Source organism: Melopsittacus undulatus, chromosome 8 (assembly GCF_012275295.1).
Source record: "Melopsittacus undulatus isolate bMelUnd1 chromosome 8, bMelUnd1.mat.Z, whole genome shotgun sequence".
NCBI lineage: Eukaryota > Metazoa > Chordata > Aves > Psittaciformes > Psittaculidae > Melopsittacus > Melopsittacus undulatus.
Window position 1 is genome coordinate 35,876,250 of NC_047534.1, and position 60,948 is coordinate 35,937,197.

Sequence of the window (60,948 nt, forward strand, 5' to 3'; positions counted from 1 at the left end):
GGCCGCAGGGAGGAGGCGGGAGCCGCGCTGCCGACCAATCAGAGCAGCCACCAGCGAGACCCGGCACCGCCCCCAGCTCCCTGAGCGGGGACGCCATTGGCCAAAAGCGAACTCGGGAGCGCCGCGGGCCCGCCCCTCCCGCCCCGCCGTTTACCCTACATGGTCACGCGCTGCCTGAGTGGGCCGCGCGGCTGCGCGAGGCGGGGAGGGGGGGGTCGGGGGCGGGGTGGTCGTGAGGCGGCCGTGAGGCAGCGGCGGGGGGGGCTGGGCCGGGTTTGCCGAGGGAGGGTGAGAGGAGAACGGGGAGGGGGAAAGTAATCTCCCGAAAATAAAGAGGGGAGGGGGCAGGGAGGGCGGTCGCCATCGCGCATGGCCGCGGTGCGCGGCGGCGGGGACGTGCCCCGGTGCGGCGGCCGCGGGGTGCTCGGTGCGCGCCGGCGCCGCTTGTCCTCCTCGGCCCGGCCCCCGGCCCTCGTCGTCCGTCCGCGCTGATTCTCTCCTCTCTCTCTTTTTTTAAAGTGTGACTGAAACAAAACAAAGCCAAAGGGACGTTGGATCTATCATTGGTTGATTTTCCTTCTCCTTTTTTTTTTTTATGATCAAAAACAACCCCCCCACCCCAGCAAACAAACACACACAAAAGCAGAAAGAGAGGGTCTTGCTCAAGCAGCAGCATGGATGTCTTGGCTAGTTATAGTATATTCCAGGAACTCCAGCTTGTCCACGACACCGGCTACTTCTCAGCTTTGCCATCCTTGGAGGAAAACTGGCAGCAGGTGAATCATTTAAATTACTCCTGTAAATCTCTTAAGCGCAGACAGTCGGTGCATTGGGGCTGCGTTTCTGACTTTATTTTTGTTCTTTGATTCAGGGTTGGGTTTTTGGTTTTTGGTGGTTCTTTTTGTGTTTTTTTCTGCGTGGGTAGACCTTTAGTTATCTGTATTTTTTTGCCATGACAAACCGAGCAGTCCATTCGTATCTGTCTGCCCTCCGTCCGTTCCGAGCACACCCGGCAGCACCTGAGATCCGGTGGCATTCTTTAGCTTTTGTTTTTAGGGTGTTTGCATTTTATTTTTGAGCTTAGATCTTTTTGTTGTTGTTTTTGTTCTTTTAAACAAGGCTGATCACTTCCAGCCAGTGCTGACATCTGGCAGCTGGTGGAAAAGGAATAGATCATTCTTATTTTCAGGTAATTAGTATATGTCAGTAAAAATCGTAGCTTGAGTCAGAGATGGAGGGTGGGCAGGTGTGTGAAAGCACTAGCGAAAGCTTTTAGCCTAAATTGTGTAACTAGGGAGGTGACTTATTTTTCATTCTTTTTTATTCTTTCTTGGTTTAGAAGGTGCAGAGAAGCACACACTTCTTGCTGTATCTTAAACAATGACGCCTTAGGCTGGTTACAGTAAAGCAATGTGTTTTGAGGCACTGTAGGGTTCATAGATTCAGGATAAAGATGGAAATCAAGTATTATAAATGTATTAAAATGATGACTGGTGGTGTGAATAAATAAGACCAAGGAGAAGAGTAGGTTACAAGGAAAAGAGTTGTACAAAATGAACTGAGAGCCCAAATGCATAGATCTATGAATAGTTACCAGCTAGGATTCTGAGGGAAAAGGAAAGGCAGGATTCCTTATTATGGCAGGATGTTGTGAATCCTGTTTCTTGCTGTGATTTTCTGGTAGAGTTGATACACCAGGTGAAATCCTGGAAACTAGTGTCTCTTTAAAAGGAAAAAAATATCCTGTGGTGAGTAGGAATAGTGGAGTGTAGTTGGGATGACATGTGGTCCTGATGCAGCACACGGACCCATGACATTGTAGGTATAAGAATAACGAGCCACTGGGTTTCATCTTACCAGTATTCACCTTAGTCTTGGCTATTAAGGGTAGCGTGTGTTGGGCTCCAGTAAATGATAGCTTGGGATGTTCATTTGATTTTTCCTCAGAAGTGTGTGTGGGGAGAATTGTGGACAGTAGGGCTGCAGGGGTACACTCGGCTGTAGCATTGTCATCCAGCTGGAGTGGGGCTGGATCTCTAAAGGTTTACCCTATTAAAATTGTTTTGGCTTCAGCTTTGTGTGTGTATATGCAAACACACCAGAGGGTTCTTGACAGCTACAGTGCGAACACTTTCAGGATTTAATTTGCAAAATGACTGATCCAACTTTGCTTTATCCTCCGAGGAGGAGGGGATGCTTTTTGGTATTAATATTCAGCTTGCACATCCATGATGGTCACATCTGATTTCCTTTTATATTTTTAACATGCGAATTAAAGAGAAAAGGTTAATATAATTTCATTAAAAATAATTTCATAGCATTGTTCTTGTTGGATTGGTTTCATATTCAGTTGCATATTAGTAACAGTCCAGACAGTCCAAAGCGAGATAATCTGTTGACATAGCCAGCATGCTTTAGGCAGTACTGTGTGTGATACTCTGTCTCCTGCTGCCTTCTTTTATGTGTGGAAGAGCAGCAGTTTGTTTTATACAATAAAATGTACCTACCCAAGCCCAGTGTTACTATTGCGAAATTTAAACTCACACTTTCTTGCTTAAACCAGGCTGATTCTTCACATATGTTTGAAAAGAGAAGTTGAAAATAATTTATTACATTTTCCCTCATTTCCCCTCAAATCCTGCAACCAGTGCCTGATGTTTCATGATATATCCTGTATTTAGAGTTTGTTTTTGTTCCCCTGTTGCTGCCTGGACTCTCCTTGTAACAAGGGGTAGGGTGGTGGGAGCAGCTGAAGCTGGCTGTACAGAGCATGCTGTCATGCACACTTGGCAGACCCACTGACACAGAGACCCCAATTTCATTCTTCTGAATCACTTGCAAATGTAGCCATGTCTTGGGGATTTATTTATTTTAGGCAAGCCATAGCAACTTCGGGAGAAGGGATGTGTGTGCATGTGTGTGTATTTCTACAGGTATCCCTTTAAACTGTCAGGCTGCAATTGAGACCCTGGGGAAGAAAGCTGACAGGGCAGTGACTGATCCCTGCGGGAAGCATTAGAATTGGGAAGCGGCAGCTTTAATATCGAGTGAAAACACCTGAATGGGTCTTGCTTCTGCTCCCATGAAGTATGCCCAAGCTCCACAGAGGCTCCAGAGCAGTGCTTCTCTGAGCACCAAAGCAGCACCCTGGAAGATTACTTCAGTCTCTTAAAAAGGGGGAAGTATTTGTGTGGGTCAAGAGCAGGCTTCCTTGTCACGTTGTAAGCTCCAGTTTCTTTGTGATTAGCAGCTCCTAGTGCTTGATGTGAAGAGGTTAGTTTATGCCAGTTCCTGCTCATAGAAATGGCATCTACTGTGACACCATAAAAGATGCACTTGCCCCACTGAAAATCAGAGCATGCCTTGAAGTGAAAGTGATTATAGTCTTGTCTTCTGAGTCTGGACCACACTTTTGTAGCTGCTGGCTGAGCACTACACAGCTGAGGCAGTTGCTCATATTTCTGATTGTGAAACACCCATTGCTCACGGAGGGCACTGACAGCACAGGCAGGTTGCTAAATGCATGCATGCAGTCAGCTGATCTCTGCCTTATTTCCTTCCCACTGCAAGAGAAATGTGAGCAAGTTTGGTATCTCTACTTTTGACAATTATCACTGGAATTGAATGAGAGCAACCCAGCAATATGAACAAACCAAACAGATTTTGTGTAGGAAGAGATTGTCATCTCTTGTGTAGGTTTCTTTTTTAGGAGGAAAAAACACAAACAAAAACCCCCTCACTGCACCCTGGACATAGTTTAGATTGTGAATGTGAAAATACTTGAAGTGAAAGCTGGAATTAAATCCATGATGTATTTCACCTAATTTTAAAACCCATGTTGGGAAGGGAGGACTCGTTTTTTAGGCAGCAAAAGCTTAACTTCACTATGTCAGCCTTGGGTGTACTTCTTCAAACAAAACACTTTTGAGGTCAGGAGGATTTTATCTTGGAATGGGAAGGTCAGGATCTAATGTGTAATTTGTAGCACAGCTTCATCAGAAGACGGAGAACTTTGTTTAGTCTTTGCTTAGCTTTTCCAGCAGTGTTGAGCTGCCACAGCACCAAGGGAGATTAAAGGAAGAGGTGGGTTCTGTGCATTGGAAAATGAGGCGTTTGCTGTACGTCAGCAGGTTGGTATCTCAGGATCTGTGTGTTTCTGCCTGATGCTTCATGCTGGTGCTGATTGAGCAGTCCTTGTTGCTCTCTATCCCTTTGAGCTGACTGCAGATTAGGACCAGGGTAGGGGGAGATTTCAGCACCTGTGTGCCTGCTGTGTTGCAGTGGGAGGATCTCTTGCCACATATGCTGTTGCTCGGGGTTAGCTGTCTGATGTGGCATCCCAGAGATTGGAACCAGACTGCTGGGAGAGACAGCACGAGGCTGAAGAGTGCCTTGTTACTCTGCAGAGGAAGGAAGTGGGTAGGAGGCTTTTTTTGAGGGAGGTGACTGTGAGGAGTGTAGCCTGTGCAGTTGCACGTGGTCCCACTCCCAGTGTTCCAGGCTGTAAAGAGGGGGGAGCAGGGCTGACAATTGGGAAGGGATGGACATGGGGCTTCATTCTGTTCTTGCTTGGATTTCACAATGTCATTTGGGGGATAATTAGAAGATCAGTGTGCAGAAGGCATCTTTTGTAGTTGGCTGTGTCTCTTCCTTTCAGACCATCCCTGTTACTTCTTCATAGGCCTCTTGGAGGACTGTGGACTCATTGTCCTTGTGTGGAGAAAACGTCTTATCAGGAGACATTTTGAGCCTCTCTTCAGATTCTATGGGGCAATAGGGCAGCCTCTAGCATGGCAATTCCCATAATGTGAGAGCACAGGAGCACAAAAGAGCAGGTAGATGCACAGGGTCACTATATGTGTAGCTGATGCAGGTGCATAAAATCAGCAGGGCTTAGGTGCCAAACCCTGGCTGCTTCTCAAGGGGCCAGCCCTTCCCATGTGTGTCATCGTGCAGAATAGGTCACATTGGCTGGCAGAAGTGGAAATGACATTATATTGTTTGCCTGATAACCATTGCCCAGTAACGTTTCCTCTTGCCTTGGCTGATACAGCTGCACACAGCTGCAGTAAACAATTACCCTTCCAAGGAAGATGCACATTTCCTGTAAAGCATAGGATCAAGGAAGCCTTTGTTTCACTCTTGACTCTGACATAGAGCCTTCTTTACATATATTTAATCAATACCTCAAGCCTCAGTTTCCCTCTTTCTGAAATGACCAACAAAAATGATGCTCTTTGCAGGGTTTTTGACCCATTCTGCCAAAGGGTTTTGAGATCCCTGTACCGTGTGAGAGCAGAGTATCCTGAGGTGAGTAATCTAGCAGAGCTCTTACATCTTAATGCTGACTTCTTGTTGGCAGACAGGGTCATTTTCCGGCCTGTAGGAAAAATTTCCACTGCTACTGGAAAGGAATAAATCACACTGGAGGACATTCCTGCCTTCCCATCATCCCCATTGTTTTAGTTTAATGGCATAGTTGGTCACTACATAAACTAAACCATCTCTTTTAATCTTGCTATTTCATCTTGGTTCCAGTCACAGAGTAACACATTTCTTAAGTGCTTATAGTACATCACGCCTCTTGAGAATAACTTGCAGAAACGGTTGACTTCCAAGAACAGCCACATGTGTAGTGCAGTGTATTTCAGACTCTGAGCACAGGTCCATTTATACCTGCAGGATCTCTGCTTACTCCTTGTGCTGAAAGCATGCTCCTGTCACTGTACAAAATGAGATGGAGAAAGGGCAGAAAAAACAAACTTAAAACTGCTGTCTCTTGTTTCATGATTCCTTAATTACAGAATCTGTTGTTACAAGTGATTATTTCTTGGCATTATGAAAAGTGTAGAGCCCTACAATCCACATTACAGGTCTTAAAATAGCTGATTATGACTTGCGTCAAGTAATTTTGAAATGGGGTAAATATCTTCAAGCAATGCCCAGTCATAATGTGGGTATTCAACTAGAAAATATTTTATATGTTTGGAATGCTTAAATCTAGCCTCCCCAACATGTTTCTGTATGTCCTATTGAATAGGCAATGCAGAGGTTAGAGTGGCTGTGTAAAAATCATGATATATAGCTAGTCTGTAATGTGATAGTGCCATGTGGAAATGTCAGAAGGTCTTCAGTTCCAGGCAGTAATTTCAAACTCAAGCTCTCCAGGGTGGAAGCAAATGGTATCTTCTGGATATTGTGTCTTTTGAGGCCTTGTGAAATGACTGAGAAACACCAGTATGTTGCTTCTGCATTCTGCGCTTGGAAATATACTATAGGGAAGTGAGAAAGAAGGTGCTTCCTTTTGACTCTATAGCTGCATATGAATAACCTTGTTTGCAATTGTCTTTACAAAATAAAGGGATTTTGCTCATTGGCTGAGCAGTGTTGGTGTTCAGTATGTTAAGCAACGGGGTAATAGTACACCATCTCCTACCAAGTTTGTCACCTTTCACAGAGGGGAATTAAAATTACAGGCTTTTGGTCACCACACTCAAAAGTTGTTCACAGGTATTGTAATTGGTGCCAGTTTTCTTCTTGGATGGTAAACTGGAATTCTGGAAAGTTAATAAAAGTGTTTTCAAGAATGGTGCTGAGTCCCTCTTACTTCCTTTTCTGTTCCCCTGGACTCTCAAGTGCCTCATGCCCATTCTTTTATGCATTTATCCACAATGCCCCCACCACTTCCAAACTCCCAGCCACACTGAGGAGCTGAGAGTGCCATTTTGGTGGTATCTTTCAGGCTCAAGATGCAGGAATCACCCACCCAAATTGCTGAATTTCTCCCTACAGGTCCTCTTTGTACTATGGGTGCTTCTGCCTTGGTCCCAACAAATCTGAATTCACTTGAACTGCAGGGTTCAGCTGGTTCTGTAACAAACAAAACCTGCTAGGGAAGGAGCCTCCCTCCTAGATCTTGGGTAGAGAACAGGTTTGGAGTACAGATGTTATGCAGGTATATTCCCCAGTTTGGTGCTGTTGTGTGTGAGACTGTCCTAGTTTCTCCCATGGGCTTCAGTCTTGATGGGTGCTGCACGTGTTTTGGGTGTCTGAGTTTGGTGCTCTCTTGGCTGTGTCTCCTTCCCAGCATTGTTATTTTGAGTTAAAAAAACGTGCCTGGTTCCCAAGACACTGAGATTGTCTTTGAAGTCACAAATATTTCTTAATTTGATGTTCTTTTTCCTTTCCTTGCTTCTGAGCCACTGAAGATTTGTCTCACTTTTATTCTCAAAAACCCTGCGATTTCCATCACTTATTTGATTCCAGCAGCATAAATAAAATGCTACTATTGTGGCATTTTGAGAGCTGGCAGTACAGAGAGGTGTGTACATCAGGAAAAGCTCACGTAGTGCTGCATTCACCAGGCTGTATTTGCCATCGCTGCTCTGGCAGCAGCTGGTGTGGAAGGTTGCCTTGCTGTTCAGGTTGTTAAGCTGTCTGTGAGAGCGGGGTTCATGTTTCATGTCCCTTCTTGGAAGAAATTGTTTCAGCCTTTATGCTCAAAGTTAGTTAGACATCTTGGATTTAATCAGGACACCCAACTTCTTTGGTTACAAGATGAGTTGGCAGCTCTTCTGTTCTCATAGGGCTGCTGCCAGGATTCGTATTACGGGTGTGTGGTGCTCCGGCAGCGCGACTGGGGCAGGAGGGGTTGCAGCCAGCCCCTTGGGAGCTGCGGCTCAACTCCTGCCGTGCCAGGCTGCAGGAGCTGAAAGCGCAGGACAGCTCCTGTGAGGGAGCCCTCGGTGGGTGCGACTCTGCCTCTGGAAAATGGAAATGAGGACCTCAAATGTAAGCTTAAATCCCCCTTCCCAGAGGATTGGGTTGTCTTTGAGTCAACCTGTCCAATAGCACTCATTTGATTCTTTCTCTAGGTTTTGAATAAGTCTTGGAGTTGGGTGTAGGAGGCATGTGTGTGTTTGGGTATTTTTTTACTGTATCAGCTCTGATATATTAGACTGCTCTGATGCTCTTAAATCCTTTAAGCAGGCACCCATCCACTCCATGTTCCTCCATGTGAAGGATTCTTTCCTATCCAGAGCATTTCCACTCAGTGCAACTAACTGTGTGTTCTTTAAGTGTGTTACTGTTTAGAGAACTATTAAGATGCATGTAGTATACTTTACAACATACACTGAAGAGTATGAGTCATTCACACACAGACTGTGTATTAATGCTTGCTGAAGTCCAGTGTGCATACTTACTTAAGTGTCATAATGGTTTTGAACATGGTGCTTATAGACCATGTCTCACATGTCCTAATCTTCTTGATTATTTCCCAACGTTTTGGACCCAAGTGGAAAGCTGGGGTTTAAATCATATATGAGGGTCAGCAGCTCATACTCTGCAAGGGATAGAGAAGTAGGCAGTTCCAGAGGCAAGCTTGGATGACAGTGTGATTGATGGGGATGGATGCAAAGGAGAAGGACGCTGGCTTGCGAGAAGCTCTTCTGAGACATTCCAATTAGTGTCCTGATTTACAAATCCTGCCCTTAAATCTGCAGCCTCCCAAGGTCAGTTTTAAAGGGATGCTGACATAGGTTTGACATTTGACCATGATGGACCTTTGTAAACCAGCATGTTCTGACAGAAACTGCAATCAATGGAAGTATCTCCATCTATATAATTAAAAAAGCCCTGCAAACAGGGTTTGTGTTTTTTAGATACCTGCTGCCTTCGCAGCTCTCATGCTGCAGCATTCTTCCCATGCAACTGAAGTAACTGGAAATCAAAGTGAAAACGTTTGTTTGAACTGAGTGGTGAGGAAAAATGCATGTGGTATGACAAATAAATTAGATTTTAAAAATGCTTTCACTGCTAATAGGCTACTATGCCATTAGGCATTTGGTTTTAATCCTGACTCTCAAGTAGGCAAAGTTCACTTTCAAGCATAAGGAAAGCTCTTGGGTTTGTAAACATTTGCAATTTCTGCTGACTTGTCTTCACTCCAGCCCTGAAGGCGAATCAGCGTTGTGCTGAACTGCTTTGTGCTGGTGGGGATGAAGCAGGGGACTGCCTTTAATCTCCTGCCTTTATTCTCCACCAGGGCTGGATGGAAAACAAAGGGGCCAGCAAGCAAAGGCCATGGTGAAAAATATTCAGTGGGTGGAGGAGTGGAAGGGGTGAGAGGTGCTCTTGTCTGCTTGCTTTTTTACACCCAAAACGGACATTAGCCACATAACAGCACTTAGGTGTGGTGTTAGAGACACAGATTGTAGTTGCTGCTTTGCTTGATTCAGGTCTGCCATTCCAAATTGCATCTTGGTTGTGTGAAATTTCAGTGATGACATGGTGGCTCCAAAACCAATATATTCCAATAAAACACTTTACATTAGACAAAAATTGATTTTTTTTGGAGAATGTTAGGTAGAAATGTTTCAGCCAGTTGTACTTTCCAGTTTTGCTGAGGGGCTATCCCTATTTTCCTTGTGAGAGACTTGGTTTGGCTAACGTTTTTGGCTTTGTTGTCCATTTTAGCCTTCCATGGCTGAAATGATGGACAGGGCTTGTACCCCGAAAACACAATTATTTTTTCCCCAGCTATTATCAGTTTGGTTAATAAAAGTTATCCAGACTCTCTGCACCCTATGACTCTTTGGGATCTTTTGAGAACTGCAGCTGCCACTTTGTGTGATGCTGTAAGCAATATGTGGATACTTCTGATCTCTAATGTGGGTGCCTGCTCTCCCTCTGGGCAAGGGTCTGGCAAGGCATGTTGATGCCTGAGATGCACAAGAGCGGTGCAATCACATGTTTTCTTCCACTTCTCACAATTCCTAGTTACTCTAGCCTCTGATCAGCAGCTGCTGGTGTGGTGATCTGATGGTTTCTGTGTGAGGAGTCTGCACTTGTACACTCACCCTCTCTTGGCACCTCTGGCTTATCACTGGCTCTGAGGTGCCCCACATCCCTGGGGGCAGGGTGAGGTGAGTGCCATACAGGCTTTATTCTTTTCCTGTGGCTGCACAGTGTTCTGGAGGGTGCCAGCCCTGCAGAGCCTACTGCCTACTTCTAGCTGTTGAAAAATCCAAAATAATCCTGGTTTGGGGTTGTTTTTTTCTTTTCTCTCTTTTGGCCTCCCCTGTCTGCCTGGAAAATTTATGCTGCTCTGAAGAAAACATTCCACTCATCTGCAAGCCACTACAGCTGCCATGTGAGTAATAAAGTATGGAAAAGAGGAAGGGAGAGGGAAGAAGAAAGATGGGAGCTGGTGTTTCATATGGAAAGCATCAGGCCAGAAGTGGCTTTGTTTCCAACACGTGGACAGTGGAGAGACTGCATTTGCTGCTTAATGGAAAATCAGTGCCAGTGAAAAGAAATCTCCCTCATTAGTGACTAGATTAGATGGGAATGAACTTTGGTGTCTCTTGCTTTCATTTTTAAATTGCATTTTAAAATAATAAAGGACAAGCAAAGGACCCTGCACTGACTAATTTGAGAAGACAGCCAGTTTGGGCAAAATAGCTCTTTTCTGTCTCCATCTGATGCTGCTGTGCCAGTTCACTCTGGTGGTGTCGCAGCCCTTCCCCAGCTGTTCATAAGCAGTGCCAACACCTTGGAGTGGTTGTGAACATCTGAAGGTTGCTGAATCAATCAGGTTCTTAGCAAGGTCCATGTTCCTTCTAGTTGTTTTTTGTTTCTGATCTTTCAGAATAGTGTAAAGTCATATTGTAGGCTTTCCTGCACAATTGATGAAACCAGGAGCTTGGTTTTGATGATTTGATGCTGAGAAAAGTGATTCTGATGTAATCAGAAGCCTCCGAGAGCTGGGGCTTTAAGAAACATGTGAAAGAGCAGTGGGGGTTGCAGTCAGAGTAAGGGGTGTTTCTGTCTGATCAGGCCAGAGGAAAGAAGCATTTTGAAGAGAGTTTTGGAGGTCTCTAGTATCTTGGAAGGAGAGGCAGACTGCTGTTAAGTGCTGACATGACCCAGTGAAAGAGCTTATAAGGAGCTTCTCTTGCAGGCTTGAGAATTTCAGGGTAAGTAGATGTCAGTTGGGGTAGTTTTCTGCTGTCTGCCACAGAAAAACAGTTTAGACTTCTCTTACCACAATATTTCTTAGCTCTCCTGTGTTTTTAAAATGAAAAGAAAGATTGTTGTGCGCAGCATTTGAAAGTGGAAGGGGCTCATTTTATCTGTGACTTTTTTCCTAGAGGGAATGGGTCTTTGGTGTTTGATTGTACAGTTAAGGTCAGGAGGAGCTTTGCTCTTTCTTCTGTTGATTACAGGATGAAACCTTTGAGACATAGGCCGGAATCTCTGTCTCCAGTGATTCCCTGGGTGATGATGTTTGCTTCAGTCAGTGCCTCAGGAGCTGGGGTGTTTTGGGGGTTAAGGAAGGTAATGTGGGGGCTTTGCTCTACTTAGTTGTGTGTCTCCAGGACAGCCTGGTCTCATAGAACCACGCTGTACCTCTGAGTTTGCCACCAAGCTCATGATCGCTCTTCAGGCAGAACCTGATTCCTGCTCACTCAAGACAATTTTGTGTTTTCCAAAGGTGACTCCTTTATTAATCATTTTTGGATGCTGGCAAATGAGATTGGGTCTACCCAAAACTCTACTGAGCATGCCTGTCTTGTCTTTGGCTTTCTGAGCTTTGTTTAAAATGTGAATAAGCCCCAGTTGTTTGAAGAAGGACAGAGGAATGCCAGTACAGTTACTTTCTAGTGCTTAGGACTTGGTAAATGAGTGACTTCCCAGAACAGTTCCCCAGGGCTGAGAAGACTTAACAGTAGGTGCACAGAATCCTACAAAGGCTGCATTGGGATTTATTTTCCTGACATGAGAAATTCGTCTTACATGTCTTTGAAGCAGACATTTGCGGGGAAGCAAGGTGTGGGTGATTTCTTACTCCCAAATACCCCCAGCACATGTGACTTGTAGAAAATGCTGAGTACTCATCTTCCCAGTCTTGTGTGCTTGTTGAGCTGGACACTGAGTGCATGCCTTAGGTAGAAGACTCCTCTTCACTGGGACTGTCTCATACAGGTTATGTTCACGCAGTGAGAGCTATACCAGATGCAAGGCCTTGTAATTCAGTCAGTGTTTTGTATAAGCAAGCTGTATCTCTGGTCACTGTGGTGGGACTGTCTCCCACTATGGGAATTTCTGTCTCCTTTCCATTGCTTTAAGTGGTAAAGGTCAGTGAAACCTTTGACGTTCAGTTATTAATGTTTTTTGTCTTTGTAAATAGGAAGAATAGTACCCACACTGCGTTGGGGATTTTGGATCAGTCAGTGAGTCAGATCCTGGGCTGATGCAAACTGATGCAGATCTGCCAGAGTCACAGTAGCAATATGTGGATTTACACTGGCCCAATGTCCACACAGTCACTTGACACCTTGTGGGAGAATGGTCTATACAAATCCCAGATCTTGTCAGGATGTGGAATAAATATCAGGATGTGGGCAGAAAACAGCACACCCATTTTAATGGCTTGATTAAAACAGTATTGCTGCTCTATGGCTCTCATAAATGGATTTCCACTGGTGTTGGGGGGAGGGGATCTTCTCAAGTGCTATAATGACAGAGTCCATTTTTTAAAATGTTGCACAATAGGCCACTAAGTTGTGCTCCAGCTGTATTGGCTTATTTCTGTTTTATAGTGAGCGTGGCCTTAGGCATCCTATAAATAACATTTCTCCCCCCACCTTCAGCTAATAAATAATGGAAACTGTACCGGAAAGACATTTTCTTTCCATGAAAGAGTGGGAGGTCCTGAGCTGCCCCTATAAAACAAAGATGTAGCATGATTTGTTTTCGTTGGGTTTTCAAATGAAGAAAATGTAGGGGTAGGAGGGAATATGAAGGTGTTTCTTAGTGCTAAATGTGCTCTCCCCAACACTGCAAGGTGGGTTGATGTCTGGTATGGGCATTCCTTCCTCCAGGATAGTAATACCCATCTGTGAAATGAAGACAGATGAGAGAGGTTTCTGAAAAGTCTTAGTGCATGGGAAGAAGAAAGGTTCTCATTCTGATTTACCTTCAGACGTTCATATCCAGCAGTAAAAACCAACCTGAAAGTGGGTGTAAATGAGTGTCTTTAGAGCCCTTTGTGTAATTCAGTGAGCTCTGTTGTCCAGGGGTCAGACTAAATTATCAGAATGGCCCTTTCTGATCTTAAAATCCCCTTCTGTAAGTCCTCTTTGAGACCTTTTTGTTCTAATGATGTCAAAAGGCTGTAGTGTAAATGTGAATCATGAAGGGTCCCTCCCTGCATGTACACATACGGGCAGCCAGACAAGTTTCATTTTGAGAATCCATCACACGTGTACTGTATGTCAGGTTAGAAATGGATGTCAGAGGAGATACCAGGGTTTTGGAGGTGGCAGCTTCCTCAAAGCCAAGTCTGTGTCGTGTCATGTCATGTCATGTCGAGGGTGTGGGGCTACCTTCTGACTGCAGGTTGGCTTCTAAGGTTAGAGAAGGTTCAGGGAAGACTTGTTTTCAGCTAAGGGGTCTTATTGGCTAGTTTTGAAGGCGGATAAGGTTCAAGAGCAGGGTACACGTGGTGAAAATGCGTAATTGGTCACTGCCTTCATCCAGCAACAATAAACCATTTTATATAAGCAGATCTGGTCCAGAAACAAATAAGCTTGGAAATTAGCACTGCAAAATCATTCAATTCTTCTGCCCAGGTGCCTCACTGGTGCTTTCCAGTCTCATTTGAAATCCACCTAGTGTGAGTCATGGCTTTTCTTGGAAGCGTGTACTAAAACCTAATTTAGGGGGGGGAATATCTAACAGACTGTTCTCTCGAGGAATGTTCAATCATAGAATCAACTGGGTTGGAAAAGACCTTTAAGATCATAAAGTCTAACCCTTACCCCAGGACTTCCAGGTCCACCACTAAACCATGTATCTTTACAGGCTCTTCTCTTTCCTACCTAATTCCTCCCCCTCCTATGTTCTCTCTCTTCTCCATGAGCAAGTCCTTTGCTTTGTTTGCGTTCACCCTGTTCATAGCTGCACAGTCCGTGACGCTTTTCCCCATCTTTATCTATATGAACTCTTTCAAGGATTTTTATCTAAATGTGAAATGAGACCCCTGCTCATTGACTGAAGATTACAACATTGACGGAGGAATAGATGTGATAAATAGTAATAAATGTGCATGTCTCTTTCAATTTTTTCATACTTTCCATCTCTGTGTTCCTTCCAATTTTCCTGTATATCAGATGCTAAGAATGTGTCCTCAAAACTATATTGGTTTTATCTCTTCTAGGTCTCTTTTTCAGCCTTACTGGATCTCTGCCTTGTATTGCGTGTGCATGTTGTGTTGCTGTTTACTTCCCTAAATGCATTAATTTCTGTTTTTCCAAATGCAATCTCAAGGATTGATTTCCTGCCCCTGCATGGTTTTCTTTACATGCTGCCTCTCTCTGCTGGCATCACAAACAAATTTAGCATTTCCTACTTAAGCCTTTTTCCCTGCTTTTCTTCACAATGAAAGCTTTTAATCAGTTTCCTTAGTTTTCTGATTTGTTTTTATTAAACATGTTTTTATGGTGAGGGCTGCTATCCATCAGAGTAAACGGAAACAAAAAGTTTGATGCCAAATTTTTGTTTGTTTGTTTAACAAAACAGATCAGACTTTAAATGGGATGAAGTCAAATCGTGCTGATGACTTGACTTAATGGTAGCTGATTCTGAATGCTGGTTATGGACAGCAACTGGTGGAAGATCTCTGTGTTTCGAAGAGCCTAAAAACACAACTGTGGGGTTGAAAGTCATGTGGTGGTATTAGTATTGGGAAGAGTAGACTGCTGTGAGTTGATGCCCTTTGTTCAGGAAACAGTATTTATATGCTGGTTGGTTAGTTAGTTAGTTGGTTAGTTGAAAGCCACTGATTTTGTGGTTGATGGATGCGAGGAGAGTGTTTAATCAGGATCATTGTTAAAGGGTAAAGTCTCCTTGAATTTTGGGGCCCACTCAGAACACCTCTGCCCTTCTCTTCAGCAAAGGGAGCTGCTCCAACACAGTTAGGAAGCATGCCTGCCATCCCTCAGGAGGTCCCCCCCTCTGCCACCAACCACTGGGGTGAATGGCTGTGGTGGCCGTGAGCAAGGTGGCCCCTGCCACCTTGGTCCCACTGCCTTAAAGAAGGATTTGCCAAAGCTGCTAGCGAAAGGCAGAAGAGCCTACCTGAGCTGGGGAAGTGTTAGCTGTTCTGGGCTGCAAGGCGCTCTTTGGTTTGCTCTCCACCTTCCTGCTGTGATTGTCTTCTGTTCTGTTTTAACTGTCTCTGCTCATTTGGGTCAATTTGGGCTGCTCACGTGGCAAATAAATATGTTCCCATGTTTGAGAAGATGGTGATTCCCTTTCCTTCCTGTGCAGGAGGAAATCTGCTCACTCCATGCAGGGTCTGCTGGGGTTATAACAAAACAGTGGGCCCTTGCCAAACAGCAGTGAGGTGCACAGCTAGTTGTGGGCAGCAGGATTCTGCTGGTGTTTGCGTGGTTCTGTGTCCTTGAGAACTTCTCAGAGGAACTGCTGTCTTTCTTCCCTTTATTCAGGAGCTCTTAAGCTGTGGGCATCCATGAGCAGTTTTTTGTGTGGAATGTGAGGACTGTAAAGAAACAGGTCCTAAACCATGTGCTATTGCTAATGGTCCTGCAGACCACCGTGTAAAAAGCCCAAATGTTCGAACAGAAATTAAGAAGTGAAAACAAAGGAAGGACCTGCTACAGTGAGGCACCACGTGGCACCATCCTTATGACTTGATGTTGTGACTGCAGTGGTCTGCCTCCTGGGTATATTCTTCTATCTAATGACTTACTGGAAATAGAGGGGTATGCAGAAAATTCACTGTCCATCCAGATTTTAATCAGTACAAAAGTTCAAGTTCAGAAATAAAATATGAATGAGAAAGTGGTGGGAAAGCAGTACTCCCTGTGCCTACCTCTATTTCAGTACCAGGGACTGTGGCAGCAAATTTGTGAAGTGTGGAGCAGCAGAAATCCTCAGCTGTATCCCAGTAAGTCAGAGGATCTGACACCTACAGTCTTGGAAGAAAAATTTGCAAGTTGCTTTTTTGAAGCTCGATTTTCCAAAAGCAATGGCAGAGCTGTTTCAGCAGAGAAAAATACATATCCTTTCATCCAAGACCCAGAGGTTCAGAGTATTCAGATGTCTGTTTGATTTGATGGTTGGGCTTTGAACAGGTAAGATGCTTCACAGCCATTGCCCTTAGAGAGCAGGGAAGCTTCAGAGTCCCCATTTTAGAGGCTGGGAAACTGGGACCCCCAAGCGCTCAGTTGTTGAAGAAGAAGTCAAGAGCAGAGCTTGAAAAGGATACCAACTCCCTGATCTCCATTTTAATTAAATTCTTTCTGCAGTTGTCTTTCCTGGCAGTTTAACTGGTGGAATGTGGTCTAGCGGAGAAATTTTTGACTGCAGACTCGACAGGAATATTTTTCTGGGCCAGATCCTTGCTTAGTGTAAATGAGGATGACTCCACTAGCTGTGATCACGGTGTTAAGTGATTTACTCCTCCCCCTGAGAATCTGGCCCTGGTTTGCAGACAGTGGGCAGTGTCATATAATTTGTTCTTTTTAATTTTAGTCTGTCTAGACACTTTTATAGGCACCCCTTTCTGAGAGGACTTTGTGCCAGCAACTCTGGAGAAGCACCACGCTTCCCCAGTGACACACGCTCACCATGCACAGCATGGAGGTGGCCTGATATGCTCAAACTTAGAATTTCACCTCCCTCTCTGCAGGGGCTGCAGATAGTCTCGGTGGGTTTTGGTGGAGAGGTGGCAAAGGGGTTTTGTGTTAGGATTTCTTCCCTGTGGAGGAGGAGCGAATCTGTCATTTTCCCTGGTTTTGGCGTGTTATCTGAGCTGAGTGTTAGAGAAAGATGGTTTGTGCCAATGCAGCATTTCTGTGGTGGTTTTTCTTTCCAGCAATGGATGGCACACCTCTCTTTGTGAATAAGAATGTCTTCCCCCTGGTTTTAAAGGCCATTTGCTAGTCTTGTATTTATTTTTACAGCCAGTCCTTCCTCCTGTGCCATCAGTGGCTAAATGCCACTCAGGCTTTTGCTGCTCTGCTGTTTTCTCCCACACGTAGTCACCTGGCATAGGGGTGGTACCTCTCTAACCTTCAGACTCATCACGAGGCACACACAGGATCTAGTTTTTACAGAACTGTTGGATTTGCTGGCCATAGCAGGTAGTGAGCTAGCACTTGCTTTTCTTCCCCTTCTATTCTCCTGCTGATTCCCAAGTTACTCACCAGGATTGTTCGTAACATTGTATGTCAAGAAGCAAACTCAGGAAGGCAATGACTCTGGCTTGGTCTCAGGAGCAGCAGATATATATACCCTTTCACTACTTCTGCTTGAATCCAAATGCACTTAACCCCTAATCCTCATAATCATTCTGCAAAATTTGCTAATCCTAAAGTCCTCCCTTCTGTTATTAACCACTTATATTTATGTGTCTATACCCAGCCCCCAAAGCAAACATGGCTGCATAAAATAAAAGCCTCAAGGTAGGGATCCTAAAGTCACTGAAACCAAAATTTCTTGTTGAGAAAACCATAAAGCACACACCGTTTCTGGGATTCCACATGAGCTTGATCAATACTAATGAAACAGAGCTCTCCCAAAAAAAGGCAGCTTGGATGGAAATGGGCAAGGGATTCTTTGTGCAATCTTAATGGTTTTGAGAGAGACATTTCCCCTGTGAATTGCAGTACGAGTTTGCACCCCTTCCCCCATGCTCAGCAGAGGCAAGAACATGTGACTATCCTCGTGTAAGGTAGCGCAGTGTTAATAATGCTTCTGTATTGATCAAATTGGGCTGCTTTGTCACCAGGGACATCTGGGAGGATTTATTCTGACTCCTAAGGCTATGCCTTCTGAAGTTCATTTTCCAGTCCTTTCATTAGGAGGGAGTGTTTTGTGCTTTTGGTCTAAGCCTGCAGGAGCAGTGCTTTCAAAAGATTTCATGGTGTCCCACCATCCACTGCCTCTGTTGTTTCTGCTCTCACTCCGACTCAGATCTGGATGTGTCTCAAGTTCAGATATGTGCTGTAGTGAGATCCAGTTGTTTGCCCTTGGAGAGTGCCTGGAGGAGCAGCCACTGGCTGCTGGAATTTGAATAAACACAACATGACGAGAACAGGAGAGGCTTCCTTTTTGCTTAGAAAGTGAGCAAAGCCGGTAAGAAAGCAGAGTAGAAGGAAAAACATGTGCAGGGTGGTTTTCTTTCCCCCCCATCCCCTGGCTGATATTCATGACCTTGTTAAAAAGATTGGTGTGCTTCAGAGGCTGCACGTGGTCATCTTTAAGTGTAGGGGAGAAACCAAATGTGGCTTTTATTTTTCCATCTGATAAATTGCCAATTGCAGGTTTTACTTACAGAACACTCTGAGTAGTCTGAGAAGAACACAATCACCTTGATATTATATTTATGAGTAAAAATGGTATGAGGCAAAGAAAGCTCTTAGCTCGCATGTAAAGAAGACTTTTAATGCAGTTTTTGCTTCCAGGAATGCATCATTACTCGTGGTGGGGAAGGGACACATTAGCAGTCTTGACAGGAGGACTGAAATGCCTAGGGGCATTTAGGGGCTTGCAGGGGCAATTTGACATCATGCTTATTTGACAGGTGTCACAAGCTCAGTGCGGGTTAGCCAAGAGACATCTGCAGAGTAGGGAAGGATTAGAAAGATTTGAAATGGAGGAAACCCCCTAACCCTTGCTTTGGAGGTGGTGGAAGCATCTCTGGGAAGCTCTGACCACAGCCTACATGTTCAGAAGATCTGTGATGTATTCTGCAGGGGCTCAGGGTGGCAATCAAGTCACAAGTCATGCCTGGAAAACTGTGTCCTGAATATGTAGGCTACCAACAGTGCCAGCTATAGCTAAAGCAGCATGGTCTGAGTGTATGCCTTTCCCTTCCTCTGAGTCCCAGTTCCTGGACTGCTGGGTCTGAAGCAGATCCCTCCAGCAGTCCCAGCCACCACAAGGCATTTTGGCTCTCACTTTAGTTCTGATATCATACAACCACTGGGGAAGCACAGCTGCTTGGGAAGTGCAGCCACTTGGGAAGCGAAGTGGGCTGGAGGCGAAGCAGCAAAGTGCTCCCAGGAATGTTCCTGCGAAGCAGAGGCTCAGCCTGTGGTCTCCCGCGTGGCTCCTCCTCTCACAGCATAAAGGTTACCTTTGTATGTTTATAACCAAAATAAAATTGCAGCTCCTGAAAGCTGTATTTTGTACTTGGGGGAACATAATGTTTGTGTTTAGCTATTGCAGGGATTGTAGCAAAGCATGGTGACAGAAGTCTGAAGTGTTTGGGATGATGATAGCTGGCAACAGACTCTGCCTTTGGGGGCTACTAAAAACAGCTTTATTTAAGAAGTATTGATGATAAACAAAATACTAAGGAGGACTGGTTGTACCATGAGGAAGAGGACACCCCTCCTGCAGTGGGAGAGGCTGTCCTTCCTCGATTCCTGCTCTTCCTCTTCCCACAAACCAAGCCAAGAGAGCCTGGCCACAGTCTTCCAAACTGTGACATTGGAGACTTTCATCCTATCTCAGAAAGACAATAGAGGGAAGAAGTGGTATACAGCCAACCTACAAAAGGCAGGCTTATCTCAGGAGATGCTATATAGGCTTAAATAGAGTGGAAAAGGGAAATAGGGGAAAATAGGACATGTAAGGTAAACTAACTACATTTTTGAAACATCTTGGGTTGGTAACCTGCCAGATAACATGTACAATGACTGCAATGTGTTTCCTCTTTTCCTTTTAGGTAAGTGGGTTTTGTTTGTTTCCTCTCTGGAGAGTGATGAGGGACTGCAGTTCCTGCAGTGCATGTTTGGTAGTGAGCTGGAGCTGTCTGTGGCGGTTTAATGGGTAAGGCTGTAGTGCCATGAACGTGACATCTTCCAGTTTCCAGCATTATCATTTGGGCCTTTTTGTCTCAGGGAAAGATGCAGTGTCAAATTTTATTTGATTTGCTCAGGGAGGATACTTGGGAATGGGGCTGGAAAGCCAAAGGCCAGCCAGAGAGCCTCTCAGCAGTGTAGGTGCAGGCAGAAGTGATGCTAAAAGCCTTGCCAGCAGAGAGGTGCCTTTGTCTGGTATCAACTCTGCAGGGTGGTGCTGAGTGTTGTGTTCAGTGATGTACCTGGAATTAATTTGGGAACCTTCCCAGTTAATTTTAGGGGGAAAGATGCCACAATAAAGTTGAGGCAGGGTCTCAGGACAGTATTCTACAGTATGTTTCCATGAATATTTTGCCAGGAGAAACAGAAGGTTTGAGAGAGAGCATGAAAAGGGACAGTGACTTGCCTTGCCAGATTGTTGCTGAGGAGATGCAAGAAAAGGAGATGAAACAAGAGAAGGAGCAGGTGCTTGTAGGCTAATAGAGGCTGAAAAGATAAGATCCTGGAGTCAAATAGGTTTCTGAGCAAGGCTCAAACAGATCTTGTCCCATTCTTCATCTCATTCAGAAAGAGTAGAGCTTCTCCTGGCTTCTGTTTTATCGCAGCGCTCAGCCTCTGCTTTTCACTAAACTGCCTAGAGTAATGAAGTACCATCCTTTGGGTCTTTCTGCATTGTAGTATCTGTGGACTTGCAATTCTTCTGGTACCCGTATAGGGCATTTCTGAGAGGGCACATCATGATGGCTTATCATATAGTTAGCTCCTCTAACAAAAGACAGTCTTGTGCACAGAAACATCTTGAATTAACCATGGTGGCTGCATAGATGCTGGGAAGTCATTGATCTTCCAGGAATACCAAGACATTGCATTCCTTCTAGGCTATTTTCTGGCTGCTTTGCTATTAATAACTTTGTCCTGAAATAGCACTTTCATATTGCAGCATATTAAAATCCATAACAACTGGGTGGGTGTCCACATTCAACAGACTGAAGGAAGCGAGCCAGTGCTCTATCTGTGGTTGTGTACACTGGCTCACAGAGGTGTGCTGCCTCCAAGTAGCTGGTGATCTGACATGCCTTTCTCAAGTCAAGAAATTGCAGGCCTCCTAATGGGATCTCCTAGCTTCCAATGCCATGCTGCAGCTGGTAGCTGTACAGCCTGCTGGAAACTATGCTGACACGAGGTTGATCTTGTAATCCTGTCATAAGGAGTGAGCAGTGCCTCATACAGTTCTGGTAGCGCACCTTGAGCTGCTAATGATATCCACAAAAGGTCCTGCTGGATCTCCTCTTTGTTTGATCTAATGTAGTTTGGGGATACAGGTCTCCTTGGATGCTGCTGAGCGGTTGGGCCGGTACCGGCAGGCACTTTACCAAAGTGCTGTAGCAAATTGCTCTCAAAGGGGACTGTGCTGCTTTTGTCAGGGTGCAGAGCAGCCCAAGTGCACTGTCTGCAAGATCTGAGGCTGATCAGAATCCCTGGTGGCTGGAGTTTTGGAACAAGCACCTTGGCAGAACAGTGTAGAAAAGTAATGGAAAAACACTGTTGGATGTAGGAGCATCCTTTGGAGGGCAACTGGGTTTGAATAAGAGGCAACTTCACCCGCAGTGGGACTTTCAAGTGCGGAGGCTGTTGTTCCTGTGTACAGATGAGAACGACTCTGGCCTAGAAATGTCAGGAACCAGTTTGTGAATACCTCTATATAGACTGACCAAATTAAGAAAAAAAAAAAAGACGAAACAGATCCAAGTATCAGGATGGCTGAAGTTGGTGTTGGTTTTAAATTCTTACCATTTTTCCATGTGGGTCGCGTTGTTCCTAATAAAGTAGACAAGATTTGTAATACGAAATAACCATCTCCAGCCCTCAAAGAACAGAGTTAAATGGTGCTAGCTAAGAGCAGAATTTCATGGAGTTTGAGTGTTGGCAAGATCCTCAGCTGATGTAAACAGGAACCATGAAATCAGGGCTGCTCTGTGCTGATTTACCCCAGCTGAGAATCCGGTTGTGCTTCCCATTGCTTTGTTTCTAGTCTGTTTTTCTCTCCGTGCAGCAGTGAAACTCCAGTCTGTTGTCTTCTCTTTTCCTTGCCTAGACTGGCATATTTATCACAGAAGCCCATGCATCTTCTTGTTCTTGTAAGATAACAAATTGCCCAAATGATTTTATAAAACAAACTCAAAGAAAAAAACCAGCAAATGGCTTTTTGTAAATGTGCTTGGACAGATGCTGTGTTCATGTTAAACTTCAACCAAACAGCCCACTGCTCCCCGCATGGCTGGAGGCTTGCTTTGGTCCTGTATGTTTGTTGTCGTTTAGAAAGTGCATAAATGCTCTTTTATTCTTTTTTGCTCTGCCCTTATTCTACAACACATTCTACTTCTTCTTCCTGCTTCCTGTTTCCCAGACAGGTCCCCACCTCTTCCTCCCTGCAGCCAAAAATAATACAAAAGGGAAAATACAAAAGGTCTTTTGAGCCATGAGATGTGATAATGAATAGTCATCACGTACAGGGTAGATAACAGTATGTCCCAGTGAAAAAATGTTGATCATGTAAAGTCAAGAGGAGGAATTGCATGTTTTGGGGTTAGGAATTCAGTGTTATGCATCCTCGTTTAATATGTTTTTAGGTCAGAGCAGATGAGATGACTCAAAACCTAGGACTCTTATGAAATGTACCGTATATAGAGAGTATTGATCACATCTCCAGGTTTGATTTAATAAGCTAATTGTGAAGAATTGTGCTTATGAATATGGTGTTGCCAGAGAGTGTGTGAACACAAGCAGTGGTACATTTGTGTCAGCTGCTGAGGAAATGTAAAGCTATCTCTGGAAGCTAATGAAACATCTCTGAAGAGTACAATTTTTCATTCATGATCCTATCCAGAGTAATTACAAGGAATCCAGTTTTGCTGTGTAGCCCCTCTGCGGTACTTTGTAAGGATGAATCTTAACCGAGGATCAGGACCTAGAATATTGCTCTGCTTTGTATGTTCCACAACCGTCAGCATTTGCTCTTGCATATCCATTTCCTGTGAGAAGTTTACCATACTCTGGGGCCTGCTTTGAACCTGATTCTTTGATGTCAGTGGGAGCTAGGACTGGCAATTCAAGGAGCTAATTGTGTCTTTTTGCCATTTATAATGTTAAATCAAAGCTGCTTCCAAACTGGACAGCAACAGGTTAAATACACACATGATGAAGTTTGGAGAAAAAGCGTGTAGTGAGATCCACCGGCCAATGCACTCAAAGCCGTCCAAGTTTGTTATTTAAACAAATGATCTCTTCAGAAAGGTTTAGAAACACACTTATGTTACATATATATAATTTCTTAGATGCTCATTGTATGGCTACTTGCGTGGCAGCATGCAGGGCATGTGCCTGGTGTACAAGCACATGTGGGTTTTATCATATTTTGATACTAGCACAATGGACTGCCTGCACTTTTGCATTCTTGATTTGGCTATCCTTAATCCTTTGCTGATGCTGATGATACATTTTATTGTTGTGACTGGTGGCAGATATTTTTTCTATCTTTATTAAACAGTCACAACCCAACAAAAGGCCTCCAAAGCACTGGGTCAGTGTTTGCACGTTTCTTTCATCCTTTTTTGTTTTTTTAATCTAGATGTCTATCAAATTCAGCCACGCTTAGCTGCAGTCCTTTGTTCAGTATCTCACAACCAGCGCACTGAAATTCTCTATGCTTACAGCCCAAATAGCACAGATTTTTAGTAAACAAAATTGGCTTGTCCATTTAAAAGAGTATTTCTCAGATAAGATCTATTTCATATCAGTAAGTTTGGGAACAGATCCCGATTTTGAACTCTTGGTTAAAGTTACGGGTTCAGACTTCTTTTCTGTTTGAGACATTTGTTTTACCACTCATTTCCTGGTGAAAATTGAATATTTATGGAAAAATTGGGTTTGATCCTGTGAGCTTTAGAGGCTGATCAAAGTCTTTCGTAACGGTAGTTACATCAGGTCACATCAGCAACAGGAAAACTGCTTGTGTGTATGTGAAGGTAGTGATTCTGTCCTTTAAGTAAATCTGCAGAAGTTTTACAGAAGTTAAAATGTATCTTTGCTGAATGTGGTTGAGGCTTCTGATTTCAGCATCTTTTATTGCTCTGAAATAAAATACTGTGGAGAACATCTAGGAGAAAGCCATCTGGGTCATGGTAGGAGAGTGTTCATTGAGAGTACTATTGTGCATGCATACCAGTGAATGGGCTGGTTTGGCTAAATACATTTCCTTAAAGTTTCGTTCTTTGGGCTGAGATGAAGGAGGAGAATGGGCACAGGTCATTATATTGAAGAAATGGGCAAACAGAGGCTCGAGTTCTGTGTAGCGCAGTCAGGAGTTGACAGACGTGCCCACTGCTGGTGGGACCCGTTCAGCCAGTGTTGGAGAGGACTACCCTGATGGATCAGGCACCACAGGTGAAGTTACCACAGGAAAAAAAGTCTTTGCCTATCAGGTGATCTTTGCTGACTGTGTGTGTGCCTGCTTTTTGCCCTTGGCAAAACCCTGTTTGTTGAGCATACAGTTAGCTTTATTTGCTTCATATGTACAAGGGATTGAGAACGTGCATGCAGATATTTACAGCAAGTTAGCTGTCATTGCGTGCCTTATTGTTGTACCTGAAAAGTGCTTTTAGCTGTCTTTTTTTTTTTTTTGGTCAATGAACTAACACATAAGCGAGATGTGCTGGCACATGACTAGTTTTGTCTTAAGTGCTTTGCAATAGAAATAGCTTGCTATTGCCTGAAACTTTGTCTTACTATTCATTCATTTCAGACTGTGGTTTTCCCATTTTCCCAAGTGTATTTTGCAAAACGACTTATTTTAATACTAAAATTCTGTTTATTTTATGCTGTCCCAAATGTTAAGCTTCTGATGTGCTGCAGCTTTTTGACAACTAGCAACTGCCCAGTAGAGGTTGCCAAGAGGAAAAGCTGGGGGTTTTGGCAGCTGGGTGGGAACAGATGACAATGTTGGAATAGATGGGCAAGAGTATTGACTTTTATTGTTGTTCAGGAAGTAATGAAGGCTTTTGGCAGTGCGAAGAAGATGCATCTTTCAAACCTTGTTTTAGGGCTAAGGACAAAAATAGCATGGCATTTCAGGGAAGGCAGGTGAGCTTTAAATCTCTTACTCCTCTTAATTTAGGGCTGCTTGCAATGCAAGTACCACTGTAGCTCAAAGCTTTTGCTTTCTGCTGAAGAGTGAAATACTGGCACCAGGCACTGGACCTGGTGCCGCTGTTTGCTCTGAGCTTGAGTGAACTGCAGTGACACTGACCTTAGAATTAGTTTGGGTTACCTTCAGGTTGAGGTGCTTTCTCTTCCTGTGCAGTCTTGAGACTTTCACAGTTACTTGAAGGTAGAGATGAGCCCTCTTTTTTACATGCCAGTAGAAAGCAGTGGGGTCATGGTGGAGGTTGGCATTTGACCTTTGCTACTGCATGTATAATTCTGCTCTGCTCACATAAATTATGCTGCAAAGAGAATCCTTTCAATATTGTAAACAGAGCTAGAAGAGCAGACCTGCCTGTCAACCACGTTCAACATTTTCATTCTCTGTCACAGCTTGATCTAAGTATCCAAATTCATAATTAGGTTTTGGATAACTTCCAGGATCAGTGCTTGATGTCCAATTATATCTGCAGTAAAATGGCACTTAGAAGTAACTAGCACTTCCAGATAAGAACTTCCCGTGATCTGCAAGAAAAATTCAAAAACAAGATGTTATAAAATATTTCAGCATCAATAGGGCAGGGGAACCCAGGGAACATGTTGATAAGGTGTCTCCCTGACTTCATGTCCTCAAATCATTGTGTTAGGCTTTCTTTTGGCTTGGCAGAACTGTACTGTACTGTTGCCACATTTTCCTGTCTTTAGCTGTGCAAAATGCCCAAGAGTTTGAGTGCTGTAAAGACTTCAGCATAGTCAGGTGCTTCTGACATGACCTGTGGTTTCTCAAGAGCATGTACGTATGAGTCAAATTCTGATACTCCGTATGGCTGCTAGTCAACACCAGTGCTGTGCAATTCACTGGGGCAAGTTCAGATTTATACCTTGGGAACTGAGAGTTCATTTTGAGTCACCACTTGGAATTAGGTTTTCCAGAGCTGTCTGTACCTGAACCCAGATGCCAAACTGCATGATGTCCCCACAGAGGCCCCTGGCCTGTGGGCATGTCATTCCCCACACTGCCTTGAGCCTTGGCAATTTGATGACAGTGGTGGTCCCAGCTAGAGCTCCATCTCCTTCCTATTTGGATTTTGAATGTTCTGAGTTGCATTTTAACCTGCACAGCTGACAAGCACTCTAAAATTTAGGCTGCCTGAACCAAACAGAGTCTATCTGCAAATCAGGGAGGGATTGGAAAGTCCATTGTTGTTGCAGCTAGTAGCAAAACTGTCTTGATTTCTGCTCACTGAAAATAAGGTGAGTGCTAATCTCAGCTGAAAATGATACACATGTATTGCATGTCTGCTAGCACACACTGGGTTGCTCTTGTGTTGTATTTCATAGTGGTGAGCATTCTTAATGTGTTTGGTAAATAATCTTTACTTCAAGTTGATCAGCTTTGGAATACGGGTAATTTAGTGGCCATACCTTTCTGAATTGGTAGAGGTACTGAATACTGAATTTCCCTGGATCAATGCTACTGCAAAACTCTGAAAGGACTAACAAGAAGTAGGTCCTTACCAGGCATAGGACAGTACTACACTGGTTGCCTTTTACTGTCTGAAACATCTAGCGCTGCATGTGGAAGTGTCATAGCGTGCAGTTCACATGTATTCTGCTGCTACATGTGTCCCAGAGGACTGAGATGATAGTATAATGTGGGGAGCAAAGAGATGTTACAAGTTACCAGTGTGTAGCAGGAAGCGCACATTTCTTGCAGGTTATGGCAATGTGCCTCTGCTGAAAAAGTGAACCTTTTTGCATTTGTGTAAACTGAAAAATTCCTTGTTGGGATTGTCCACGTACCAGACTGCCATCCTTTCCTGAAAGTACCTGGGGTTCGCAAGATCACACTGTGTAATTTGTCAGGCATGAATCATCATCTTTTAACTGGTTAAATTGAGGAGCAAGGAGAATGACCCTCCTTAATAAGGGCAGATGTGTTGAAGTAGTGGGTCACTTTTTATCCCAGGTCTGCAAAACTGGCTTGACAGCAAACAGCAGACTTGTGGATCTTTTTCTTCTATTCCTGAAGGGAGTCATCTTCATATTGCAATTTCTGTAGTGTTTATTGCTCTAAGTCCTACAGGCACTGGTTAAGAAAGCTGAATGCCTGCTAAGTTGCCTGCAGTGTAGCAAACAAAGGATAGTCAGACTTAATGTCACATGTGATGTGTATTAAATCCATTACACAAAGCTCCCCATCTCTTGCATGAGTGGTTAAGGAGAAACTGGGCATCCAACAGAACTATGACAACAGCATGACAAGAGCAGGTCACTCCTGTTTAGTTATCCTTTGACCATTTTCCTACCAGGCTGGTATTGGAAGTAGGAGATCTACAGGGGTTCACCATCATCTGAATCCAGTAGTTTGGGTTCATATCTCTGTGGATAATGGTCAGCGTCCTGTTGCTAACACACACACACACAAAATGTAGTTTGCTGGCAAAGAACTTTGTGGGAAGGGAGACCAAAGAACCTTCCTGCCCCTCCTGATGGTCCACGGGGCTGGAGTGGGGACCTTGGTGGTGTCAGCCTGACTGATTTCTCCAGGTCAGAGCTCAAGATGACAGATTTGGCTTAGCTGGACTAAAAATTGCCTTGCCAGGGTGATTTGGGCACTCCCTGGGTGATTTGGGCCAGGAAGGTTGCATGAGGTACTTGGCAGAACCTGGGAAGTGCATATGGGGAAAGATGCTTTGTTTCTGCTGTCAACTGCCTGCTCTGGTAAATGCAGCAGCAGGTAGGGCCCTGGTGGGGGGTTAAAGAAGGGCTGTGGCTGTAACCCCTCACTGGGCTTTGTCTGCCATGCAGATTAGGTGAAGGGCTTTTCTGGCTCAGTGTTGCTAGGCTCTTCCCCCCTGTTGACTTGGTGGAGAGGCTGGGGGGGGGGGGGAGGGAAAGACTGCATTATATTGTTTCTTTGAGTTTTTTTTCCCCCTCTATGGGGAGATGGGCTTGATCCACTGGTTTTGGATTTCAGAGGCAGAAGGCAAGACATGACCAGCTGGTGTCTTGAAATGGCACAGGTGCAATGGCTGCGGGAGGGGGGAGCCAGGAATAATTACAGGTTTCTGAAGCATCAGGCTTTGCTGAAAAGGGCTCATCGACAAACTGCTCTTTATGGAAAATTAATGGTGAAGCTGGAAGAAACTGTCAGGCCCACTATTGTTGTCACACGGTAGTGATGCCTTAAAGGAGTAGTACCTCCTGCTTGCCTCCCCTCCATGGGCAGCCTGCAGCCAGCGCACAGCTTTCTGATCCCACAGCAATTGAAATTTCGTGTCACTGTCATCAGATTTAATAGCCTTGAGTCCCTGTCTTACCCCCTCCCCCTTTCCACCCCCAGTTTGTGATTATGCTTGCTCTTTCCTTTGGAAGCCTTTTATTTATTAGGCCCCTAAACCTGTTTCTGCCTCACTGGGTGAAGGCTAAGTGGGCCAAGCAGCCCAAATTACATGTTTGGGGAATTCAAAAGCATTGTCTTTCCTGGTGGTGGGGGTTGCTCCTAAAAGACTATGGGATGCATTGGAAAGCTGCTCCCAAAACCTGTTAGGATTCATCTGGGGAGTGATCACATCCTCAGCTAAAGCCATTCCTCATGATCCCAGAAATGTACTTTAAAAAGAAAATGGAAAGGTTGCTTAAGGTGTGTATGAACTGGTAAGTGTCCCACCTCCAGACCTGTGTGTGCAGACACATCATACACACAGTGTCATGCCTCTGAAAATAACCTCTGCGCTAAAGTATAGCGCATCTCACTTGGGTATGTTGCTGTTCTATTTCTTTTTGCCCAAGTCCATCTCTACAGCTCAGGTCTACAATCAGCTATTATTTTAACAAGAAACAACAGATAACTGGCAAACTCTGTTGTGAACTCTGAAAGTCATCCCACCACATAATATCTGCAACCAGCAGTGCTGCTTCCTGACTACACTGAAAGTAATAATCTTGAATTTTCTGACAGCTCATAGAGAGCTGTGAGTGGGATCTCTTTACACTCGTGTTGATGGGACCTTTGTACCCAGGAGGCAGGAGTCTGTGTCTCCTCCAGTCATACGAAGCTTTTGTCTCTTGATCAGATATGGGACTCTCAAGGTTGGGAAGTAGTTGGGTCGCCAGCCCCCATAGGCTGAAATTTTTTGCCTAAAATCACTTTCTTTAAATCTCTAGAAGTGTTCTCCGAGGAGTAGTTCTTAGAGGTTTCTAAAAAGTATTGACTAGAATGTCTTTTTCTTGAAGTCCTCTAAACTCACAGTGGTGATATTAAACCAGCTAGCCTTTCAGGAAGCAAGAAATGAAAAATAGCACTAATAAACTCCATTAAAAGCTCCTGAAACTACAGCAAATGGTTTTCTATAAACAATAAAAGTTTATAACATTAGTTATGGAGAGCACTGGGCAGTGTGATAGTGCCTGGAGACTTTATTGGGGCTAGCTAGGGGCACCTCATAATAAGGTACATTCAAGTTAAGCTTACCCCGTCCTCCTTCTGGTAGTCACTGTGGTGGAAATGCAGGACCATGTGGCAGCCTCGACTGCAACTTCACCTACTTTTTAATAAGGTGCATGTGTGTTTGTGTGTAAGTCTGGTGTCCTGTAAACAATGAGACCCATTTGACCAGATGTACCAAAAACCCTCTAAGAGTGACAGCAGGTCCCTTTTTGGTGTCACATCTTTCCTTGTGTTCAGGCCCTTTAAACAAGCTGTGGTGTCACTGGAAGTTTTTCTCTGTTTCCCATCTTAAAATGCGAGGCTTCGTGCTTCAGGATTTTGCTGGTTTAGGAACAGACTGGTCCCCAGCCAACTATGTTGAGTTGAATTTGGAGTGAAAGTTAATGTTTGTGAAGGAAGAGGAAGCAGTTCTTTGGAGAGGTGACTTTGTTTGTATGTGGCTGGGTGGTGCAGCCATTAGGATAGTTTCATATGGAAGTGACTGTTGGCCAGATTACACTTAAAACTGGGAAGGGCCTGGTACCATGGGACAATGTGCAGACTTTTCACTACAGAAAATGTAGTGGATGCTTTCTGGTTGTATCTTCACTCCTACTGTGTCTGCTACCATATGTGGATATTTTCATAGTCTGTCTTGCATCAAACAAGTGCCAAATCCTCATGTCTCCCTCATGAGAAAGTGCTGGTGTGCATGAGTGCTCTCTCTGAATGACTCTGGACCATATTGTTCTTGGCCCTAGGTGGGAGCTGTGCTGTAACCTCTCTCTAACGTGGTTTCTCTCCCTTCCCTCTCCCTTCCCCTCCTGCAGACATGCCTGGAGTTGGAGCGATACCTTCAGACTGAACCACGGAAGATCTCTGAGACCTTTGGTGAGGATTTGGACTGTTTCCTTCATGCCGCCTCAGCCCCAGATGCAGAGGACAATATCCGACGGCTGGACCCCATCCTTTTACCTGTGGAGACGAGTACGTGTGACAAAAGCACTAACGTGGACATTATCCTCTCACGGGACAAGCTGCTCTCTGAGACGTGCCTCAGTTTGCAGTCCACCAGCTCTTCCACAGAAGGCTACACAGCCGTCAACCAGGCCCAACTCAATGCAGTAACCTCATTAACACCCCCTTCCTCCCCAGAGCTCAGCCGCCACCTTGTAAAAACCTCACAGACTCTCTCAGCGGTGGATGGCACGGTGACGTTGAAACTGGTGGCCAAGAAAACTTCACTCAGCTCCGTGAAAGTGGGTGTAGTGACAGCAACCGCGGGGACAATAAAAACTGGGCAAAGTGACAGTGAGCACGTTGGTACAGGGGCAGAAGCATCCCCAGAAAACAAGAAGAGGGTTCATCGCTGTCAGTTTAATGGGTGCCGGAAGGTTTATACAAAGAGCTCCCACTTAAAGGCTCACCAGAGGACTCATACAGGTACTTATGTAGGATGCTTCTCTCATCTTGTCCTCCTGCCACCTAACCGTAACCATGTCCTTTTGTTCTCATTTAGAAAGGAAGAAAAAAATCTCTTCTGAAAGTCCAGGCTTTTGTCTATGAAACAGGGCAGTGGGATAATATGGTAGGCCAGCAAATGTGCCCGTTATTCAGTATGACAGAGTTCAGTGTCTACCATTAACCTCTTGGGATTTCATTGTCTTATGGGGCTTGATGCAAAATCATTTTAGGATAGCTAAGAGATGTAGATATTCATGTTAAAACTGTGGGCATACCAGTTTGGGTTTTTGGCACTCACTTCCCCAAGACAACTTCAAAAATGTTAATTTTAGTCAAGTGTTAATTGCTTCAACTGGAGAATAGTGTGGGCAGGTTTTGTTGCCTTTTTTGTGGGGGAAAGAGAAAAACGTACTTAAGATCTGAGATACGCAGTTTAGGATTAATGTGTGCATGAGAGAGTATATGCGTAGATGCAGACGTGTAGGTGTGGAGATGCACATACCCTTGAAATACTCATGATCTTGGGCTTCTCTGGTGGTAAGATACAGCGAGAACAAATGGAAGAATGACATGGACTTTGAATGGAATAATGTAGGTGGAGAGGGAATAGAATTTATGGAAAGATGTCAGGCTGCTATTTTGGATAATAATTATTTACTAATGTTGCATATAAGCTCCACTGTGTAAGCTTCTTGAAACACACTGAATTGGCTTCGGTTCAGGATCCCCACTCTTCTGTCATTTCTTCATAGTCCCCAGTAGCTTTTCGGCTCGTATTCATTGGCAGTAATAGCTGTGCAGTTCGTGTGTGTTGCTGCTTTGTTCTAAGATTCACATGTGATGAGAGATGATAAATTCCCATTAGCACTATCTTATCATGTGATTATTCTTGTTTCCAGAGGGATTGCTGTAATCAGTTTTCCCCATTTTACTGTAAAATGTGTGGTCTCTTACGATAACTGCACATTTAATTCACGGCCTTATCATGCAGGCAGACTCCTAGAAGCGAGGTTGTTCTTGCAAGGTAGAAAATAACATGTTGGACCAATGCAGTAAATCAGACAAATATGTGGGTTGTTAAGAGAGCTGCATCCATCAAATACTAGGCAGTCCTGTAAAAGTTACATAGTCTAAAGTATAAATCATATTAAGACATAAAAAGCATTGGTTTTGATCTTTTTATATGGGCTTTCTAGTGCTTTTACTGGGGATAGCCACCTTGCCAGGAGTGACCTCACTTGTGATTCAGTGATTTGAAAGCCAGTGAAAGTAGTGGAGTCATTTTAAAATCTGCAGCAGCATGGTCAGGGGGCTTCTCATAGCACCAGTGCTGCTGTGAGGCTGGTCCCTACCAGTGCTGTCGGGGGGATGTCCCAGCAAAGGTCTTCCAGCAGGCAGCGAGGCTCCCATGAAGGCACAAATTAGAGTGTGAGAGCCCTTATCTGTTCTGATAAGGGCACAAGCTATGAGTGCTGGGTCTTACACAGCTGTTCCTGAAGTTTGTCAGAAATGTGACATGCTCACCTGGGAAGGGGAAACTTGTGGAGTTTTTCCGGATTTGTCACCAGTAGGTGTGGATGTGGACAAGGAGCCCTGAGAGCGAACTTGGAAAAACCACTACTCTTTTAACACTGCCATCCTTTGGAGTCAAAATTTTGCAAGATTTTCCATGCTTTTGAGCTCAGCTTTAGGTCTGGTTTAATTTTTTGTGAAATCCTATGTTTTATAGTTAATCCATGATGAGAAATATTTCTCACTGGCCCTGTGATACTTGTTTTGAATAGCCTTAGACTGTACATTGTGCCATTGCCATGTATGTGTCTGCCTATCCACAGCAGTGCTCAACATGGTGAGAAAGGCAAATCCACTTCTGCTGTCAGGTGGGGAAGACCTATGTCAGGAGGTGAGACTGTATTTGCCCACACCTCCCACTCTCAGCACCACACCTAGTGGGGTCAGCTACCCCTCTGATCTTGCCAGTTAAACCATGTAGACAAAGCATGGTTTCATTAGCTTTCATGCTTAAAGCATGTGTAGACAGCATGGTTTCATTTTGTGATGAGGACTGCATGCAGCCTTGTTTTTAAAATCCATCTCTGCTTCAGAACCTGGGAGCAGGTAGGCACCTGGCTTCCGTGTTTCTCTGTGGAGCAAAACATCTAAGTACCTTTGAACATCTACATCTTGGGAGCCATCTAGGTGAATCAAGGGGAGGGGTGCGATAGGTTTCACTAACTAGGTTGTTTGCCAGAGCACAGAATCATTCTGACTCCTTCATCCTGCTTAAGTGCTCTGTTCCCTTAAAAAAAACCCTGACCATTGGATGCCTTAAATCAGAGCTGGTGCAATCAAAACATTAAATCTTTGTTCATGTTGAACTCTGCAGTGGGGTCCCCCCACAGGGACCTCCTGCCTCTGGTAAAAGAGAGGGATAGAGAGGAATAGCTAAGGCAATTCAGGACTGAATTATAAATGGCAGGGCTGCCTCCTTTCCCGTGCACTCCTTCAGGGCTAGGGACGAGAAACCCTTTTCTCTGATGGTGCTTTGTTTTTTTCCTGCCTGAGCTGAGTGTGCTGTGGGTTGCAAATGCACCCAGCAGTGCCAGTGGCTAGTAGCCACTTGGCTTAGTCAGTGGCTGAGCCAGAGGGGCTGAAATGATTGCGAGATATTTTCCTTTGGCTGGTAGTTTGTTAGTATGTCATGAAAGAGCAGTCTGCCAGTGTGGGCTCTGTGTAAAAGGGTGTGAGTGCCCTGACAGACAAAGAGCTCTCAGTGTGGAGTTTGCAGGCAGGGAGGCAGATGCAGGCTGGTCACCCAACTTGCACGTGCAAAGGCCACTTGCTGGATCAAAGAGATTTACTGCAGTGCATGAAAACAAGAAAACGATGGGCTGGGTAGCGGGGGGGGGGACAAAAGGCAGCGGAAGGAGGTTGCATTCCTTTAGCTCGTATGTAAGGCTGACCAGACAGACGCTGGCTGGTGTTCCTCACTGCTGTGTGATGAGCCAGGCTGGGCTGGAGGCCGTACAGACTGATAGCAGCTTGCTAGATCAGAGACAATCTCTTAGGGCTTTACTTCGCTGGGAGCCCAGAGACAGTCAGACCCCACATTGCATTTGGTGCATCCCTCACATTACTCTTCCACATCTCATCTATAGGAGAATCAAGATAGCACTGTAAGGCCCATCAATGATTGAACTGGTTATGAAACCACCTTCTGGATGACCTTTGGAGAGGGAAAAACAACCATCTGTGTGCAAGAGAATTTAATCTGGAAGGGAAAGGGAAAAACATTGTCTGGATGGAAAGGGAAATGAAAATATTTGACTGAATTCAAAGTAAGCTGGGGCATCTAAAGCGAAGGACGTGTAAAGGAGCTGAGAGCAGTGGCAGGACAAACTGTCAGAGAGCCACAAAGAAGCCCCTCAGGGGAGGAACAGTGCCTGGGCCTGTAAGTAGGAGGAAAAGGTGAGCTGTAGATTTGGAAAGACCAATACTGAGATTGTGAGGGTGAGGTAAAAACATCTGAAGAAGGAGCAACCAGGACTGGCATGGTAATCCAACCCTAGCACGTTCTCTCACAATTATTCATGGAGCAGACATCAGTGCAAACAATGACATTTGTCTCTTTTCAGAGACAAATTTTGGTCCAGCCTTCACACATGCGTGGAGATGAATTGCTAATGTAATAGGGAGTGGAAAGGAGAGGAATTCAAATGAGCCCAAACCCATGTATAGTCATCAGTACTTCCTAAATTAGAAAACAGGATATTGCTGGCCAGTGTCTGGACTAAGGGTAATGTGGCCTGTGACCTATGGGAAGATTAGTCATGAGATGTGGCTGTGCTCCCAGATCAAAGACCTCTGGAGGAGATTTCGATCTCCTGACAAAACTGTATCAGCCTTCCTTGCAGTAATGTACAGAGGGTATGACATGGTGTGGTGCTTTCAGGCCAGAGATGAAGTATCAGGTATAAACTGACCAGGAAATCCTTAAGATTCAGGATAGTGATGAAAAATGACCTTTAGAGGTTTTGCTGGGGTTTGCATTTTATGCATATTGGAAGGTTTTGGATTTTTTTCTTTATCCATCTAAAACCAGGTTCTGTTACAACCTAAGCCCAAGTTTGAGAAGCAGCAGTTGGGCACCTCACATCAATATTTAGGTTTCTAAAGCCTAAACAATTGGGAAATACCCATGTAAATAGATGCTATGAGCCTATGTGTGATCTTAAGATAGCACTTATCTAAGTGGAGTTTGTTTCACATTGTCAGGACATCTTATTTTAAATTATATAGTTCTTTGATCTAAACTGCTGGGTGAGAGTAACTAAAACAAACAAATCCACCCTGCAGGAAAACAAATTACTACATTTGCAAGAACAAGAGAAGAGACACAAGAGATTAGAAAGAGCATTAATGAACAGGAAGGTTTTTGAGATGGGATTTAAAACAGCAGAGAAGAGCTTTCCCAAAGTGCTGGCAATAGAAAAGGAAACATCCAGAATTTGGAAATGATTGGAAAAGACCAAATTGAGAGTAGACTGGGTGATAGATACAGAAGATTAATACAAAGTAAAGGAATAATAGAGAAAATAAAGAGTATTTGGGTCTGTGATACCACATGAATGAGAAGCTGCATTGCTGTAGTGTGTTAGTGTGGTAGCACTCGTGAACAGAAAGCTAATGAAGAGAAAGAAAAAGCAAATAGCCAAGCACAGCACCAGTTCTGCAGGTTGCAAGGTTCTGAATAATGACTTACGGAAAAGCATTTGTGAGAGCAGTATAGCACAGGAGAAATGAAAGCCATTTATGTGTTGTACAGAGACCCACCGCTTTGCAGTGAGTCCCCAGCTCTGTGTGCAGGGCTGCAACCCAGCAAGGGGACATGGAGGGTCATGCGGCGACACAGAGGATGCTGAAGGTCCCATGGCAGCAGCTGAAGCAATAGGTGAATGTGCTATTGGAAAGAAGAGCCAAGGAAGTGAGTGAGGAGGGGGCTGTGAGGAAGACCTTCTTTCATGGCTGAATTTGTTTTGGGAGACAGTTGCATTGCCAAATTGGAAAGATGTGTTTTATTGTGCAGTTAGATGCTTTTGAAGTTTTTTAGGGCATAAACCTAACAAGAGCTTATCAAAGCAGATTAAAATAAGTCCAGCCTGATCATGGTCTCTTTCGAAGCCTCTGGTTTTGAAGCCTCTTAGCCATTTGGCAAGTTTGGAGTGGAGTGCTGTGATTTCACTATGAAGGCCAGAGCTTCACTTCATTATTACAGAGCGAGCTTAGGCTGAGGAAGGAGTTTTGTGAACCTCCCAGGCAGCAGGACGATGGGCCCAGCCAAAAGCAGACTTTGCCATCTAGAACACCGGTGACGTTCATCCATTGCTTAGTTGCCAATACCTGAATTCTTAGTCCCGTTTCTACTCCATCATTTGCTAGATCAATAGGACAGAACAGGTTTTTGTTTGGGTTTGAAAACAGGTATTGTCTGTTTATTTGCCGTGTGAGATGATTTTTGGCACAAGGGAGACCTAGAAAGTGATGTTTGCTGTCTGTTCAGCAGCTGCAGGAGGGAATGTGTAGGCACCTCCAAATGTTATGGCAGAGTGCCTTGGTGAGACACGACATGGAGGAGCCATCTCTAGTTTGTCATCTAGTGTTTTCTTCATATCCATCCACCCATGAGACCCCATGAGGCACATGGCAAGGGGGTGTATGGTAGGCATCACAAAGAAAGACTGGAAGAAAAAGCCTTTCATCTTCTGCTGATTTCCCTTTGTGTTGCTGCTGCCCCACACTGGGTACAAATGGCAAGTTAATGATGATAAGCTATCATTTTCTTGTCCCATTTGTCCAAAGAACTGGCATTTCTGATTTGAGGTCACAGCAGGCCTGAATCAGAAATGTTTGCTCAGAGATGCTGTTTTAGGCTAAGGTGGGTAAGGGCCTGAGCACGCTGGGAGAGCTGAAGTTCCCTGGGCAGGAAAAGCCAAGTGTGCTACCTCTCATCTCAAAAGTGGGTTAGGCTCTTCTGAAGTTAGGTATGGGCATGTGAGTCTGGGTCAGGTCTAGACAGGCAGCCAGCAGCCTGGATGGCCCTCTCTGTGCTGGACAGAAAACTTGTGTCTAACACTACTCTTGAAAGCCAGTTGGTTACCACATGTCAAGCAGCAAATGGTAATGTGCTGTGGTAGATTGAAATGAATGAGAGACAAGGATGTCAAGTCAGGGCAATTTGAAGGACTAATGCAGCCATTTTGGAAAGGGGAGGACGAAATACAGTGTGGGATCTACTTTATTCACAGGTCTCTCAAAGCAACCAAAACCATTGTGTCACTGCAGAACCAAAATCTTTCCATTGGTCAGCTTTAAACACGATAAGAAGGCTTAATAAGAGTTAAAAGCCAGTTTGCAATCCCAGCAGTCCCCATTCGCAGATAGGAACCCAAATGTTGGATTAGGCAGATGTGCTCCTGAAGGTGTCTGGCCTTCAAAACCCAGGACTGAAAACTGGGGCTACAAAAGCTGAATGTTGAAAAAAAACACTTGCAGGCGTGCTAGCTAAGATAATAATGACAAGCATGTGTTTCAAGATAAAAGCTGATCCCCAGCTGAGTTCTGACAGAAAGGTGTCCTCACTGTATGGCAATGCACATTCAAAGGCTTAGCAGGGATTTATTCCTTCCTCCTGTACATCTGGACTCGTGCCACAGATAGAGAGAACTTAATAGATTAGTTGGACAATTTTGCAATGTCATTCTAGTTTTTTATGATGACCATAAGTGTTCATTAGTGCACTAGACGCTTGTATTAGTTCTTGGAAATGAATGTTATAAAAATACAGGCATGCACATCTGCGTATGCTTTGTTCAATATGTAACTGCAAGGAACTGTATTATGGTTAATTTTGCATTAACTTCCATTTGGATGTCTTCTTGTTGGTCACCTCTAAGTTTGCAAAGCTTTTCCTTCTTCGGAGTGAAATTTTCCACATTTGGTCTTTTTCCAGTGTGGTTACTGTTTGTTATTTTAGAAGTTGGAGGAAAAATACTTGGATTTTAGGAGAATGTGGCATGTGTGTTGGGGAGGGGCAGGGAGAAAAGAGCTGTCCTCAGTGTAACAAGCTTAACTAAAATCTTGGCCTATGTAGTGAAAAACAGTCCTTAAGTAGAACACTTCTATCTATGAATATCTAGGTGAAAATTAATTTGAATGGACTAAGCTCCCATTTGTTGTAAATTGACTTTCATATGAGTGTCATACGTGTCATAAAATTTTATCATTAATTCTTTTTAAAAGCCACAGAATCCCAAAGGTAATTACTTTTCCTGGGCTTTGTTTGGCTTTGAATGTGTGCTAGTGTCCTGGTTTCAGCTGGGATAGAGTTAATTTTCTTCTTCATAGCTGGTACAGTGTTGTTTTTTGGCCTTAGTCTGCGAACAATGCTGATAAAACACCGATGTTTTAGTTGTTGCTAAGTAGTGCTTACCCTGATCAAGGACTTTCCAGTTTCTCATGCTCTGCCAGTGAGGAGGGACACAAGAAGCTGGGAGCGAGCAGAGCCAGGACACCTGACCCAAATTAGCCAAAGGGATATTCCATACCACAGAACATCATGCCCAGTATATAAACAGGGGGAGCTGGCCAGGGGGAACCGATGGCTGCTCAGGGACTGGCTGGGCATCGATCAGTTGGTGGTGAGCAATTGTACTGTGCATCAGTTGATTTTCTTGGGTTTTATTTCTTTCTCTCTCCCATATTTAAACTGTTGTTATCTCAACCCAAGGGTTTTACCTTTTCCTGATTCTCCTCCCCATCCCACTGGGACTGGGGGAGTGACCTGGGCTGAGTGGTACTTAGTTGCTGCCTGAGGTTAAACCACAACAATTAGGTAATGTGTTTCATGCAGTGTCACCCAGCAATGGAATGTCATACTACATTTGTGTCCTCCTTTAGTTACATTCGTGTGGCAGCATGAATGACCTGGGTCGTTTCCAGCTGGGTGCTTGTACCTCCCTTAGAGCAAAGGATAGGTTATCATTTGTGCCTTTTCCAAAATCCAGGTGAGGAAACTTCCTAGTCAGTAAAATTAATTATTCTTACCCACTGCCTTGTGCTCCTGAGACCAGGCTGCTTGATTCACCAAGGTTTGTCCAGCAGTGTTGACAAGACTTCTTCAGTGAGGGTTAAGATGCAAGGAGCTCCTGCACTGCTGAGCACAACCCACCACCTCCAGCCCCAGGACAGGAGAAAGCATGAGGAACAATGGGATCTCCCTCAGAAACATTACATGCCTGCCATCATGTAGGCAGCCCTGCCCTCACACCAGGGCAGCCTTCACTGGGAGAAGCTGCCAGTGTAGTTTTTAAACCCAAGCACATGATTTCCCTTCCACCTTCACCCCCGAATCAAATCCAGTATCTGAATGAATGGAAGCATCCTCAGTCTTCTTCATTTTTCTTTCTTTTGTTGACAAAACTGGGAAACAGAAAGGAATGTATGTTCCTTTCCCTTTTTTTCTTTCTTTTTCCATACATATGTATGGAAATTTATTGTCTTTGTGTTTTATTCCTGTGCTGTCTTTGCTAGTCTGCGTCATATTTTTTTGGTCATCTCTTTCTGAGTTTTTGGTGGCAAAAGGGAGACAATGAAGTGAAAGATAAATGGTGGAAAACATCAGCACTGTTGTAGCTTGAATAAGCAAAACCCCACATTCGTTAGCAAAAATACAAAGCAAAACTATTTAAAACGTTAGCATTTGGAAAGGGGGGTGTCTGTTCCTCTTTTTTTTTTCTTTGCTCCTAGTTCCCAATAGATGTGTCTTGTATTTTGCCTGGAATATTTGCCTTCATATTTTGCCTGGAATTTCTCAGAAACTCTTGGTTTCCAACACGCACATGTTCTGTACACTGCTCCAGATTCTGTGAATACACCCTGTGTCCCATGAAGGGCTGTATTCATTGTCCACCCTCTGGGGTAACATACAAAAAACAAAGGGAAAATATATTTCAGGGTTCTGGAAAGATCTGACCCAGTGAACTGCCGATCTTTTTTACCTTTTTCATCAGTTCCTTCTGCCGCTACCTTGCCTTGCATCTTGGAGCTCTCAGAGCTCCACTGAATTTGAAACTAAAAGCCCTTATTAGAGGAGATTTTTTTTAAAGTTCTTGCTGCTCCTCTGGGGACTGAAGTAATGGCAGCTTGAAGCAGCAGAGAATGTGTAATTAGGGCAAACTGCAATGCCTCGCATGGTGGGGAGAAACGGGAGGAGAGGAGGGGAAGCGCGCAACAGCCTGGTGTGCACAGGCTGTTACTAGGAGACCCCGGCACGAAATGCATGAGATGCAGGGTGCTAATGGGCCAGCCCGCCGCCTGGGTACCAGCCCGACCTGCTGCACAGCTGCTTCTGCCCTCCTGTTGCCAAGCAACTCCATCCTTTTTTTTTTTCTCTTCGCTTTCTCCCTTTTCGCCTTTTCAATTTTCCTGTCTCCTTCACTCCCTTATTCCGGAGGCTTAATTGGGCAATGCTGCTGCCGGTACTGCTCCGGCTGCCCGCCTGGGCCTGCTACTCTGCTGCTGTCCCCACGGTCTGGCGCTGGGGGAGGATGTGCTGGCAATTAATGGGGCACAAGTATGGGTTGTGCACCCGGGCTGGTGCCGGCCCCCAGCTCTGCTCTCTGACAGCCGGGAGCATCTTCCAGAGAGAAGGGGTTTGAAAAGGCAACAGTGTTCCTAAGGCTTTATCCTTCTTGATGACCCAAGGAGATACAGCATGGCATTCTACCCCATATTCAGTGCTCAGCAGTATGGCAGCTGGCATTCGTTAAACGTGTCCTCTTAAGTAGAGTAGAAAATGGAACATTCCCATTTCTTTGAATGTTGCTCCATGCTTTGCTTTTCTCTGCTCTTTGGCTAGCCAGGTGGGCTTTGTGGTTGTGTGTTAGGTGCTTGTGTGTGTCTAAGACATAATGCTGCAAAAATTCATTTCTTTTTGTTTCCTGAATGGCTCCATGCCGAAGGCTGCTGCTGGCTCCATAGACAAGCTTTGGCAAAGCCCTTAGGGACTAATCCAGAGCTTAGAAGTTTGTAGAAAGACTGATTGGACACTGGGTCTGGTTCTTAACCTCTTTTCCCTCATCTCTAATATAGACGTGATCAGAGCTATCTCTCTATAAGGGCACTGCTGATCTTTTTGGATGAAAGGAGCTGTATATCGTTCCTGGAAATGTACTGCTTTTGCACTTGATCATCCCTGCCCATCTAAAAATAGGTACAACCTTCTCATATTGTGTGTTTCACAATCCTGTCACATTCTTCTGCCCCATCCTGTCTCCTGCCAGCTTTTCTCTTGTGCTTTGTCACCCTTTCAAAGGCTTTTCCATCTTTCCAGCAGGTGGCAAAACTGTGAATAAAATGCGTTCTCTTTCTCCTTCTTCATCTTTTTTCTCTTTTTGGTAGAAAGCATTGGTGAGCCACTTAGGCACTGACCACTGCCCCCTCTTGCACTCCTTTGTAATAATAAAAATAATAGTTAGGCTTTCCATTCTCCAACAAAAATCAATTAGGAGTATATTGAGGAATGAAAGGCTCTGGAAAGTATCTGAAATTGATTTTTGTAATTAGTTTTACTGGTTGATGGGTTGCACGCACATACACTTAGATGTTAGCATTGATCTCTGGAGGATGTGTGTATTAAATAGCCTGCTCTTCCTTTTTGCTAAAGAAATGAACTTATTAATCTTAAAAAGAGGGTGATGTTGTTATGCAGGTAACAACAGCTGCTCACTAGGTTTTCGGTAGGCTCACCAGCAGAGCAGCTGCCTGAGCCATGTGATGGTAACTTGCTGTATCTAGTGTGAAAATGGGGATATTTAACAAGCAACAACTTTTGGGCTGCTTCTCTTCTGTGTCTCATCTCTGACAAATGTATGTATGTATGTAATGTACGTATGTATGTAATGAGGGAAGTATGTATGTAATGTATGTAATGAGGGAAGACAGGCCAAGACAGTGTTAAGGAGACCTGTCTGGTTAGATTTCATTTTCCCAGGAATCCTTAAAACTGAGTGCCCTTCTGCACCATGCTTCTATTAAATACCTCACGGTCCTTGCCGCAGGAGGAGAGTAGTGACCAGTAACATTTTCTGTTGTGCCATGTGCTGTGTGCTGATGTTCAGCTAATTAGAAGAATTATGGCTCAGCTTCATTGGTATGCCATGTATGTAGCTTGTAAAGCTCTCAGGGACCCTTGGAGATGAAGAGTGCTACATAAATATAAAATATTGCTAATGTGATGTTCCACATTAGGCATCCCATTGTGCGGTGGCAGACTTCAGTAATAAACTGCAAAGCAAACACGACTGGCTGCCTGGCGCTTCTCTGCAAGACGGTCTGGGGGGCTGCTTCCCACTGGGAACTGCACCGGCTGCTGGCATGTCTGAGCACCAATGGCATCCCCACGACCATTGGCCTCTGAGGGAGGCCTTGGGTTGTTGGTTTGTCACTGCATCGGTGTAGTCATGAGAGCAGGAAGAGCAGGTCCCAAAAGGATTTCTCAGAAAGGGTGGCAAGAAAAGCTATTAAAGCACTCTCTTAAAAAGCCAGTGGCACTACTTGATTCTTCACACATTCCTTTGCATGGCTCAGGCCCCCAGATCTTCCTCATGGGAGAGATCCAGGCGAGAAATCTTGCATTTAATTCCTCCTTCAGTTGTAATTTGCAGTTTGTGTGGTGCTCCAGGAGCACCAATATTGGAGCAAGTGTAGCTAAAGCTGTCTTTCAGTACGTATTTTTGGACATTGAGGCTCTTAGAACTAGTTTCATTTCGAGCAGGTTTTAAATCACAGTTTTTAAAAAGGAAGGAAATGTTTTATGTTTCTTTCATAAGACTTTTTTTTTCATGCTGAAACTGTATGTAAATAATTTGTGATGAAAAGCACATGGTGATTTTCAAGGGGGTGTTTCTATTGTTTTCTTAAGGACACTTTTGCATGCTAGTTTTGTGTAGTTGCATAACGTGATATCAAGGAGCTCTTAAAACCTACTACAACAAATAACTTACTTGAGTGGCCTTCAAAACGTGCATCAGGCTTTTTTGGCTAAATTAGTCATATTGACAAAAGGTGTCCTGGGACTGCACCACATTTTAACATGGAGAAATACCAGCAAGGATTTTGATTGTGATTCTCCTCTGAAGTTCACTGTGGGACTGGGGGCTAAAACTACTTGCTTGTTTTAGTAACCGTGCTGTAATCAGTGTGTGCTTGTTGTGTGGTATTTAAGGTGGTGGGCAGGGGAGGGATATGAAACAGATACTGATGGATAATGCCTTGGGTGACATGGTTTAGTGTGAGATGTCCCTGCCCATGGCAGGGGGGTTGGAAATAGATGTTCTTAAGGTTCTTTCCAACCCTACCTATTGTATGATTCTATGATAAGCATAATATCTTTGTTTACTTCTAATTGTGTGAAGGTACAGGCTGAAACTTAAGCCTTAATGGGCATTTTTCCAATTACTTTGATGGAGCCAGGATTTCACCCCACAGTGTTGCCAACTCTTTGATCTTACTGTGCACATTCCAAAATCTGGAGGGTCGTCTTCTTAAAAGTCCTCGCTCTTGAAATCCAGGGAGAACAAACTCCTGTCTCTGTATTTTGTAATACGTGTTTCTAGCCTGCAGAGCTGCGAAGGGAAGTTTAAACTCATGGCTCTAGGTTATCTACAAAGCAGATGGCAAATGATCTCTAAATATTATCATTTCCTTCTTTAAAATCTCATTATTTCTTTGGGAGACTGGACCCATGATGTTTTAACCCTTGGGGTTGGCAATAAACAGTGCAGATATAATATGCCCAGTATCCATTGTGTGCCGTGGTTTTGTGATCGTGACAGTGGCCTCAGCTGACCTGGGTTATGTACCTCTGTGTCCTGTAACTTAAGGTGTCTGTTAACCACTCTGTTGAAATAGCCATTGTGAGATGTCCGTAGCAAATGCTGCCTTATACAAAAGAAATAGCCCTTGGACCTAGAGAGTGCCTGTGGGGGTGCAGGTGGCAAGGGCAGGAGATCTCTGGATTTTGAGAAGAGACAACATCCCCACTTCTGTGTTTTGTGAGGGAATATTTATTACAAGAGCTTGTGTAAGGTTTACAGTCTAAGTGTGTGTTGAAGAGAAAACATGATGTTCTCTCACTTGTGCCTGGAAAGTAAAGATAACAGCTGCCTGCAAGTGAGCTGCTTGCCTAGCCCATTATACCATTAGAGGAGGAAATTCACCTCTGATTCCAGTCTGACTGGGAACTGATGTGTCATGCTCTGCACATGCCTTTGGCTCTCCATTAACTTGAAAAAGAGCCATAGGTGGTTATTTCTGATGATTGTTTCTGATACCTGAAGTTCCATGAGATGAAACTCACCAAAACTGCTGGAGGCTGGAAAACGGAGGGAGAAGTCCCAAGGACCAGTGTGGTGTCTCCATCACAGAACCAGCCCAGTTCCATCAGTCATGTTTTGCTGGGGACCTGGTGTGTGTTTGCCATGGCAGTGTTGCTGGGATTGTGTTCTTGGCTGTTTCATATTTTCAAATTATAAACTTACGGCTTTTAAGAGAAAGCTATACCAACCATTTGCTTATTTTGTAACTAGATGCCTAACATTTAGAGTCCTGCACTTGTCTTAGTCACCAAAGAAATAGTGACCTGATTCCAGGGCTGCCAAAGTCTGATGGATTTTTGTTATGACTCATAAATTCTAGTTTCACTATTGCATGTTTCCAATAAATTTGCAAATTTCCAATAAATTTGTTCTTCAGTTACCAGATTGGACCAGGCTGGATTAAATAAAGAGAATGGAGGGCCAGACTGTACTGAAGTGTACTTTGGAGGTACTTCTAGGACATGAGTTAGGTTGTGTGAGGTGCCATAAGCAGAAGGGCAATGTAGAGCCTATTCTCCAACCATCCCAGTCTCGGGGTATGAAAATACGCTTCAGGAAGAGCATTAAATGGGCTGTGTACCACGGGGTAGTCACCACAGTGAAGAAAGTCTGCTTTTCTTGGATCCAGTCATGATGGACTAAAGCTGTAAAACGTATCTGAAGGGCTAATAGCGTTCCTGTACCACTAACTTTTCTGATTGTAAAGTCCTTCTGGAAAAGTAGGTTTCAGCACAGCACTCACGTGCTTGCAGCCGTGTGCCGGCTGCTTCTGGGAATCCTCATCAGGCCACTAAGGTTGTATCTAGTAGGTGTTTTCTGGTTATCAAGCTCCCCCTCTTGAGGTGAGGCTTCTGGCTCCTCTCATTCAGTGGTTCATCCTGGCAGGAGCACAAATGTGGTTTTGGATGGCCTGTCCAGGAGGTGCCCTGTAAGCACACAACTAGAATGCTTCACCTCCAGACAGGCCACAGGGCCAGGCTGCAGCTAGCCAGAAATTACACCCTTCACATGCATGTGGTCTGCATGTTGGGTCCTGTGTACCCACTGCTTCACTCTGCAGCTCGCCTGTGCTGTGCTGCACTGCTCTCTGATGCACACTGCCCAAGGGAACTGGACTGTGGTCAGTAAGCTTGAAATCACTAGGTAGCGGTCTCCCCCTCCCTGGGAAAAGCTTAGAGAAAGCTGAAAGCTCTGGGTTGGTTCTAGAATATTTTCCATGAGCAAGTGGTGTATTGTTTTCAGACTAGTACTCATCTTAGAAAACTGCGTAATTCACTGCTTGAACATATGTCTGCATTGCTGGCTGCCTGCCCTTCCCAGGTGTGCTGCTGCATGTGTGAAGACTGAACTGGCCCCACGGTGTGAATCACGTTCTGAGCTGAAGCACTTCAGCATTTAACAGCTGCGTATCTGGGTATTGGCTTCTTCTTGCATGTGTATAAGCTTCTCTGTTGAGTGTACGTGTATACACGTGGATGTATGGATTTGTTTATGCACTGCATAGATCCACAGGTGAGTTAAGGAGTAGAGCCTCCTTCCTGGGAGTTGCTCACAGGCACGAGCTTCAAGTGCAGTTATTAATTTTGAGGAATTAGAGCCTGAAAAGAAGTCAGTGTGGCACAGCTCCGTGATGTTCCTATTTTTAATTGGATTTTGAAGCTCATAATTAATTTGTTAAAAAGGGGAGATCCTGGCCCTGTAGGAGTTAGTGGGAGTTTTGCCATTGCCTTCAGCAGAGGAGGATTTCACCATCTATCCTTTTATTCTCATTAATCCTCTGCAACAACAGAAGAGCACTCTGGCACATGGAAAGGATACGTCCCATTTCTTCTCCCCGCCGTTGCCAGTAGTGAGATAGGAGGACCCTCCCCCTCTTCTCTATTCCCATGCTTCCTTCATATGTGCATCTCAGCAAGATATGCTTTCATTCCATCTTCGGGTAAGGTGAAAGCAGCTATTAAAGAAGCAGTTTGTTCCTGGTCTTAATGTGCAGAGATATGGAGGTCTCCTGCCTCTCATGTTTTTGAGTAGCTGCAGGAAGGCAGGAAATGCAACCTCTTTGAGGTCTCTGGGTCAAGGAGCTGTCTGACATGGCTTTAAAGGTCACTGTGCTCCTTTGCATTTATCTTGTGCTCCACAGAGCACTGTGTGCCAGCATGCTGCCTGGAGCTCAGAGAGGCACTGTCTGACATTTTATGGAATTGTGCTTGGGTTACAGAGGAAAAGCATCTGAAAACAAAACTCAGCTCAGGGCTGTGCAAGGCCAGACCAGGAACACTTGAGGGAGGAGCCCCTGCAGCAAGTAAGAAAGATATGTGGCATCCCATGGGTTTACCAGTAATCACACTTGGCATTTCTGTCTCTTGTAAACTATATATAACACTGTACATTTTCAAAGCTCTTGACAAATGTTAACAAACTCCACTTCAGTCCTGAGAGCCTAATAGTTTCATAGAAAGCCCTGGATGTTTTGCCTTCACCCTTCTGCTGTGTAGGTGGCTGTATCCTTCAGCCAGGCTGTACCCAGATTAAACTGAGCAGTCCTCTTCTGCATCTGCTTTGCAGCAAAGGCAGTTTGTCTGCCTTCTGTCTCCACTCGGAGGCAGGCACTAGAGAGCGTCAGAGAACCGAGGAAGCTGAATTGAGGCTTGTTTACTGGCAGCTTTTAAGAATAATGCATGAAATGCTCAGACAAAACCGGAGTGCTGTCATAGACATGGCCCGGACGGGGGAAATCCCTTTGCTCTGCAAAGGAGAGAGCAGATGCAGCATGCCAGGTAGGATGTCAAGGACTGGAGGGGAGAGCGCTGCAACTTTGGCTCCAGTGTCTGGGGCCATCACTGGTGACAGTGTTTGAATTACAGTTGAGTAAGCCCAGAAACAAGACACCGGCACCTGGCACACTCACAAGTTGTTTCTTACCCCCCTTCCCCTATTTTTCCTGAAGAAATCCTATTAAATGAAAAAAAAGAACAAAAGGCAAGTGTGCAGAGATGACCAGGCAGGCACAGTCTAAGTGGGGGGGGTGTTATTGCTGGCACAGTCCAATGTCCTGTTGGGCATTTTCCCATGAAGGACTGTGGCACACAGGAGACATCCAGGCTGTCCTTTCTGCATTCAGGGACTGAGGGACAAAAGGGTATTTTGGTGAAGTCTTGCCAGCTACTGCCCCCTCATCATTGCTACACCCCAGTGAATCCTTTAATTGAGCTACTGAGCCAGAGAAACTTCTCAGAGGGCAGTAAAATGGCTCAGCACCAGTTAACGCCTCAGTCCATTCTGCTGCTCTCTCTGGGGTGTGTGACCGCTGTGCAGCAGAGCTGCTTTGCAATAAGAAGTCTGCAGGAACTCACTCACCAGAGAACAACTGTTTAAAAATGTATTTTCATGCCATTCTCTTGCCCTTTTCACTTTTCTTGCTCTTTTGGCCTTTCCAATTTGTCACCTTGAAATACATAAATCTCCCATAATCAGATTTCACTCCTTTACTTGCTGAATGTAGAAATCTGTGTCTCTGCATTGAGAAATTTGTCTGCTGGAGCCAAGTGATTATTTCATGTGCCTGGCATAGAGGGGTCATACAGACCGTGACTTCAGTGTGGCCAGTGGTGGATTTTTTAAGATCACCTCCTTTAGCAATGTTAAGAACAAATAAATAAGTAATAAGCTCTCCTCTGTTTATAATTCCTAGCTCAGAAGCTTGGTGTGAAAGTGATGTCTTGTCTGCATTTTATCTCAACTTGCTCCTCTTCTGTTGCACCCATACGGTGCTGACTGCGTGGGGAATAGTGACATGGAGTTTATAGAGGAGGAGATGCACAGGAGCATTTGTTCTGGGGAGAGATGATAAATTTGCATGCACATGAATACATGTGCACTGAATAAGAAAAGGGGACATGAAACCTTGGAATTCAGAAGATGGAAATTGGAAGGTGCTAATGACTCCACGGATGTTACACCGTGGCAGACTTTGACCCACAGAGACTGGTTATCATTAGAAGATATGAGGATATGAACACAGCAGACCAGAATCTCTCCTGTTTTATCACTGCTCTGTTTCACTGACTTCAGTGGTATGGTTAATGTTTTGGGACAGAAGAAGGTGTAGTGCACAAAGCCTGAAGGACCAGCTGATTTAAAGAAGAAAACATTTCTCCTCTCACACTCACTGTCCTGACATGTAATTTCTCGAACCAAGGAATGATTTTTGTTGTCAGAAGCAACCAAACAAGGTGCAGTCCCAGGGGGCAGTGGGCATGAAAGCCTGAGGGCAACAGATGTTAGCCTGGCCATGCGAAGGGTGAATGGCAGCTGGGATAAAGCATGTGATGTGCTTGTGGTGGTCACTGGAGCGGTGCACACCTGCACTGTGTTCAGGTGTCAGTACAACCACTCACAGGTACCACAGTAATTCATTGGCAAAGGTAAAGTGAGCTGAAATACTGGCTGAAAATCAGGCCCAAGCCACACAGCAGCACAGGCATTTGGGGACATTCTTTTTTGAAGAGTAAGTGACTGGTTTTGTTAGAAAGGGGAGTTAAGATTGAGCAGTAATTTTAGCAGTAGTAAAATTTGGGCTGGATCCATCCTCAGTATAATGCATCACAAGTCCTAAGTTGTGTCCATCCCACATTGGCCATGAATTGTGTGATAGGCTTATCTGCCTGAGCGGGACAGAGAAGGTGGGAGGACACAGGGCTTGCAGGTTGAGTGCTCAATAATCCTGCTGCCACACTGACTGTTTTCTCCTCCTCTCTGCAGGTGAGAAGCCTTACAAGTGCTCGTGGGAAGGGTGCGAGTGGCGTTTTGCACGGAGCGACGAGCTCACGAGGCATTACAGAAAGCACACGGGTGCAAAGCCCTTTAAATGCAATCATTGTGACAGGTAATGCAGCCTCCTAACATTCCTAATGTTCAAGCAACATGTGGGCTTTGTGAATGGCAGAGCCACCATCTCCCTGAGATAAGAGACCTGACTGTGAGCAGGGGGGACCCTTCTGGCCTCCTGTCCCACTGCCTTGATCCCCAAGTGAAGGAGGGACCCTCCACTCTCCTGCTGTCATCTCTGCTTAAGCGGCCAGGCTGGCTGGCAGAGGGGGAATACTTCCTAGGCAGCCTAAGCTGTTTCCCCACCACAGCACAAAAATGTGATACCAGGTGTAGGTCTGACTGAAACCTGCTGGTTTCAATTAAAGCAGAGACTTCCAGAAGGCCCTACACCACTTCAGCGATGGACCTCTAAACAAAGCATCTCCACAGTTTGCCATTTCCTGGTCCTATGAGCCTGGTGGCCTCACAAAGGCAGAGCTCCTTCTGTTTGCTTCAAGGACTAGCCCAAGCACCATTGCTGATTGCCTGCATTTTGTCAGAGTGGGCCTCACAAACACAGGGGTGTACAACAGGGGAGATGGGAAATGTCATGGCTGTTGTGCCACAAGTGTCCAAATCTGTTGGAAAAAAGCACTTAATTTCTGTATGTTTGTTGTCTTCTCTTTACCACTGAGTACAGGGCTCCCTGCTTCCCCATGTTCAGCAGGAGAGGGTCAATAGAAGACAGGAAAGGACGTTGTTTTCAAAAGCACAGGATTGATTTAGGTGCATCTTACAGTTCAGTTTCATGGGGTTGTTTTGTGTAGAATCTGTGATCTCTGTATATTCCTACTCGTTAGTGAATCTTTCCTCATAGTTTTAAATCTCACCCTTGCTTGACATCTGTTTGATGTGGGAAATACTCAGAGACTCTGCACCTTCATTCTGTGTGAGCCCAGATTTAAAGGCCTGACAGGTACCCAGTGACAGGGTTTCTCAAGAGCCTGTCATGCAACAGTTCTTCTGGGCACTTAAAATCAAGGGCCCAGTTTTGCGTGGTGAGCTGAGCACCCAGCAGCTCCCAGTGGGAGCCATGGCTGCTGCTCCTCACTGCAGATTCCCTTTCACAGTCCTCACTGCTTCAGCTGCTGAGTGAATTAAGAGCTCATTGAAAAACCCGGTCATCCTTGCTCGGTGCTCAGTGTTTTTGAAAGCTGTGTTCTTTGAATTTAGAAACAAAACCAAAAGAAAAACCTTCCTTCCTATCCCCAATCCAAATTGATAAGAAATTAGGGTGGAGCAAAAGCAATTACCCCTGTAATGACTCTTGACGGCACTGACAGGATCGAACAATGCACACTTCTCCCCCTCACCCCCCTCCAGCTGGAGATTGGCAGTGCCCTGGGTGAAACCTGGATCCACTACTGAGTAATCAAATAATGTGCTTGCATCTGAACATGTTATCCAGCTAATCCTATTTATATATATTTTTTAAAGAGGCTTAAGAAAATTACCCATCTTTTTAATGCAGGACTAAGGTTCTCTGCGCTGATAAGGAAACATTTTGTAATACAATAAAGGCTCTAGGAAGCCTCTGGGTACACCAGACCAGCAGAGAACATGCATGGAGAGAGGATGTGTGAGACATAAACAAGGGACCCCATCCTTTTATGGGAAGGAAATTCGATCATTTTCACATCCTGCCTTTCCAGGAGCTTCATCTCCTTAAGTGCTCTTCTCCCCTTGTCTCCCCTCTTCCCATCCCCTTCCCCCACAGAGGGCTTCCTCTTGGATTATCTTTTGTTTTATCCCTGGATTATCTTTTGTTTGCTCAGAATGAGGGACAGAATAAGCCAAGTAGGGACCTCTGGAGTTCTGCTTTTGTATAAGCACCTCTCTGTGCAGGAGAATACTTATGTTTTAAATGTAAGGCATTGCCTTTTTCTTTTCTTTCCTCTGAAGCACAAACTAACCATCCTGGCCCCACACATACACACGCGCACACAAAACCCCATGGTTTCTGTGTTAGAGCAGACAATATTTTTAGCAGAAATCTAAAGAAATGCATTCAGTGATTACAACTACTCAGTCTCTTTCAAACCTTTGTTAAGTATCCATACTCCTCCCTTTACACATTATCCCTGTGTACCTAGGATTTTTCTTTGGCAGCCAACTCAGTCACTGCAGTCAAGAGATACATTCTTGCAATCATCTAATGCTTTTTCTGCTTTTCAGCTGAATCTGTAGATGCTGGAAAATATTTATTAGTATGTTAAGAGTGCTGGGGATTGTGCACTGTTCAACTCCGTGCACATACCATCTGTGTGTGGTGGCAGGAGACAGATTTGTCTTTACTCTCCCAGTCAATTGGTGCAGGCATGTGACAGTGCCTGTTCTTTGGGCCTGCTCTGCCATACTACTATTTTTCCTTCTTTTCTCATTCACAGATCTACTACATCAAGCAAGCACTGAAACATGTACCGAAGTCTGTCCTTAGTTATTTAGGCAGACTTTTAATATTAAAGATGCTTCTTTTTGAGCTGGGGTTCCCAGCTGGAGAACAGTTTCTCTGTATTTAAACTGCCACCTTTTATTGCACACACCATTATTGAGAGGAATGATCACTCTCTCAGACATCTGACTTGCTAAACTTCAGGAAGACCTTTGGAGCTCTTTTAACAACACTGACATAGGACAAAACATACGCCTGTTGTTCAGAGGTGAAGGCCATACCTTGGCAATCAGTGCACGAAAGCAAAGAAGGACAAATTGTGGACACAATCTGGCTGCAGTTCCCTTCCCAAGCTGTTTTCAGATGTGTTTGTGTCTCTAACCTTCTGGTTGACATCGAAAGCTTATTAATGTCCTCTGTGTACCAGTCAGTTTTAAAACAAAAGAGATGCAATTCTCTTCCCCTGCTGTCCCAGCCCTATTCCAACATCATGCAACCCTCAGATCATATTGTTAGTAAACTACAACTGGTTTTGAGTAGCACCACATGTACTGCAAATGGTGTGTGGTTTGGGCCGGGGGGGGGAAAAGAGAATCAGTTGAAGTGGTGCAGAAAGCAGTGTACAAGTCCGTACTGCCTTCCGGGCACCACGGGTGTGCTGGTTATTAGCATTCCCCAGGAATTTTGCTCTTCAGAAGCAAAAGCTAGGCTTAGGTTCCTCACACAGTGCAAGCCCTCAGCACTCAAAGGGGAAGAGCATGACAGGGTAGTGGCAATTGCTTGTTCTACGTAAATATGTGTTTAAGAGATAGGATCTTAGTGTCAGACTATTGGGGTTTATATTCCTTTGTATGTGTATGTGTACATGTGCACATGGTTTCCTTTCTGACACACTTAGCTGGAATGAACACATCCCACAGTGGAGAATCCACAGCTGGTAAGAGAGATGGCTGAGCAATGTATTTACTTCTCAGTGCGGTTACCTTCCCTCTTTCTCTTGCAGAGGCTTCAGTGCCAAGCAGTGCTGTGTTGCTAAGGAGATAAAGCAAGAAGAGAAAGAAAGGAATCGTGTTTGGGAGTAGGGAATTTACGTATCATGCATCACTGTATGACTTTCAGAATTAGGGTATCTTACTCTAATGTAAACTGTCTATGCCAGAAGTTCTGGACTGGGAGAGGGATGACAGTGAAGATTATAATGGGCCCATCTACCATGGTCTGGAATTGGAAGAGGTGTAGAGCCAGAGGTGTGGAGCAGGTTTGTCTGTCTCATGGTCAGGGCTGGAGACCAGCAAACTGGTGTTTCCTAGTTTGTGAAGAAAGGAGTTTCCCTTGACAGCTTATCTGATGGAGCCTCTTCCACTGCTGCCACTGGTCCTAGAAGTTAAAAAATTGTGTCCACTTATGAGTAGCTTTTTTTGTTAGTGTGATTTAGGGACTGTTCTACTGCTGAAAATAAATACCCGCATCCACCAGCCTTGCCAAGAGATAGAACTAATCAAATTAATCAGCAGGAGTATGTGAGAAATTAGTATTGTACCATTTTATTAGCTATAAACTAGCAAATATGGAACTATTTTATTAGCTATAAACATATTCTAGGGCTGAAAAATATACTAGATGCTAATACTGTGGTTACTGATGTGAAACAGTCTTGCTGTGCTGTGACTCAGCATTCTCTTTTTTCCTGAGTTGCATCTATGACAGAGACAATCAGGGAGGAAAAGCCATGCTTGGGTGGTGGTCTTATGACGAGTCCTAGACTGAAGTGCCAGCTGGTGCATGTCTTTTTGGCAGCCACTCAAGCTGTTGTTTTGTTTTGCCAGCCCTTGTAGCCAGAGCATGCTGCTTTCTCAGTTTAGACTGACAAGAGGGATGTTGGTCCAAGGGTGTATTTTGGCACCCTAGGGCTAGAAAATTCTAGCTGTGCTGAGCCTGCTGTGTTGAAAGCCAAGTGTCCGTTGTCAGATTCACATCTGTCTTGCTGTGCTTCATGCAGGAGCTTGTAGGAATGCAGCCTCCCTCCTATTTTGAAGGCTTTCTTTTTAATTTTCACCACTCTGAAGGTATTAACCCCCTCGTAAGCCACTACAAATCAGTAGAGAACAGCTGACTTGAGCAGAGCTGTGCTCAGCCGCAGAAGATGAATATCTGGCTTTTATTGCAAAAGTTGCCTTCTTGTGAGGTTTCTTTGTCTTAAAAATGTACCTCTTGATCGCTCATCTCTGCATGTAGATGCAGATAGATTGCCCATCAGGGCAGTACTGCCAGCAGGACAGAAAAGATCCCCTAACTGTTTAAAATCTCTTCATTTCATCTCTGCTTCTCTTTCTCAGCATTTCTCTGCTTAGGGTGTTTATCCTCTGGGTGTTTGCCTTTAGATTGAGTGTTCTTCATTTTTATCTTTGGTATTTGGCTTTTTTTACTGAGTAGTTAAATTCATTCTTTTACCTTCTTCTTCTTGAAAACTCTGGAATACTCAACTAAAAACTGCTTTTTTGAAAGTACATTTAGTACCCATATATGAGCCGTCCACATTCTCACAATAAGCCCTCTGCGTGTTCTTCAGGCCGATATTGATGGCCCTTTTATGCTCTAACTCTATGGGGCAGTAAATGAAAAGACATTCAAGGTAAGTCAGTTCTGGAAGGAGATTTTCTTGGTGCCCTCAGAGCCTACAAAACCAGTTTACTCAAAAGCCAAAGATACGTGGGGTTTTGTGTGATACTTAGATGTTTTTTGCTATTAGTAAGAATAAATAAGCCAGTGTCTTGTGGCTTAGGGTGCAAAGAAGGCAAACCAGGATTTGCAAGGAGCTTGTGAATCTTCCACTTCTTAGTGCTCAACTTGAAGTATCTAGTACAAGTTTAATTTCTGAGAGTGTCTGAGTCCTGCTGCTCTGACAGGCAGGCTTCAGGTTAGGGCTTGAGGGTAGGCAGCCAGAACTACTCCCCACTTATCCTGTGGTTTGCTCTTTGGTGCCATACATACCTGTAATGACACTGTGATGGTGGTTGTGACATGGGTCGGTGCTTTCAATCCCTTTCTAGTGGGTATAAAAGTTGAAAAAATATTCTTGCTTACTGGCAGTCTTGATAAAATAGAGTATATATTGAATGTCAGGGAAGAGGAGTACTTGTCTTCCTGAGAACATATTCCTCTGATCACTGTGACAATATCTTGGTGGTGTGAAGTGTCTGGATATGGGCTGCTGTTCCTGCTGCTGTGAGTGCCCTGCAGCAGGTCTGTTACAAGACAACTGGTTTAGAATAGTAATTCCTGATTAACTCTTTCTGAGGCTGGTCTTCTCCAGGAGCAAGTGTGGTTTTTATTGAGTATCTTAACCCACTTCCCAAGTGGATTAAGTAATTTCAGAAGAAGGCAATTGTAAGCCTTTAGAGAGGGAGTTAATCAAGAATACAGGCTTTGTTTCAGATTCGTGCCCTACCTTGTTCTCAATTAACTGCATGTTTAGACCAGCCCTAAATCTCAACTAGTTCTCTAGGGTTGCTGCTCTGAGTCTGTCTCATCAGCATCCACCTACATGTTCAGAGTGTCAAAACATTACACTTTCATACGAGATGGAAAAAAATAGCTTTGTGGATAAAGAACAGAAGTTAAAAGCTGAACTCCTGGCTTTTGTTTTGTTTCATTTTGCCAGACTTCTTGTGTGATTTACAATTTCCTTGCCTTCTCTGTCTTTCAATTTTCACTCTTATAAAATAGGCATAATACCTTATCTTTTCTCAATATCCTTCAAGGAGATAGCATTCATCAACATCCACATATTACCACACAGATTCCCAGCAGAGTATGTAGCCTGTCGGATTATCACCCTCCAAACTCTGAACCAGCTTTCCTTTCAGTTTAGAGTGAGAAATGAGAATTCAGCTTTCAAATCTGGCGTCATGCTTTGATGCTTGTTGTAGGTGCTGGGCATTTGAAAAAGCTGGTGTTTTTATTTTAAACTGGTCTTGCTGAGTGAAAACTGTGAACAAAACTGACTTGGTTTATTTCTTTGGTTTTTTATATGCACACACACACTAATACTAAATGTTTGATTGTACTACACGTGAGCACTCTTCCTTGATATTTGACTTGATGAGAACAGAGAAAGGGAGAGGAAAAGAGAAAGGGGAAGAGTAGTTTATTTAGCTACCAAAGAGCCAGGATAGCTGGCCATTTGTGGTCGCAGAGGTCAATCACACAGGATTTGGTGGTGATCCATGGATAATCTGAAGAGTGCCTCTAAACTTGGATATATATATATTTCCTCCTGTACCTAATGAAGAAGGAACAGGAACCCTGTTTTCCCAAATCCTGTATTTATGTCATTTCCCACTTGCTTTATTTTGCAGGTGTTTTTCCAGGTCTGATCACCTTGCCCTCCACATGAAAAGACACATCTAAATACCAGTCAGCTTGGCACAGATGTCATCTGAGCTCAGTGTTGTGAGATGAAAGTGGGACTCAAGTTTCAACGCACTACCTTGCAGGAGACGAGAACTTGATCACGTGTAAACCTCTGTACAGAGACCACACGCTCACACTGTCATGCACCCGATTATACTTCAATACGTACATCAGTTCTTCATGCCTTGCCCCAGCTGGATGGGTGAAGATGCAGGCGAGGAAATGGTATAGAGGTGAAGTCAATGAGGAGAAACAATTGCTTACAGTGCTTCATCCCTTGGATTTGTTTCCTGGCTTTGCCAATGGAAATCAAAGAACACAGAGGAGACTTCCCTGCAGGTGGATGGCAGTAGGAGGGGCTTATTTAACTTGCTTCTCAATGCAACTCAATAAGAGAATATGTCGTCTTGAAGTTGCATATTTGTAGCACTAACTTTCTTTTTAAATAGATGGGGGGAAACAATGACCTAGAAAACCAAATCCCAGTTTGGTAGCCAAAATTAACCTCTTGGTTCATTTGTTCTTTGTCTGAGAATTCCTAATGTTCAATGCGTCAGACTTCTCACAGACACTTTGACTTGTCATGGTTTTGGTTCTTCTTCCTAGAACTGAGCTATTGAGATCCTTTTAAGTCAATACCAATGGCCTTAATGGCAGTAGACTGTGGAGTGACACTTGTGACACAAATATCCTCTTTTTTGGCCTGAGTTTATGTAGACTTCACGGAGGACTATATTTTTGTTGGTTGTTTTTTTTAATTTTTGTTTTGGCTATTGCACAACATATGCACTAGGGACTCTGGAAGCTGCTGCCATGATGGCTAAGTGGCCAAGGGATAAACCCCAGAGAAACAGCACCTAATGTCTCTGTAGGCCTCACCTTATTGCCATAGCTAGGACTTCTTGTTTCTTTGTTGAACAAAAAACTTTAAAAGCTTATTTGGAAGCTTAAACATATTTTCTCTTCACAAACAAGTGATCTTCAGAACTCCTTGTCTCCACCTGGATATCTGTCTGGGACTGGCCACACAGGCATGACTACAGGATTCCTTCCACATCATGTGAGCATGTTAGCCACAACCCACAGTGACTTAGCAATGAATTATGTTGCTTTTTCTTGCTGTTCTTCTATTAACCAATCTAAAACATTGGACTTTCGTTTGTGTAAAGAGTACCTGCCGACGTTTTAATTTAAAGCTAATGTTTGTTGAGCATCTTACACACAAAAAAAAAAAAAGCCAAAAACCCTATTCCAGTCATTGAGTGGGAAATTGAGAACCTCTTCCAAGTACACTGGCTTCATTCAGCATTAGCCTTTTAAAGAAATTAACAAAGTCCTCGTTTTCCATTCATCAAGTTGATGCTGTAGTCAACTCCTATATGAGAAAGTGTAATAGCATGAGCGGTGAAGGAAGGGTTGGATTTTACAAACAGCAGTGAGGCTTTCCAAACGATTGGTCTAAAGTATTACTAACTCAGAGGTCCATTTTGGCCTGCTGTGTGAACCATCAAGAAGTGGAGGTCTCATGCTTACCCTTCAGTCCTATTGCTAGTTTGATTTTGTTGGCTCAAAGAGGATTGAAGTCTTCATTGCAAAAGAAAAACAAAAAATGTATCTCACCATAACTTGCATTTCAAACTATTTGGCACTGGCCCTGACTCCAAAGACTGCATTTAGGACCATAAAAGTGGCCTATGCAAGCAGGCAGGTGGTCATTTGGTTGTATATTTTGTATATTCTGGGACCCATCCCTACAAGATGTGTCTAGAAATGAAACAAAATGGTGCGTGGTCCACAAATGGTTGCTGCTCTTTTATGCTGTATTAGCCAACTGCCCTTCTTTGACTGTTTTGACGCATTGACTGTTAAATATTTCCCTTAATTTATGTTCGGGGAGGTAAAACTGTACTCTTAGGGGGGGAAAAAGAAGAAACAGGAAAAATCAATAGATGTTTAAGAGCTGTCACCAGGATCCTTGGCACTTGAATTCTCAGTGTTTTCATAGAATCATAGAATGGTTTGGGTTGGAAGGGACCTTAAAGATCATCTACTTCCAACCATCCTGCCATGGGCAGGGACACCTCCACAAGACCAAAGCCCCACCTAACCTGGCCTTGAACACTTCCAGGGATGGGGCATCCACAACTTCTAGGGGCAACCTGTTCCAGTGTCTTACCATCCTCACAGTGCAATCTCAAGCTTTGCAACCTTCGGTTCCAGTGAGAGATTGAATTTACTCGAAAGATGCTGGTTTTCTTCACAGTTTTCACAAAACACTGTGACTGTCAATTGAACACTTTGGGGACGGGGGAAATACGATGTCTGGCCCATATGGCAAGAAATATGGACCAAAATCTAACCATCTTTTGGGGACAATGATGTAACATTCATGATAAGAGCATGAGAGAGAGAGAGTGAAAGATAGAAAAGAAAGGAAGACAAAGAGAGAACAAAAATTGAGTTTATTCCAAAGATTTTAAACTAACTATACTCTATATGTGTATATATATATGCATATATATATATGTATACATTTAAAAATTGCAGAGCACTGCTTGCTGACAATCTCGTATTTCTCTGTATTTGCATACTTTTTAATGGCCATTCCACCCAGCTGTTCCACTGGGACTGAGGGCCCTACAATCCAATTTGTGTTGGAATATATAGAGCATCCTGCCAGATGTCTAATGGGAACTGAAACCTCAGCTGTGTGAAACAGTAGAACATCCACTCAGTGTATTAGATTAAAAAAAGGATAAGCGAATCCTACAATTTCATTACTGTAGTGTCCTAAAGTGTGTGCTCTCAAACCCACCACTATGATAATCATTGGCTGTCAACCTATATAAATATCCTCCTTTGACCTCTGAACACACCTACCTTTAGACACACTGTCAGTAGTCTACAAACCTTAATTATTAAGTGACAGTTTAAGTACCAGGCTCTATTTAAAACTAAAAAAATCAAGCAAGACTCTTTATTTACTTCCAGTTGTCATTTATAGTTTTGTTGACACCTGAGTTAAATATGGCAGAACAAGGGCCCCGTGGACAAAAAACATGCTGAAATGTCTGATTATTTTGTTCTAGAGGCAGACTTATATCTAAATCATGGATCCAAATAGCCTAAAAACATAGCTGAAAGGGGAATAAAAGACTTAACCACATTTCAGATTTTTCAGGCTCTCTCTGTAGGAGGTCTTGAAATCTGATGCCAAATTTTGAGCTTTAGGAACATCTCTTCTGCTTGTAAAGGGCGATATTTTTCATTTGTATATGTGGTTTACTCAGCCAGTCTCTAGACTTCAGGTTTTGGGTGCAAGTGTTGTAGTCATTAGTAAGGTTTTGAACTATACCTGGTATTTTGTAGAAGGAGTCTCCATTTTAGAAAGGCATAATTGGGATTCAATATCCCAGGATTCATTTTTTACAATGACAAGTTTTGTTTCTTCACAAATATTTTAAGATGTTCACTTCAAACTTGTGTCATCTGTAACAGCTGGATTCTTTTGGGGCCTGTGTCTCCTTGCTAAAGTTGTCCTCTCTTCCTAAACTATGAGTAGAAACAGACTAATATATCCAGCTGTAGAAAGGAGAAGCTTTACCTTGTTTCCTTCATGCTAGATTTATGCCTATTTGAAAAGAGAAGCCATTATAAGAAAGATTGTGATTTCCAAGGCCATGGAACTTCAGGGTGAGAACAAATTGAGACAAAAGTCTCTGAAAATAGTGTACATAGAGGAAGCAACTAAAGCAAATGTGAGGTTTTGTGAGAGGATAAATAATATTTTGGAGCAGAGCAGTCAATGATAGAATCATGCAGGTGGGAAGGGGCCTCCAGAAACTGTCTTGGCCAACCTCCTACTAGAGCTGGTTGCTCAGGGCCATATCCAGCTGAGCTTTAAATGTCCCCAAGGATGGACATTCTACAACCTTTTTCTACAAGCTCGTCCAATATTTGATTACCTTCATGGTAAAATTAAAAAAAAAAATAAAAATCTAAAGTCCATATTTCAGGTAGGAATTTTTCATGTTCCAACTTGTTTTCATTGCCTCGTCCACTGTGCACCTTCAAGAAGAGTCTGGCTTCTTCTCTGCACCCTCTGTTAGGTACCTGTAGACAGCAATAAGATCTACCCTGACCTTTCTCTTCATAAAGTTGAACCATGTCTTTCAGCCTCTCTTCATCCATCATGTGTTCCAGAACATGATCTCCATGGTGGCTGTCTGCTCGACTTTCTCTAATATGTCAGGAATTTTCTTGTTGTAATGGGGAGACCAAAACCAGACAGAATATTCCAGATCAAGATCTGCTTCATGTGTTACAATGTTGATATAATTTATTTTGGATTCTTCAATTATCTATTTGAGACAAGTTATACTCTATGATAAGATTCTATTTTTAAATGGACTTATGAAAAACTTCAGTTAGGAAGCACCAGTATAAAGATTTTTTAATCAGATTTGCTGAATCTGTGTATAAAAATATGCTTGTAGAAATACACTTTCTATGCTGCCAGCTTGAGGCTTGGCAAGCAAAATTCTGGTTTTCCAATATAATCATTGCTGTTTTACCTTAAATTAAACAAAAAAAAAATCATTGTTTCACTCATATCAAATACAAAGACAAAAGATGCTGTATTTTAGTCACTTTTTAGACCAGAACACCACTTCAGCGCATCTTTTTTCTGTTTCTTTTTCCTCTTAGGAGATAAAGAGCAATCTAAACTATGACATGTATTTTATAAAGATTAGTCTAACAGAAAGGGCATTCGAGAGTTTGGAGTATTTTTCATTATCCCAGAATTGTTCTTTTTCAGAACAGTAGCCAGGACTCATTCCA

At 43.9% G+C, this 60,948-nt stretch overlaps 1 protein-coding gene across 2 annotated transcripts; it reads left to right on the forward strand.

Annotated features, from left to right (window-relative positions):
- Window positions 1-595: 595 nt before the first annotated feature.
- KLF7 (KLF transcription factor 7) lies at window positions 596-56,103 on the forward strand. Of its 2 annotated transcripts, none has more exons than XM_031045145.2 (4): window positions 596-776; window positions 30,363-30,975; window positions 49,194-49,317; window positions 56,052-56,103. In XM_031045145.2, exons 1-4 carry the CDS (start codon window positions 675-677, stop codon window positions 56,101-56,103), a joined length of 891 nt encoding a protein of 296 aa, XP_030901005.1. In that variant the 5' UTR covers window positions 596-674. The 2 variants fall into 2 exon arrangements, with proteins under 2 accessions (XP_030901005.1, XP_030901006.1); XM_031045146.2 differs by having other exon boundaries at window positions 675-776; window positions 30,363-30,791; window positions 56,052-56,089.
- The last annotated feature ends 4,845 nt before the right edge of the window (window positions 56,104-60,948 follow it).

What these genes read in the sequence shown, in the direction of transcription:
- KLF7 (XM_031045145.2), top strand. Translation starts at nt 675, where the DNA reads ATGGATGTCTTGGCTAGTTATAGTATATTCCAGGAACTCCAGCTTGTC. An exon ending in TCACCAGAGGACTCATACAG is followed by an intron (nt 30,976 to 49,193) that starts GTACTTATGTAG and finishes TCCTCTCTGCAG; the next exon opens with GTGAGAAGCCTTACAAGTGC. An exon ending in AAATGCAATCATTGTGACAG is followed by an intron (nt 49,318 to 56,051) that starts GTAATGCAGCCT and finishes TTTATTTTGCAG; the next exon opens with GTGTTTTTCCAGGTCTGATC.